The sequence below is a fragment of the Trachypithecus francoisi genome, unplaced genomic scaffold (genome assembly GCF_009764315.1).
Source record: "Trachypithecus francoisi isolate TF-2019V2 unplaced genomic scaffold, Tfra_2.0 Contig01579, whole genome shotgun sequence".
Classification (NCBI taxonomy): Eukaryota; Metazoa; Chordata; class Mammalia; order Primates; family Cercopithecidae; genus Trachypithecus; species Trachypithecus francoisi.
This window is the reverse complement of record NW_022681442.1, coordinates 36,808,300-36,880,388: the sequence shown is the minus strand read 5'-3', so window position 1 is coordinate 36,880,388 and position 72,089 is coordinate 36,808,300. Positions and strand designations below refer to the sequence as shown.

The 72,089-nt window shown below is 38.7% G+C and overlaps 2 protein-coding genes and 1 pseudogene across 3 annotated transcripts in view; 2 read left to right on the top strand and 1 right to left on the bottom strand.

The window, feature by feature from the left end:
- The window catches only part of LOC117069781 (cytochrome P450 2C9-like), a 17,201-nt gene extending 15,004 nt beyond the window's left edge, over positions 1 to 2,197 (top strand). The window contains exon 4 of the mRNA XM_033188203.1: positions 1,663 to 2,197. Coding sequence (XP_033044094.1) covers positions 1,663 to 1,844 — 182 coding nt within the window. The 3' untranslated portion in view covers positions 1,845 to 2,197. The remainder of the gene's footprint in view (positions 1 to 1,662) is intronic.
- Positions 2,198 to 37,371: 35,174 nt separating this feature from the next.
- Positions 37,372 to 67,398, bottom strand: LOC117069764 (cytochrome P450 2C20). Its single transcript, XM_033188187.1, has 9 exons — positions 67,120 to 67,398; positions 65,730 to 65,892; positions 65,408 to 65,557; positions 62,714 to 62,874; positions 61,383 to 61,559; positions 47,545 to 47,686; positions 44,598 to 44,785; positions 39,582 to 39,723; positions 37,372 to 37,907 (listed from the first exon to the last, which is right to left on the bottom strand). The coding sequence occupies exons 1-9, from the start codon at positions 67,285 to 67,287 to the stop codon at positions 37,726 to 37,728; spliced, it is 1,473 nt and encodes a 490-aa protein (XP_033044078.1). The 5' UTR covers positions 67,288 to 67,398; the 3' UTR covers positions 37,372 to 37,725.
- On the top strand, positions 42,438 to 44,261 carry LOC117069775 (annotated as a pseudogene). The gene has a single exon (XR_004431665.1). The product of XR_004431665.1 is annotated as a voltage-dependent anion-selective channel protein 1-like (transcript).
- Positions 67,399 to 72,089: the final 4,691 nt, after the last annotated feature.

Here is a 72,089-nt window from a genome sequence, read left to right as displayed (position 1 = left end):
ATTAGTCCATTCTTACATTGGTATAAAGAACTACCTGAGACTGGGTAATTTATGAAGAAAAGCGTTTTAATTGACTCACAGTGCCACAGGCTGTACAGGAAGCATGACTAGGAGACCTCAGGAAACTTACAATCATGGTGGGAGGCAGAGCGGAAGCAAGCACATCTTTCCATGGCAGAGCAGGAGAGAGAGAGCAAAGAGGAAAGGCTACATACCTTTAAACAACCAGATCTCATGAGAACTCACTATCATGAGAACAGCAAGGGGGAAATTATCCCTCATGATTCTATCACCTCTCACCAGGTATCTCCCCCAACATTGGGAATTACAATTTGACATGAGGTTTGGGTAAGGACACAGAGCCTAACCATATTACACTCTAATAAATAAATAAATCAGTAATTATTATACTAGGTGACCCATGCTGTCTGTTTCTTTGGCCATGACAAAATATCCAAGACTAGGGAATTGATGAATAATGGAAATCTATTTCTCACAGTTCTGAAGGCTGGGAGTTCCAAGATCGAGGTGTCAGCAAGTTCAGTGTCTAGTGAGGGCCTGTTCCTTATAGATAATGCTCCCCCTGTATCCTTATATGGCAGAAGGGCAAAAAAGGCAAAAGGGGAGAAATGGCTCCCTTGCATCTCTTGATGTTATTATTTTAGCAAGGACAGAGCCCTCCTGACTTATTCATTTCCTAAAAGGAGCCATCTCTTTAGTAATGTTGCATTGGGTATTATGTATCAACATATGAATTTGGGGGAGGCATATTCAGACCATAGCACATTTTTCAATGGAAGCATAAATATAATGTTGAGGAAACCCAGAGAAAGCAACATTTTCTTGCTCAAGGAGATGAGAAAAAGGGTAAAAAAGGAGATAAAATTTGACCTATGTCCTAACTGTGGTAATAGAAAAGTTCATCTTGACCAAAAGGAGCAGCATGCTGTAAAACTTGAAACCTTGTGGTGTGCTAGAGGCTGATGACGAGTGGCTATGCCTAGAGTTGACAGTATCGGATTTGAAGAGTGTAAGGAGTGATATGGATTATCAGACTGGAAACAGAATGTGAGGTCCAGGTCAATCCATAGGTACCTTATCCTATAGGACAGACAGGGAAGCCATTTAAAGTTTTAAAGTGAGAAGGTGACATGTTTAGCCATGTGCTCCTGAAAGTACCTAGGGGAAAAAAAATCTTTGACTGTATATTGATCCAGAAATACAAAGGGAAATACAGTATGTTAGCTTCCTCCTCTAACCCTTCTCAGTTCAATCCACTTGACAAGGAATGTATATTTCTAAAGAAAGATTGACGAAGGCATTTAAAGTCTGTACAAAGATTTTAATAAAGTGCTTGGCATGTAGCTGGTACTCAATAAATATTTGTTCAATATAGGGTGGCTGTTAAGATCTGATATTAGGTGAAGAGTAAATATGTCCACTCATTTTTCAATTGCCTACCCATCCATCCATTCATCCATCTATCTATCCACCCATCCATGCATTCGTGCATGCACCCATCCACCCATCTATCTCCTAATCCCTCCTATGATTCACTGAACAGTTATTGCATATTCTGTTTGTGCCAGTTATAGAGACAGTGTTTGTCACTGTCACAGTTACACATGAGGAGTAACTGCTCTCTGTGTTTGCTATTTTCAGGAAAACGGATTTGTGTGGGAGAAGCCCTGGCCCGCATGGAGCTGTTTTTATTCCTGACCTCCATTTTACAGAACTTTAATCTGAAATCTCTTGTTGACCCAAAGGACCTTGACACCACTCCAGTTGTCAATGGATTTGCCTCTGTGCCACCCAAGTACCAGCTGTCCTTCATCCCTGTCTAAAGAAGAGCAGATGGTCTGGCTGCTGCTGTGCTGTCCCTGCAGCTCTCTTTCCTCTGGGGCGTTATCCACCTTTCACTATATGTGATGCCTTTTCTGGCCTGTCATCTCACATTTTCCCTTCCCTCAAATCTAGTGAACATTCAGCCTCCATTAAGGAGAGTTTCTTATGCTTCACAGTGCAAATATATCTGATATTCTCCATACTCTGTAACTGTTGCATTGACTGTCACATAATGCTGATATTTATCTAATGTTGTTATTATTAAATAGAGAAAGATGATTTGTGCATCATAATTCAAAGGCATTTCTTCTCTGCATATTCTAAATAAAAAGCATTATTATTTGCTGAGTCAGTTTATTAGACCTTCCTTCTTTTATGCATAATGCAGGTCAGAAATTAAAGAAAAACAGAGTTCCAGGAGGCCATGCTGGTTCTCAAAATGATGAGGACAGAAAGGACAAAGGGAAGAGGGTAGGGAAGCTATTTTTGCTGAGTGTGAGAGTTACCGGAGGATTGGATTTGAAAGTGAGAAACTGTCCAGGAGCAGCTCCAACCTGTAGGGAAATATTCAGAGGATCAACCAAAGGGAGGAATGGACATTAAATGTTAGAATTCTTATATCCACATTGGTGTTCCTTTTTTTTTTTTTTTTGAGATAAAGTCTTGCTCTGTCACCCAGGCTGGAGTACAGTGGTGGAATCTCGGCTCTCTGCAACTTCCGCCTCCCAGGTTCAAGTGATTCTCCTGCCTCAGCCTCCTGAGTAGCTGGGATTACAGGTGCATGCCACCACGCCTTGCTAATTTTTTGTATTTTTAGTACAGACCGGTTTTCACCATGTTAGCTAGGATGATCTCGATCTCCTGACCTCGTGATCTGCCCGCCTCAGCCTCCCAAAGTGCTGGGATTACAGGTGTGAGCCACTGCACCTGGCCTGGTGTTACTTTAAAGTGTCATTACTTTATCTCTAAAGAATCAGATTACTTTTGTTACTTCATGTTTCCAACTTATAATGATATAATGAAGTATAAATATATGCTTTCATATTGCTTCTCATGTGTCCTGTCATGCTTCTCTCTTCAAACATGAACAAAATTTCTTTTCTTTTCTTTTTTTTTTTTTTGAGATGGAGTCTTGCTTTTGTTGCCCAGGCTGGAGTGCAATGGCATGATCTTGGCTCACTGCAATCTCCACCTCCAGGGTTAAAGTGATTCTCCTGCTTCAGCCTTCCAAGTAGCTGGGATTACAGATGCCCACCACCACACCAGGCTAATTTTTGATATTTTTAGTAGAGACAGGGTTTCACCATGTTGACCAGACTAGTCTTGAACTCCTAACCTCAAGTGATCCACCCACCCCGGCCTCCCAAAGTGCTGGGATTACAAGTGTGAGCCACCACGCTTGGCTGGACAAAATTTCTAAGAAGAATTACCAGGATTTAATCTTTCTCAGCTTCTCCTATATTATTTTACTTTTAACCTAAGTGGGATGATAATTTTATGCTATGGTCCTAATATAATTAGCCTCAGGTCATCTCCAAAGCATAGACAGTTAAGTATGTTATGTTAAATTATGTTCACCACTCTCCTGTCTTCTACTTGAAATGTAAGAAATAAGAAGTAACATAATTTGTAATGCTTCTCACAGCTCATCTCCCAGAAGAAGCTACTTACACTTTGGAATACATTTTAAAGATAATATGTGGGTACAGGTGTACATATACATCTATATATTTATGCATACATTATGTGTGTATATATAAAATATATACATTTATGTATGTATATATAATATATATATTTATGTATATATAATATATCTACATTTATATATGTATATATATCTTATGCAAACATACATACAGGGTTAAATGTTTATAATATTGGGCTTATATCACATATCTTGTATTAAAACTTGGTATTTTCCTATCAAGTAATATGCCAGCAAATCCTCTAAGGTGATAGAAACATAGGCAAAAGATTCAGAGAGATAATAGAGGAGAAAGTGGAAATGGGTATTACATTAATGGGAAGATCCAAATGGAAATTACACATTATACCTTTTAAACCTTCTTCAGTGGGAAATGCAAATGTATTAATGTCATGTTAGTAGAGGTGTTGGCAAACACCCCTAGGTGAGATAAATCAAGGAATTTTCAAGTCTGTTTTCTCCTGGAGACTGTAGTGAATAATCTGTTTTCCTGCCTATTTCAGCTCCTAAAGGCTGCCTGCGTTCCTTGGCTCATGAACTCTTCCCTCTTTCACTCCAAACACTTGCTTCTGTTGTCACATCTCCTACTCCTACTACTGACTCTTATTCTCACATCTCCTTTACATTAGAAATGCAAAATGCTTTTTTCCTGGTGCCACAAAGAAATAGCACTCAAACATTAATTTTCTCATCAAGGCAATTTTTACTTCCTGCAGAAAGAGTGCCCCTTGCAGATGGAACAATGTTGAGAGCACCCCTGGACGGAAGAGGGGAAGTGAAGTTGTTCTTATTCCTGATGCAGGTAGCCTCTACTGTGTGTCACTCACCTATTGGCTAGGGTTGGACTGCACAGTCTAAGCTAATTCAAAATGGCTATTTTACAAAAGAGCAGGAGCATAAGCTGGAGTCGTGAGGCATGGAGTTTGGCAGGAAGCGCAGTTACAGAACTGGTGGCTCAGGGTGAGTCAGGATGGAGCAGGTGACCAGGGGTGACTCATGTCAAAGCAGGTGACTAGGGGAACAGATGTGAACTACTGATTAGGACAGGTGGGAAAGTTGTTTACTGAAATTAGAAGCAAGGGGGTGAAGGGAACCAGGAATTAAACTTTAAAATGGAGAATCAAAGAATAATAGAGCTGAACATACTGACATACTGATTCTTTGAAGAGAAACTTGGTGTTCACTATATTTAACAATCCCTCATTTTGAATTTTTACAGTTCTTTCTCTTCAAACTTCCTTAACATGTCTTGTCTTGGTTGTTCTGCATGATTCTCTAAAAGAAAAAGCTTCTCTGAATAAGGTGGAGGAGAATTAAGGGAGGTTTTAGTAAGTGTTGCCTGTATACGTCTGTGCATCAGCCCATGGATGCATGGTATGACACAACACCCAACAGGAATGAATACGCCTACTATGACTGTGAGAGAAGTAAGAATTGAGGCTATGATTTTTTTTTTCCATTTACTGAATGATTTTTCTAGCCACCTTTTAAAGGGGTCATTTACCCCTGAGTTTTTGGCTAAGTCATTGGACAGAGCAGTTAGACCTTGCAATGTATTTGTTATACTTCCATCGGGGCAGTATTGTTTGGGATGAAGGTACAACATTGAGTTTTAATCATAATGCAAACTCCTCCTCTTTCTGCTGATACAATGTCTAAGGCTATTCTATTTTCACAAGCCATCTGGCTAGTAGCCCCTAATTGCTCTGCTGTTTCTTTAGCAGTATCTCTAGTGTAGTTAATAAACCACTGTTGATCATAATAGATGCAATTTATCCAGTCTACATTTTTATTAATTTTCACCCACTAGAATATTGACTGAAATCCTGAAGCTATTTGATCATGGGCTTTAAATTCATCTGGTGGTCCTTGTTGAGCTCTAATAGCATTTATATAAACATGGGGATCAAAGGACCCATATAGGACACTTCTTCTTTTATGATTTTCTCCTTTTCTTTGTAATCGTGTTGACGGAATGCTAGAGGGAAAGGGATGGCGAATTGGACTAGAACACAAGAGCTGCTCTAATTACTTGGCAGAGTACCCAGCAATAGTCCCCCATAATACCACCACACTTATGCTCAGGGATGAACAAGGACAGACTGATTGGTAAGCTCTTGAAAAGGCTTGGTTTCACTGCCTCCTGTTAAATCTTCAAGGAATGCTAACTTTTCCCTCTGCTGTGAAAGGCATGAGGTGAAGTTAACATCAGGGGCTGGAGGCCAGATGACCCTAGAGGGCTGACCCACAGGGCTCTTCACCTCAGGGTAAAGCAGTAAAAGAGTCTTGCGTGACCCATCACCCCAGGTTGTGGGGTTCTGGAAGAGAGCTACCATACAGCTCATGCCAGTCCCTGAGAGGACCACCCAAGCAGAAAGAGAACAATCTGGGTCTCTGGCCTGCCTATCGCACAAGAGTTTCAGTCACTTTTGTTTAGTGTGCAAACAGAATATTTTATCCATTCCAGCCAAGCATTTGCATCCTGATACCCTGTTTCAATTGCTAATAGTTTGTTTTAAATAGTTAACTTCTACAACAACTACTTTGGTTTTATCATCGGGTATATAACAAGAGAAAGTTTGGTTAGGGGAGAACTTAGGAGAGGGAGAAAAGGGTGCAGGAAGTGAGGAGGCAATGAAGCACATTTCAAAGGATCCTGAGACTTCTGCTCCTATATCATAGAAATCGCTTAACGAAGGGGAAGAACTCTGGGGAGCACAGATGGTAAATCTGTACCGGATTACATTGGTTTAGCTGACAGTGGGGAGGGATAACTCCTTTAGTAAAATTAATATATGGTTTTAAGAAATTGCAAGTACTGGTTGGGGTGGTCCATCCTTGCTCTTTAGTATTTTATAGGGCATTGAACCAACTTTGGCAGAGAAGCTCTTGCTCTAGGAGGACAAGATTTCCAGTTTATACTGCAATCTTCATCAAACTCTTCTCAAACTAACTTATCCAAGTTAACAGATTTTTAGTCTGAGGAGAGTTAGAAAGGGTAAAGATACTTTTCAGAAGTGGAGAGTTGCCTCTAACTTGTCAAGTCTCCACAGGGTCTAACAAGGCAAGCATCAAATGTAATAATTTGCTCTCTAACTTGTGACAATGATGTGGTCCCCAGACTGACTTTGGTGTGCTGGAAACTCTAGAGGTGGCACCTGTGCTAAAAGACCTTTAGTTCTGGCCGGGCACGGTGGCTCAAGCCTGTAATCCCAGCACTTTGGGAGGCCGAGACGGGCGGATCACGAGGTCAGGAGATCGAGACCATCCTGGCTAACATGGTGAAACCCCGTCTCTACCAAAAAATACAAAAACTAGCCGGGCAAGGTGGCGAGCGCCTGTAGTCCCAGCTACTTGGGAGGCTGAGGCAGGAGAATGGCGTGAACCCGGGAGGTGGAGCTTGCAGTGAGCTGAGATCTGGCCACTGCACTCCAGCCTGGGCAACAGAGCGAGACTCCGTCTCAAAAAAAAAAAAAAGACCTTTAGTTCTGAGGGAAGGAAAGTGGAATATAAACAAAGTATATAATTTATGAGAAACTGATTTTTTGTTTGAAATGTAGAGAGATCAGTAGTAGAATGTAGATAAGGCCATCCATAAAGCATCTCATAAGGGATAGGCCTATGTCTTTTCAGGGAGCAATTCAGACTCTCAACAGTGTAATAGGCCTTCTTACCTTACTTGATGAAGGTAGGTGTCAGAGAGTATGACATTCACATGTTATATCCAGTACCTGGGCTCATTTCTTAATGACATGTACAGTGAAATGAGTCCTATTATCTGAATCAATGTTTTCTATTAATCTAAACTTGGGTATAATATTTTCAGCTAATGCCTTGACTACACTATTAGCAATTGTACTTGAAAAGAAAATAGCTTCTATGTAATGAGTAAGGTGATCTACTCTTACTAATAAATACCTTAGATGTCCAATTGGAGACATCTCTATGCAAGCAATCTGGATATTCTGGAATGGTCTTAAGCCTGGATTCCTTCCCCTGAGGGGTAATGTTTTTATAGCTTGTTTATTAGTTTTCTTACATGCTAAGCAACTATCTGTAACTTGTTTGGCCAGGGTATAAATTTCTATACTGCTATAAACTCTGAGAACTACATCACACATGCCTTGGGGTCCCCAGTGGGTCCCTTGATGCAGTTGGAACAATATTTCCCCTCATAAGATGTTTGGATAACATTTTTCTCTGGTTTAGCACTCTCCTTTTTCCTTCTGAATTTTTTTAGCACCTATTTTTATTAGTTTTTAGACAAAGAAAGCCAAATGTCATTTTATATTTGACAATGCTTTCTGTATGATTTTACAGCAGATAAGCTAAATTTTACCTTTATATTAGTGTACTATTAATGTTAAACTCAATTTTTGTAAAACCTGGTTGACATTATTTATCCAATTTTAATGTCTGACTATAAGGTAAGATTTTTATAGACTCTTTTTAACCCTTTATAATTTTTGTTAAAGGGCAGGTTAGTGCTTAAAAAAAAAAAAAAAAACTGTTATGCTTTTTATGTCCAGTTCACAGAAAAACTGGATGATACCCCTTTAACTTTAGCCAGTGTTTACCACAGAATTTTCTTTATAATTAACATTTCAAAGTTTGCTTAAACCTTCAAAACAATTTTTTAAATCTTTTAATGTAGGTAAAATTCACATTTTTATGCCTCCTTATAATCCTTTTACCAAAAGTATATTTTACTTTCCTTACACACCTTGCACGTAAACTGTTTCTTCAATAGTTTTACATTCAGGAGGCCTAATTACTTTTAATTTATACAACAATTCTTGCATAAATTTCCTTTTATAGCATTTTTCATGACTTTCACAGACAGTCTTCGACGTGGCTCAACTTTCTGACTTGTAAACATCCTTTTCTTTAAAGAACCATTTAATCTATTTTAGGACAAGAATTTACCACATAACATTTCTTTTCTTTTACATAAATTTTCCCCTCCCTCCCCCTTTTTTTCTGTCAAAGATGATAACTGTTCTTTTCCAAAGTGAACTTCCTTCATGTCCATGGACTAGATTGCCTAAGGCCACAAGATTGAAAGTTAGGATAATACATGTTACACTGTTCATTTTTAGCTAACTTTATTTTTGTTGAAAACCTTGTAAGTTTGGGATTTTAATTATCCTTTGCTATTAATAACACTTCGTTCGGTCTAAATTTTTTTTTCCAAATGTATAAGCCACTTCAAAGGCATACTTAGAACTGGTGTAGATGGTTCTTCCCTGGTTCTGTGAGTACCTTAAGGCTTGGCTGAGTGCAAACAGCTCACACGTTTGAGCAGACCAATTACTATGCAATTTTCCTAACTCTATTTCTACAAGAGTTTCCCAATCAATTACTGAATACCCATTCTGTCTTCTTCCCTCAATCACCCAGCTGGCACCACCTATAAATAAGTGTCGTCCCATCCTGAAGGGAGTTCCTCTTAGGTCTGGTTGGGCCTTTGTAAGGTAATTAATTAAGACTTAGATCCCCTGTTAGGAAATCTGCTGCGTTAAGTGAATTATCAGTGGCTAATGTGAAATCATACTTTTCTAACAGAACAGCATCATACTTCAAGATTCTTGAGTCAGTAAGCTACCTTTTTACTTTTTTTGACTTAGGATAATTCTGAATTGGTAAGATGTGCTCACAATGAGGTTTCCTCTAAAAGTTATTTTTCTACTTTCTTCTGTTAGCAAAGCAGTTGCTACTAAAGACTGAAAGCATTTGGACCATCCGCGGGTTACTAGGTTAAGACTTTTTGATAGGAAGGCTAGGGGTTGTCACTGCTTTTGGGTATTTCTAAGGCTACGCCCTTGTTTACACTGAAAACAAGATGGAATGGCTGCTTCAGGAGGGTAAAGCTAGGACAGGGGCAGTTACTAATAGATGTTTTGACTTTTCCACCTGTTGGATTTCTGGTAATTGGCAAATGAGGGTGTTTGGCCCATCCTGTGTGAGGTTTTTTTATAAGGGTTTTGTTTTTAGGGCATAAGAGTCTGTCCATAGATGACAGTTTCCAACTAATCTTAAAATGTTCTAAGTGCTTGTTTAGTCTCTGGCAGAGGCATGGATATGATGCCTTCAATCTGTTCAAGCTCAATGTGCTGTTTACCTTTGCTAATTAAATGACTTGTTCTAATATTTGACTAAATAAATTTGGAGACTCTGTAAACCCTTGGGGTAAGATTGTCTGTGGGTATTGGCTATTTTCAACCGAAGTGAGGGTCTCTCAGTCAAAGGCAAATAGGTCCTGGCTTTCCTCTGCCAATGGACAAGCCCAGAAGGCATTTTAAACATCTATTATCGTAACAACAGAGTGGGTAATTTGGGCTATCTGATTAATAGCTCTAAGGGCTTACACTGGTGTGACCCATCTGGCTTCTTTACAGGCAGTATTGGAGTGTTATAGGGTCACGGAGAAGACCTTCAATGATCACTTACAGGTTTTAAATTTACCCTGGCTTTTAAAGGAATAGGGCACATTGCTTTCACTTTACTACTCTCTCTCTCTCTCTCTTTTCTTTTTATCCTTCTAATATTTTAACACTAGGCCTAGGGGATTATTAGGGGGAATATTATTGTTGTTAGCTTTATCCTTTACCTTACTTGGGGTATTTTCCGTTTTGGGGGTTAGGCTCCATTTCCCTTCCCAGAAATGTTTCACATTTTGGGGTGAGGCTCAATTCCCTTACTGGAAATACCTTGCCTTTTGGGGTGAGGCTCAATTTCCCTTACTAGAAATGTCTCACCTCTTTTTAATCCCCAAGATATCCTGACTAAGGAATACTTCACCGCCCCCCATGGCTTTTCTTTCCTTAGTCGCAACTAAGGAATGCCTTACCACCCCTGTAGCTTCTCTTTCCTTGGTATGGCCCAACCAAGGAATGCTTCATTGCGCCTGCGTTTTTTCTTTCCTTAGTCCTGACCACCAAGGAAATACTTTACCAGTTCCTCCAGCGTTTCCTTCCTTGGCTTGTGCACGAAGTTGTCTGGTCCACGGAGTACGTGACGATCCTTTACTCCACATCACCAGCCAGTTTCTTTCCGCATTGCTGAGAGTTCGGGTTTATTCAACACAGCAGAGTTTCAGTTCCTCACCCCTGAGGTCACCAGGATGAGGCAGCAGGGCGCCTCCTTATGAGAGAGGACTGGAGACCACCCCCAGAGGAGTATAGGTCCCTCTATGGGCCACCAAATTGTTAGAAATGCAAAATACTTGTTCCCTGGTCCTGCAAAGAAATAGAACTTGAATATAAATGTAATTTTCTCAGCAAGACAATTTTTATCTTCTGCAGAAAGAGTGCTCCTTGCAGGTGGAACAATGGCGAGAGCACACCTGGACAGAGGAGGGGAGGAGGTTCTTATTCCTGATGCAGGTAACCTCTACTGCTGTGTCATTCCCCTATTGGCTAGGGTTGGACTGCACAGTCTAAACTAATTCTCATTGGCTATTTTTTAAAAAGAGCAGCAGTATGAGCTGAAGTGGTGGGGTAAGTAGTTTAGGGGGAAGGGCGGTTACAGAACTGGTGATTCAGGATGAGTCAGGATGGAGCAGGTAACCAGGGGTGACTCGGGTCAAAGCAGGTGACAAGGGGAACAGATGTGAACTGCTGATTAGGACTGGTAAGAAAGTTGTTTACTGAAAGTGGGAGCAAGGGGGCAAAGAGAATCAGGAAGTTAAACTTTAAAACGGAAAATCAAAGAATCAGATAGCTGAACATACTGACATACTGATTCTTTGAAGAGAAACTTGGAATTCACTATATTTAACACTTAGGTAAAGACCCTTGTGATTACATGAAACCCACCAGCTTAATCTCTTTATGTCAAGACATTATTTAGCCTACCATACTATTATTATACCCATTTGAACAACCAAACAACTGCACTGATGATCTGTTAAGTATCTTGTTCAGGGTCACACAGCTTTTATTTATTTATTTATTTATTATTATTATACTTTAAGTTCTAGGGTACATGTGCATAACGTGCAGGTTTGTTACATATGTATACTTGTGCCATGTTGGTGTGCTGCACCCATCAACTCGTCAGCACCCATCAACTGGTCATTTACATCAGGTATAACACCCAATGCAATCCCTCCTCCCCGCCATGATAAGCCCCGGTGTGTGATGTTCCCCTTCCCGAGTCCAAGTGATCTCATTGTTCAGTTCCCACCTATGAGTGAGAACATGCGGTGTTTGGTTTTCTGTTCTTGTGATACTTTGCTAAGAATGACGGTTTCCAGCTGCATCCATGTCCCTACAAAGGACTCAAACTCATCCTTTTTTATGGCTGCATAATATGTGTCTTTATAGCAGCATGATTTATGATCCTTTGGGTATATACCCAGTAATGGGATGGCTGGGTCATATGGTACATATAATTCTAGATCCTTGAGGAATCGCCATATTGTTTTCCAAAATGGTTGAACTAGTTTACAATCCCACCAACAGTGTAAAAGTGTTCCTGTTTCTCCACCTCCTCTCCAGCACCTGTTGTTTCCTGACTTTTTAATAATTACCATTCTAACTGGTGTGAGATGGTATCTCATTGTGGTTTTGATTTGCATTTCTCTGATGGCCAGTGATGATGAGCATTTTTTCCTGTGTCTGTTGGCTGTATGAATGTCTTCTTTTGAGAAATGTCTGTTCATATCCTTTGCCCACTTTTTGATGGGGTTGTTTGTTTTTTTCCTATAAATTTGTTTGAGTTCTTTGTAGGTTCTGGATATCTGCCCTTTGTCAGATGAGTAGATTGCAAAAATTTTCTCCTATTCTGTAGGTTGCCTGTTCACTCTGATGGTAGTTTCTTTTGCTGTGCAGAAGCTCTTTAGTTCAATGAGATCCCATTTGTCAATTTTGGCTTTTGTTGGCGTTGCTTTTGGTGTTTTAGACATGAAGTCCTTGCCCATGCCTATGTCCTGAATGGTACTATCTAGGTTTTCTTCTAGGGTTTTTATGGTATTAGGTCTAACATTTAAGTCTCTAATCCATCTTGAATTAATTTTCCTATAAGGAGTAAGGAAAGGATCCAGTTTCAGCTTTCTACTTATGGTAGCCAATTTTCCCAGCACCATTTATTAAATAGGGAATCCTTTCCCCATTTCTTGTTTCTCTCAGGTTTGTCAAAGATCAGATGGCTGTAGATGTGTGGTATTATTTCTGAGGACTCTGTTCTGTTCCATTGGTCTATATCTCTGTTTTTGTACCAGTACCATGCTGTTTTGGTTACTGTAGCCTTGTAGTATACTTTGAAGTCAGGTAGCGTGATGCCTCCACCTTTGTTCTTTTGACTTAGGATTATCTTGGCAATGCGGGCTCTTTTTGGTTCCATATGAACTTTAAAGCGGTTTTTTCCAATTCTGTGAAGAAACTCATTGGTAGCTTGATGGGGATGGCATTGAATCTATAAATAACCTTGGACAGTATGGCCATTTTCACGATATTGATTCTTCCTATCCATGAGCATGGTATGTTCTTCCATTTGTTAGTGCCCTCTTTAATTTACTGATCAGTGGTTTGTAGTTCTCCTTGAAGAGGTCCTTTACATCCCTTGTAAGTTGGATTCCTAGGTATTTTATTCTCTTTGAAGCAATTGTGAATGGAAGTTCATTCCTGATTTGGCTCTCTGTTTGTCTGTTACTGGTGTATAAGAATGCTTGTGATTTTTGCACATTAATTTTGTATCCTGAGACTTTGCTGAAGTTGCTTATCAGCTTAAGGAGATTTTGGGCTGAGACAATGGGGTTTTCTAAATATACAATCATGTCATCTGCAAACAGGGACAATTTGACTTCTTCTTTTCCTAACTGAATACCCTTTATTTCTTTCTCTTGCCTGATTGTCCTAGCCAGAACTTCCAACACTATGTTGAATAGGAGTGGTGAGAGAGGGCATCCCTGTCTTGTGCCAGTTTTCAAAGGGAAGTTTTCCAGTTTTTGCCCATTCAGTATGATATTGGCTGTGGGTTTGTCATAAATAGCTCTTATTATTTTGAGGTACGTTCCATCAATACCGAATTTACTGAGCGTTTTTAGCATGAAGGGCTGTTGAATTTTGTCAAAAGCCTTTTCTGCATCTATTGAGATAATCATGTGGTTCTTGTCTTTGGTTCTGTTTATGTGCTGGATTACGTTTATTGATTTGTGAATGTTGAACCAACCTTGCATCCCAGGGATGAAGCCCACTTGATCATGGTGGATAAGATTTTTGATGTGCTGCTGAATCCGGTTTGCCAATATTTTATTGAGGATTTTTGCATCGATGTTCATCAGGGATATTGGTCTGAAATTCTCTTTTTCTGTTGTGTCTCTGCCAGGCTTTAGTATCAGGATGATGTTGGCCTTATAAAATGAGTTAGGGAGGATTCCCTCTTTTTCTATTGATTGGAATAGTTTCAGAAGGAATGGTACCAGCTCCTCCTTGTACCTCTGGTAGAATTCAGCTGTGAATCCATCTGGTCCTGGACTTTTTTTGGTGGGTAGGCTATTAATTATTGCCTCAATTTCAGAGCCTGCTATTGGTCTATTCAGGGATTCAGCTTCTTCCTGGTTTAGTCTTGGAAGAGTGTAAGTGTCCAGGAAATTATCCATTTCTTCTAGATTTTCTAGTTGATTTGCATAGAGGTGTTTATAGTATTCTCTGATAGTAGTTTGTATTTCTGTGGGGTCGGTGGTGATATCCCCTTTATCATTTTTTATTGCGTCTATTTGATTCCTCTCTCTTTTCTTCTTTATTAGTCTTGCTAGCGGTCTGTCAATTTTGTTGATCTTTTCCAAAAACCAACTCCTGGATTCATTGATTTTTTGGAGGGTTTTTTGTGTCTCTATCTCCTTCAGTTCTGCTCTGATCTTAGTTATTTCTTGCCTTCTGCTAGCTTTTGAATGTGTTTGCTCTTGCCTCTCTAGTTCTTTTAATTGTGATGTTAGAGTGTCAATTTTAGATCTTTCCTGCTTTCTCTTGTGGCCATTTAGTGCTGTAAATTTCCCTCTACACACTGCTTTAAATGTGTCCCAGAGATTCTGGTATGTTGTATCTTTGTTCTCATTGGTTTCAAAGAACATCTTTATTTCTGCCTTCATTTTGTTATGTACCCAGTAGTCATTCAGGAGCAGGATGTTCAGTTTCCATGTAGTTGAGCAGTTTTGATTGAGTTTCTTAGTCCTGAGTTCTAGTTTGATTGCACTGTGGTCTGAGAGACAGTTTGTTATAATTTCTGTTCTTTGACATTTGCTGAGGAGTGCTTTACTTCCAATTATGTGGTCAATTTTGGAATAAGTGCGATGTGGTGCTGAGAAGAATGTATATTCTGTTGATTTGGGGTGGAGAGTTCTATAGATGTCTATTAGGTCCGCTTGGTGCAGAGATGAGTTCAATTCCTGGATATCCTTGTTAACTTTCTGTCTCGTTGATCTGTCTAATGTTGACAGTGGAGTGTTGAAGTCTCCCATTATTATTGTATGGGTGTCTAAGTCTCTTTGTAAGTCTCTAAGGACTTGCTTTATGAATCTGGGTGCTCCTGTATTGGGTGCATATATATTTAGGATAGTTAGTTCTTCCTGTTGAATTGATCCCTTTACCATTATGTAATGGCCTTCTTTGTCTCTTTTGATCTTTGATGGTTTAAAGTCTGTTTTATCAGAGACTAGGATGGCAACCCCTGCTTTTTTTTGTTCTCCATTTGCTTGGTAGATCTTCCTCCATCCCTTTATTTTGAGCCTATGTATGTCTCTGCATGTGAGACGGGTCTCCTGAATACAGCAGACTGATGGGTCTTGACTCTTTATCCAGTTTGCCAGTCTGTGTCTTTTCATTGGAGCATTTAGTCCATTAACATTTAAGGTTAATATTGTTATGTGTGAACTTGATCCTGCCATTATGATATTAACTGGTTATTTTGCTCGTTACTTGATGCAGTTTCTTCCTAGCATCAATGTACTTTACATTTTGAAATGTTTTTGCAATAGCTGGTACCTGTTTTTCCTTTCCATGTTTAGTGCTTCCTTCAGGATCTCTTGTAGGGCAGGCCTGGTGGTGACAAAATCTCTAAGCATTTGCTTGTCTCTAAAGGATTTTATTTTGCCTTCACTTATGAAACTTTGTTTGGGTGGATATGAAATTCTGCATTGAAAATTCTTTTCTTTAAGAATGTTGAATATTGGCCCCCACTCTCTTCTGGCTTGGGGAGTTTCTGCCGAGAAATCTGCTGTTAGTCTGATGGGCTTCCCTTTGTGGGTAACCCACCTTTCTCTCTGGCTGCCCTTAAGATTTTTTCCTTCATTTCAACTTTGGTGAAATTGGCAATTATGTGTCTTGGAGTTGCTCTTCTGGAGGAGTATCTTTGTGGCATTCTCTGTATTTCCTGAATTTGAATGTTGGCCTGCCCTACTAGGTTGGGGAAGTTCTCCCGGATGATATCCTGAAGAGTGTTTTCCAACTTGGTTCCATTTTCCCCCTCACTTTCAGGGACCCCAATCAGATGTAGATTTGGTCTTTTTACATAATCCCATACTTCTTGCAGGCTTTGTTCATTTCTTTTTCTTCTATTTTCTTTTGGTTTCTCTTCTCGCTTCATTTCATTCATTTGATCCTCAATCGCTGATACTCTTTCTTCCAGTTGATCGAGTTGGTTACTGAAGCTTGTGCATTTGTCACCTATTTCTCATGTCATGGCTTTCATTTCTGTCATTTCGTTTTTGACCTTCTCTGCATTAATTAGTCTAGCTGTCAATTCTTCCACTCTTTTTTCAAGATTTTTAGTTTCTTTGCGCCGGGTACGTAATTCCTCCTTTAGCTCTGAGAGGTTTGATGGACTGAAGCCTTCTTCTCTCATCTCGTCAAAGTCATTCTCTGACCAGCTTTGATCCGTTGCTGGTGATGGGCTGCGCTCCTTTGCAGGGGGAGATGCACTCTTATTTTTTGAATTTCCAGCTTTTCTGCCCTGCTTTTTCCCCATCTTTGTGGTTTTATCTGCCTCTGGTCTTTGATGATGGTGACGTACTGATGGGGTTTTGGTATAGGTGTCCTTCCTGTTTGATAGTTTTCCTTCTAACAGTCAGGACCTTCAGCTGTAGGCCTGTTGGAGATTGCTTGAGGTCCACTCCAGACCCTGTTTGCCTGGGTATCAGCAGCAGAGGTTGCAGAAGATAGAATATTGCTGAACAGTGAGTGTACCTGTCTGATTCTTCCTTTGGAAGCTTCCTCTCAGGGGTGTACTCCACCCTGTGAGGTGTGGGGTGTCAGACTGCCCCTAGTGGGGGATGTCTCCGAGTTAGGCGACTCAGTGGTCAGGGACCCACTTGAGCAGGCAGTCTGTCCCTTCTCAGATCTCACCCTCCGTGTTGGGAGATCCACTACTCTCTTCAAAGCTGTCAGACAGAGTCGTTTGCGTCTGTAGAGGTTTCTGCTTCTTTTGTTGTTGTTGTTGTTAACTGTGCCCTGTCCCCAGAGGACAGAGACAGGCAGGTTTCCTTGAGCTGCTGTGAGCTCCACCCACTTCGAGCTTCCCAGCAGGTTTGTTTACCTACTTAAGCCTCAGCAATAGCGGGCGCCCCTCCCCCAGCCTCGCTGCTGCGTTGCAGTTAGATCGCAGACTGCTGTGTTAGCAATGAGGGAGGCTCCGTGGGCGTGGGACCCTCCTGGCCAGGTGTGGGATATATTCTCCTGGTGTGCCCGTTTGCTTAAAGCGCAGTATTGGGGTGGGAGTTACCCGATTTTCCAGGTGTTGTGTGTCTCAGTTCCCCTGGCTAGGAAAAGGGATTCCCTTCCCCCTTGCGCTTCCCAGGTGAGGTGATGCCTCACCCTGCTTCAGCTCTCAATGGTCAGTCTGCAGCAACTGACCAGCACTGATTGTCCGGCACTCCCTAGTGAGATGACCCCAGTACCTCAGTTGAAAATTCAGAAATCACCATTCTTCTGTGTTGCTCGCGCTGGGAGTTGGAGACTGGAGCTGTTCCTATTCGGCCATCTTGCTCCCTTTCTGAGGAAATTTTTAACATTTCTTACAAGGCAGGAACTAAAGACAATTTTCTCAACTTCCTATGAGTGAGAGTCCTTATTTCTCCTTCAGTTAAGAAGGATAAGTTTTCTGGATACTTATCCAGAAAGTGGATGAGAATATTTTCCAACACTTTAAATATTTTGCTTCACTCTCTTCTTATTTGCATGAACTTTTAAGAGATGTTTGATGTAATTCTTATTCTCATTCCTAGATAGCTATGATGTTTTCTTCCCCTAGCTTCTTTCAAGATTTTTGCTTAGTCTTTATTTTCTTCATTTGAATATGATGTGCCTAGGTGTAGACTTTTGGGTACCTAACCTACTTGGTGTTCTTTGAGGTTCTTGGATCTGCAGTTTGCTGTCTGTCCTTAATTTTGGGAAATTCTCAGTCGTTACTGCTTCAAATATTGCTTCTGCAGAACACTTTGTTTTTAAATAAGTTTTTTTCATTGAAGTACAGTATACATAGAAAAAGATGCACATGTTCTAAATGTACAGCTCAATGCATTAACATAAAGTGAATGTCTTTATACAACCTACAAGTAAGGCATAAAAAAGAATTTTGATTCTAAGGCATCCTCATTCTTTATACTGCCACATCCTCTCTTAAGGTATCCACTATCATTCCACAGGCTAGTTTTTAAAAATTTTGTTGTATTATACAGTCAGGGTATACATGCTCATATTTCTTACATGGGTATGTTGTGTACTGGTGGGGACTGGGCTTCTAGTGCACCCATTACCCAAATGATGAACATTATATCCGATAGGTAATTCACCAAACTTTGCCCCCTAGTACATCCTCCACACTTTTGGAGTTCCCAATTTTGGATGAAAATTGTCTATTATTTTCATCTTTATGTCCATGTGTACCCATTGTTTAGCTCCCACTTACAAGTGAGACTATGTGGTATTTGATTTTCTGTTTCTGAGTTAGTTCACATGAGATAATGGCCTCCAGCTCCTTCCAGGTTGCTGCAAAAAACATGATTTCATTCTGTTTTTTATGACTATGTGGTACTCCGTGGTCTAAATACACCACATTTTCTTTACCTGAATAACCACTGATGGACATATAGGTTGGTTCCCTGAATTTACTATTGTGAATAGTGTTGTGAGAACATGAATGAAGGTGTGTTTTTATATAATGATTTTTTTTCCTTTGGGTATATACCCAGTACTGAGATTGCTGGATTGAATAGATTGAATCCTTTCCCCATTGCTTGTTCTTTTTCAGGTTTGTCAAAGATCAGATGGTTGTAGATGTATTTCTGAGGTCTCTGTTCTATTCCACTGGTTCACTGTTTTGGTACCAGTGCCATCCTGCTTTGGTTACTGTAGCCTTGTAGTATAGTTTGAAGTCAGGTAGCATGATGCCTCCCACTTTGTTCTTTTTGCTTAGGATTGTCTTGGCTATGTGGGCTCTTTTTATGTTCCATATGAAATTTAAAGTAGTTTTTTCCAATTCTGTGAAGAGACTCAATGGTAGCTTGAATGGGGATAGCATTGAATCTATAAATTACTTTGGTCAGTATGGCCATTTTCACAATAGTAATTCTTCCTATCCATGAGCATGGAATGTTTTGCCATTTGTTTGCATCCTCTCTCAATTCCTTGAGGAGTGATTTGTAGTTCTCCTTGAAGAAGTCCTTCACATCCCTTGCAAGTTGTATTCCTAGGTATTTTGTTCCCTTTGTAGCAATTATGAATGGGAGTTCACTTATGATTTGACTCTCTGTCTATTACTGGTGTATAGAAATGCTTGTGATTTTTGCACATTGATTTTGTATCCTGAGACTTTGTGAATTTGCTTATCAGTTTAAGGAGATTTAGGGCTGAGAAAATGGGTTTTTCCAAATATAAAATCATGTCATCTGCAAACAGAGACAATTTGATCTTCTCTCCTTCTATTCGAATATCCTTTCTTTCTTTCTCTTGCCTGATTGCCCTGGACAAAACTTCCAGGGCAATATACTGTGTTGAATAGGAGTGTTGAGAGAGGACATCCTTGTCTTGTGCCAGTTTCAAATGAAATACTTCCAGCTTTTGCCCATTCAGTATGATTTTGGCTGTGGGTTTGTCATAAATAGCTCGTATTATTTTGAGATACATTCCATCAATACCTAGTTTATTGAGAGTTTTAGCATGAAGGGGTGTGGAACTTTATTGAAGGTCTTTTCTGCATCTATTGAAATAATCATGTGGTTTTTGTCATTGGTTCTGTTTATGTGATGGATTACGTTTATTTATTCATTTATTTTGAGATAGAGTCTATCCCCGTTATGCAGGCTGGAGTGCAGTGGTGTGATTTCAGTTCACTGCAACCTACACCTCCCAGGTTCAAGTGATTCTGCTGCCTCAGCCTCCTGAGTATGTGGAATTATAGGCACATGCCACCACAACTGGCTAATTTTTGTATCTTTAGCACAGATGGGGTTTCCCCATGTTAACCAGACTGCTTGTGAGCTCCTGACCTCATGATCCACCTGCTTTGGTCTCCCAAAGTGCTGTGATTACAACCGTGAGCCACCTCACCTGGCCTACGTTTATTGATTTGTGTATGTTTTACCAGTCTTTAATCTCACAGATGAAGCCAACTTGATCATGGTGGATGAGCTTTTTGATGTGCTGCTGAATTTGGTTTGACAGTGTTTTATTGAGGTTTTTCACACTGATGTTCTTGAGAGGTATTGGCCTAAAAGTTTATTTCATTGTGTCTCTGCCAAGTTTTGTTATCAGGATGATGCTGGTCTCATAAAATAAGTTAGGGAGGAGTCACTCTTTTTCTTTTTCTTGAAACAGTTTCAGAAAGACTGGTACCAGCTTCTCTTTGTACCTCTGGTAGAAGTCATCTGTTAGTCTGTCATGTCCTGGGATTTTTTTGGTTCATAGGCTATTACTTACTGCCTCAGTTTCAGAACTTGTTATTAGTCTATTCAGGGATTCAACTTCTTTCTGGTTTAGTCTTGAGAGGGTGTATGTGTCCAGGAATTTATCCATTTCTTCTAGGCTTTCTAGTTTATTTGCGTAGAGGTGTGTATAGTATTCTCCGATGGTAGTTTGTATTCCTGTGGGATCAGTGGTGATATCCCCCGTATCATTATTTGTTGTGTCTATTCTTTTCCCTTTTCTTCTTTATTAGTCTAGCTAGTGGTCTATCTATTTTGTTGATCTTTTCAAAGAACCAGCTCCTGGATTCACTGATTTTTTTTTTTTGAAGGGTTTTTCAAGTCTGTGTTTCCTTCAGTTCTGCTCTGATCTTACTTATTTCTTGTCTTCTGCTAGCTTTTGAATTTGTTTGAATTTCTTTGTAGATTCTGGATTTTAGCCCTTTGTCAGATGGATAGTTTGCAACATTTTTCTCCCATTCTGTAGGTTGCCTGTTGAACCTGATGATAGTTTCTTTTGCTGTGCAGAAGCTCTTTAGTTTAATTAGCTCTCCTTTGTCAATGGTGGCTTTTGTTGCCATTGCTTTTGCTGTTTTAGTCATGAAGTCTTTGCCCATGCCTGTGTCCTGAATGGTATTGCTTAGGTTTTCATCTAGGGCTTTGTTGGTTTTAGTTTTTAAGTCTTTAATCCATCTTGAATTAATTTTTCTGTAAGGTGTAAGGAAGGGACCCAGTTTTAGCTTTCTACATATGGCTAGCCAGTTTTCCCAGCACCATTTATTAAATAGGGAATCCCTTCCCCCATTGTTTGTTTTTGTCAGGTTTGTAAAGATCAGATGGTTGTGGATGTGGGTGTTATTTCTGAGGCCTCTATTTGGTTCCATTGGTCTATATATGTGTTTTGGTACCAGTAGCATGCTGTTTTGTTTACTGTAGCCTTGTATGATAGTTTGAAGTCAAGTAGCATGATGCCTCCAACTTTGTTCTTTTTGCTTAGGATTGTTTTGGCTATGTGGGCTCTTTCATGTTCCATTTGAACTTTAAAGTAGTTTTTTTCCAATTCTGCAAAGAAAGTCAGTGGTAACTTAATGGGGATAGCATTGAATCTATAAATTACTTTGGACAGTATGGCCATTTCCATGATATTGATTCTTCCTATCCATAAGCATGGAATTTTTTTCTATTTGTTTGTGTCCTCTTTTATTTCGTGGAGCAGTGGTTTGTAATTCTCCTTGAAGAGTTCCTTCACATCCCTTGTAAGTTGGATTCCTAGGTATTTTATTCTCTTTGAAGCAAATGTGAATGAGAGTTCACTTATGATTTGACTCTCTGTTTGTCTGTTATTGGTGTATAAGAATGTTTGTGATTTTTGCATATTGATTTTGTGTCCTGAGACTTTGCTGAAGTTGCTTATCAGTTTAAGGAGATTTTGGGCTGAGTCAATGGGGTTTTCTAAATATAAAATCATGTCATCTGCAAACAGAGACAATTTGACTTCCTCTTTTCCTAATTGAATACCTTTTATTTCTTTCTCTTGCCTGATTACCCTAGTCAGAGCTTCAATACTATGTTGAACAGGAGTGGTGAGAGAGGGCATCCTTGTCTTGTGTCCTAGAGATTCTGGTACCTTGTGTCTTTGTTCTCACTGGTTTCAAAGAACATCTTCCTTTCTGCCTTAATTTCATTATTTACTCAGTAGTCATTCAGGACCAGGTTGTTCAGATTCCATGTAGTTTTTGAGTGAGTTTTGAGTGAGTTTCTTAATTCTGAGTTCTAGTTTGATTGCACTGTGGTAGACAGTTTGTTGTGATTTCTGTTCTTTTACATTTGCTGAGGAGTATTTTACTTCCAATTATGTGGTCAATTTCAGAATAAGTGCAACTTAGTGCTGAGAAGAATGTATATTCTATTGATCTAGGGTGGAGAGTTCTGTAGATGTCTATTAAGTCCACTTTGTTCAGAGCTGAGTTCAAGACCTGGATATACTTGTTAATTTTCTGTCTCATTGATCTGTCTAATATTGACAGTGTGGTGTTAAAGTCTTCCATTATTGTTGTGTGGGGGTCTAAGTCTCCTTGTAGCTCTCTAAGGACTTGCTTTATGAATCTGGGTGCTCCTGTATTGGGTGCATATATATTTAGGATAGTTATCGCTTCTTGTTGCATTGATGCCTTTACCATTATGTAGTGGGCTTCTTTGTCTCTTTTTATCTTTGTTGAATTAAAGTCTTTTTATCAGAGACCAGGATTGCAACCCCTGCTTTGTTTCGCTTTCCATTTGCTTGGTAGATCTTCCTCCACCCCTTTATTTTCAGCCTATGTGTATCTTTGCATATGAGATGGGTCTCCTGAATACAGCACACTGATGGGTTTTGACTCTTTATCCAATTTGCCAGTCTGTGTCTTTTAATTGAGGCATTAAGCCCATTTACATTTAAGATTAAATTTTTATGTGTGAATTTGATCCTGTCATTGTGATGATAGCTGGTTATTTCACCTGTTAATTGATGCAGTTTCTTCAGTGTTGATGGTCTTTATAATTTGGCATGTTTTTGCAGTGGCTGGTACTGGTTGTTCCTTTTCATGTTTAATGTTTCCTTCGGAAGCTCTTGTAAGGTAGATCTGGTGGTGACAAAATCTCTCTGCATTTGTTTGTCTGTAAAATATGTTATTTCTCCTTCACTTATGAAGGTTAGTTTGGCTGGATATAAAATTCTGGATTGAAAATTCTTTTCTTTAAGAATGTTGAATGTTAGCCCTTACTCTCTTCTGGCTTGTATGGTTTCTGCTGAGGGATCTGCTGTTATTCTGATGGACTTTCCTTTGTGGGTAACCCAACCTTTCATTCTGGCTGCGTTTAACATTTTTTCCATCATTTCAACCTTGGTGAATCTGACAATTATGAGCCTTCGGGTTGCTCTTCTCAAGGAGTATCTTTGTGGTGTTCTCTGTATTTCCCTCAATTTGAATGTTGGGCTGCCTTGCAAGGTTTGGAAAGTTCCCCTTGATAATATCTTGAAGAGTGTTTTCTAACTTGGTTCCATTCTCCCTATGATTTTCAGTACACCAATCAAATGTAGATTTGGTCTTTTCACATAGTCACATATTTCTCAGAGACTTTGTTTCCTTTCACTCTTTTTTCTCTAATCTTGTCTTCTTGCTTTATTTCATTTATTTGATCTTCAGTCCTTTGAAAGGATATCCTTTCTTCTGCTTGATTGAATGAGCTATTGAAGCTTATGTATGCTTCACGCAGTTCTTGTACTGTGGTTTTCAGTTATATCAGGTCATTTAAGGTCTTGTCTACACTGGTTATTCTAGTTAGCAATTCATCTAACCTTTTCTCAAGATTTTTAGTTTCCTTGCAATGAGTTAGAATATGCTCCTTTAGGCTAATATCCAGAACCTACAAAGAACTCAAACAAATTTACAAGAAAAAAAAACAAACAACCCCATCAAAAAGTGGGCAAAGGATATGTACAGACACTTATCAAAAGAAGGCATTTATGCAGCCAACAGACACATGAAAAAATGCTCATCATCACTAGCCATCAGAGAAATGTGAATCAAAACCACAGTGAGATACCATGTCACACCAGTTAGAATGGCGATCATTAAAAAGTCAAAACCACAGGTGCTGGAGAGGATGTGGAGAAATAGGAACACTTTTACACTGTTGGTGGGACTGTAAACTAGTTCAACCATTGTGGAAGACAGTGTGGTGATTCCTCAAGGATCTAGAACTAGAAATAACCATGTGACCCAGCCATCCCATTACTGGGTATATACCCAAAGGTTTATAAATCACGCTGCTATAAAGACACATGCATACGTATGTTTATTGTGGCACTATTCACAAGAGCAAAGACTTGGAACCAACCCAAATGTCCATCAATGACAGACTGGATTAAGAACACGTGGCACATATACACCACGGAATACTATGCAGCCATAAAAAAGGATGAGTTCATGTCCTTTGTAGGGACATGGATGCAGCTGGAAACCATCATTCTCAGCAAACTATCTCAAGAACAGAAAACCAAACACCACATGTTGTCACTCATAGGTGGGAATTGAACAATGAGAACACTTGGACACAGGAAGGTGAACATCACACACTTGGGCCTGTTGTGGGGTGAGGGGAGGGGGAAGGGATAGCATTGGGATATATACCTAATGTAAATGGTGAGTTAAGGGATGCAGCACACCAACATGTCACATGTATACATATGTAACCAAGCTGCATGTTGTGCACATGTACCCTAGAACTTAAAGTATAATAAAAAAGAAAAAAAAGGAATATGCTGCTTTAGCTCAGAGAAGTTTGTTATTACTGATATTCTGAAGCCTACTTCTGTCAATTTGTCAAACTCGTTCTCCCTCCAGTTTTGTTCCCTTGCTGGTGAGGAGTTATGTTCCTTTGGAGGAGAAGAGGCATTCTGTTTTTTGGAATGTTCAGTCTTTCTGCTCTGGTTTCTCCCCCTCTTGTGGTTTTACCTACCCTTAGTCTTTGATGTTGGTGTCCTACCGATGGGGTTTTGGTATAGGTGTCCTTTTTGTTGATGTTGATTCTATTTTCCTTCCAACAGAGAGGCCCCTCAGTGACAGATCTGTTGGAATTTGTTGGAGGTCCACTCCAGACCCTGTTTGCCTGGGTATCACCTGCGGAGGCTGCAGAGCAGCCAGTAATGCTGTCTGATCCTTCCTCTTGAAGCTTCATCCCAGAGGGACACCCACCTGTGTGAGGTGTATTTTTGCCCTTCCTGTGAGGTGTCTCCCAGCCAGACTATACAAAGGTCAGGGACCCACTTGAGGAGGCAGTCTTTCTGTTATTGGATCTCAAACACTGTGCTGTGACAACCACTGCTCTCTTCAGAGCTGTCAGGCAAGGACGTTTAAGTCTGCAGAAGCTGCCTCCTGCCTTTTGTTCAGATACATTCTTCCCCCGGAAGTTGAATCTAGAGCAGCAGTAGGCCTTGCTGAGCTGTGGTGGGCTCCGCCCAGTTTGAGCTTCCCTGCTGCTTTGTTTACACTGTGAACATAGAACCACCTACTCAAGCGTCAGCAGTGGCAGACACACCTGCAGCCTGCCAAGTTCCAGTGCCCCAGATCAATCTCAGACTGCTGCACTAGCAGCAAGCAAAGCAAGGCTCCATGGGCTTGGGGGACCTACTGCACCAAGCATGGAAAGGAATCTCCAGGTCAGCTGGTTGTGAAGACCATGGGAAAAGTGCAGTATTTGGGTAGCAGTATACTGTTTCTCCAGGTACAGTCACTCACAGTTTCCCTTGGCTGGGAAAGATAAATCCCCCGACCCCTTGTGCTTCCCGGGTGAAGCAATGCCGTGCCCTGCCTCAGCTCACTCTCTCATTTCAACCTTGTTGAATCTGACAGTTATTTGTCTTGGGGTTCCTCTTCTCAAGGAGTATTTTGTGGTGTTGTCTGTATTATCTGAATTTAAATGTTGGCCTGCCTTGCTAGATTGGGAAAGTTCTTCTGGATAATATTCTGAAGTGTTTTCCAACTTGGTTGTATTCTCCCCATCACTTTCAGGTACACCAATGAAACATAGATTTGGTCTTCTCACACAGTCCCATATTTCTTGGAGGATTTATTCATGTCTTTTGATTCATTTTTTTCTAATCTTGTCTTTACACTTTATTTCATTAATTTGATCTTCAATCTCTGATATCCTTTCTTCCACTTGATCTGTTTGGCTATTGATACTTGTGTATGCTTCATGAAGTTCTTGTGCTGTGTTTTCCAGCTCCATCAGGTCATTTATGTTCTTCCCTAAACTGGTTATTCTAGTTAGCAATTCGTCTAACCTTTTTTCAAGGTTCCTAGCTTCCTTGCATTGAGTTAGTGCACACTCCTTTAACTCGGAGTAGCTTGTTATTACCCACCTTCTGAAGCCTACTTCTGTCAATTTGTCACTCATTCTCCATCCAGTTTCATTCCCTTGCTGGCAAGTAGTTGGGATTCTTTGGAGGAGGAGATGCATTCTGGTTTTTGGAATTTTCAAACTTTTTGTGCTGACTTTTCCTCATCTTCGTTGATTTATCTACCTTTCGTCTTTGATGTTAGTCACCTTCGTGTGAGGTTTCTTTGCAGATGTCCTTTTCATTGATGTTGATCATATTGCTTTCTGCTTGTTAGTTTTCCTTCTAAATGTCAGGCCCCTCTGCTTCAGGTCTGCTGGAGTTTGCTGCATGTCTTCTCCAGGCCCTGTTTGCCTGGGTGTCACCAGCAACGGTTGCAGAACAGCAAAGATTGCTGCTTGTTCCTTTCTCTGGAAGCTTCTTCCCAGAGGGGCTCCCACCAGATGCTGGACAGATGGAGCTCTCCTGTATGATATGTCTGTTGACCCCTGCTGGGAGGTGTCTCCAAGTCAGGAGGCACAGGGGTCAGGGACCCACTTGAGGAGGCAGTCTGTTCTTTTGCTGAGCTTGAGCACTGTGCTGGGAGATCAGCTGCTCTCCTCAGAGCAGGCAGGCAAAAACGTTTAAGTCTGCTGAAGTGCGTCCTCAGCCATCCCTTCCCCCAGGTGCCCTGTCCCAGTGAGATGGGAGTTTTATCTATCAGCCTCTGCCTGGGGCTGCTGCCTTTCTTTCAGATATGCCCTGCTCAGAGAGGAGGAATCTAGAGAGGCAGTCTGGATATAGTGACTTTGCCAAGCTGTGGTGGGCTCTGCCCAGTTCAAACTTCCTGGTGCCTTTGTTTACACTGTGAGGGGAGAAGTGCCCACTCCAGCCTCAGTAGTGGTGAATTCCGCTCCCCCCATCAAACTCTAGTATCTTAGGAAAACTTCAGACTGCAGTGCTGGCAGCGACAATTTCCAGCAAGTGGAACTTAGCTTCCTGTGCTTTGTGGGGGTGAATTCCACTGAGCTAGGCCACTTGACTCCCTGGCTTCAGCCCCCTTTTCAGGGGAGTGAATGGTTCTATCTCGCTGGTTTTCCAGATGCCACTGAGGTATGAAAAATAACTCCTCCAGCTAGCTCAGTGTCTGCCCAAATGACTGCCCAGTTTTGTGCTTAAAACCGTGGACCCTGGTGGTGTAGACCCTTGATGGAAACTTCTGGTCTGTGGGCTGTGAAGACCATGGGAAAAGCACAGTATCTGGGCTGGAGTGCACCATTCCTCAAGGCACAATCTCTCATGGCTTCCTTTGGCTAAGGTAGTGGTTCCCTAACCTCTTGTGCTTCCAGGGTGAGGTGATGCCCCACCCTGCTTTGGCTCACTCTCCGTGAGCTGCACCCATTGTCTAACCAGTCAAAATGAGATGTGCCATGTATCTCAGTGGGAAATGCAGAGATCACCAACCTTCTGCATTGATCTCTCTGGGAGCTGCAGACCACAGCTGTTTCTATTCAGCCATCTTGCCAATGTGTGGGTGTTTTAAATGAGATTTACTTTCTGATATAGTTCTTATCTTGAATCTTATTGGTGTATACAAATTCTACAGATTTTTGTACCCTGAACGTTTACTGAGGTTGTTAATTAAGTCTAGAAGACTTAAAAAGAGGTCTTTAGATATTTCTAGGTGTATGATTCTGTCATCAACTAGCAGAAATCATTTGAGTGCCTCTTTTCCAATTTGAATGTCTTTTCTTTCTTTTTCTTTCTTGGTTGCTCTGGCTATAGCTTCCAGTACTATGTCCGGTAGGGAGTGCTGAGAGTGGACATCCTTGTCTTGTTGCAGTTCTTAGGGGTTGTTTTCACTTCTGCACATTCTATACGATGTTGGTTGTGTGTTTGTCGTAGGTGGGTCTTATTAATTTGAAGTATGTTCCTTTAAAGCCTAATATGTTGAGAGTTTTTTTTATCGTAATTGCCTTTTCTTTATCTATTGAGATAATCATATGGTTTTTGTTTTTAGTTGTGTTTCTTTGATGACTTACATTCATTCATCTGTGTATGTGGAAAAATTCTTGCATCCCTGGAAGAAAATCCACTTGATTAGGATTTCTGTTTACTTCTTTGTTTGGTTTTTTAAAAAGTCAATTTTTATTTTAGATACAGGGGCTACATGTGCTGATTTGTTACACTGGTACATTGTGTGATGCTGAGATTTGGAGTATGGATCCAATCACCCTGGTAGTAAGCATAGTAACTGGCAGGTAGTTTTTACCCCGTCTCCCACCTTATTGTTGTCCATAGTGCTATTTTTTCCCATGTTTATGTCCATGTATGCTCAATGCTTAACTCCTACCCATAAGTGAGAATGCTCATTATTTGGTTTTCTGTACCTATGTTAGTTTGCTTAGGATTATGGTGTCCAGTTCCATCCATGTTGCTGCAAAGGACATGATTTCATTCTTTTTATGGCTGCATAGTACTTCATGATACATATGTACCACATTTTCTTTAATCTATCATTAATGGACACATATTTTGATTCCATGCATTTGCTATTGTGAATAATGCAGTGATGAAGATATGCATGCACATGTCTTTTTGATAGAATGATTTATTCTCTTTTGGCTATATACCAAAGTAATGAGGTTGTTGGGTTGAATTGTGGCTGTGCTTTAAATTCTTGGAGAAACCATCAGACTGTTTTCCACAGTGACTGGACTAATTTGCATTATCACCAACAGTGTAGAAGCATTTTGATGTGCTGTTTTATTTGGTTTGCTAATATTTTGTTGAGGATTTCTGCATCTGTGTTTATCAAGAATATTGGCCTGTAGTTTTCCTTTTTATGTGTGTGGATGTCCTTGATTGTTTTTGGTATTAGGGTGATACTGGTTTCATAGAATGAGTTAAGGAGAAATTACTGCCCCTTCACTTTTTGGAGTTGTTTCAGAAACATTGGTGTCAGCTTTCCTATGTACAACAGACAAAATTTGGCTATGAATCTGTCTGGTCCTGGGCATTTTTTGCTAAAAGATTTTTTATGACTGATTTGATTTCATTACTCATTATTGGTATATTCAGGATTTCTATTTATTCCTAGTTCAGTCATGGGAGTTTGTATGTTTCTAGGAATTTATCTATTTTCTTTAAGATTTTGAGTTTGTTTGCATAGGTGTTCTTTGTAGTTTCTGATATCTTTTGTATTTCTGAGGTATCAGTTATAATGTCACATTTATTATTTCTGATAGTACCTATTTAAATCTTCTCCTTGTTTCCCGGGTACTCTAGCTGTAGTTGTCTATCACTTTTGTTTATTCTTTCAAAGAACCACATTTTTGTTTCATTGATTCTTTGTATCAATTTTGGGGGGCCTCAGTCTCATTTATTTATGCTCTGAACTTTGTTATTTCCTGTCTCACTTAGTTCTGCTCTGATCTGATCTGTTTTATTTCCATTCTTCTGTTGGCTTTGAGATTGGTTTGTGCTTGTTTTTCTAGTTCCATGATGTATGACATGAGGTTCAGTTGGAATTTTTCTATGCTTTTTGATATAGACATTTAACACTATAAACTTTCCCCTTAATATTGCTTTTACTGTATCCCAGAGGTTTTGGTATACTGTGTCTATATTTAATTTATTTCAAAAAATTATTTGATTTCTGTCTTAATTTCATTGTTTACTTAAAGGTCATTCAGGAGCAAGTTGTTTGGCTTCCACATACTTGTTTAGTTTTGAGAGTTCCTCTTTGTATTGATGTCGAATTTTATTCCACTGTGGTCTGAGAAGACACTTAATATGATTTTGATATTTTTTGAATGTATGAGGCTTGCTTTATGGCTAAGCATATAGTGTACTTTGGAAAATGTTCTATGTGCAATTGGGAAGAATTTATACTCTGAAGTTGTTTGATAGAATGTTCTATAAGTATCTATTTGGTCTATATGATCTATAGCCAAGTTTAAGTCCGGAAATTCTTTGTTGATTTGCTGCCTCAATGATCTTCTAGTGATGTCAGTGTGCTGTTGTAGTCCCTCATTATTATTCTATTGCTATCAGTCTGTTTTGTTATGTCCAGTATTATTTGTTTTATGAATCTGGGTGCTCTGGTTTTGGATGCATATATATTTAGGATATTTATTTTTTCTTGTTGTATTGAACCCTTTATCATTATAATCCTCTTTTTTTTCCAATTGTAGGTTTAACATCTGTTTTATCTGATATGAACGTGGCTACTCCAGCTCACTTTAGCTTTCCATTTGCATGATATATCTTTTCCCCCCTTTACTATGAGTCTATAAGCTGTTTTAGCTGGTAGGTATGTCTCTTGAAGGCAGCAAATGACTAGGTCTTGTTTTTCAATCGAATTTGCCATTCTGTATTTTTTAAGTAGAGTCTTTACGTCACTTACATTCAACGTTAATATTGATATGTGGCCAGGCATGGTGGCTCACATCTTTAATCCCAGGACTTTGGGAGATCAAGGCGGGCAGATCACCTGAGGTCAGGAGATTGAGACCAGCCTAACCAACATGGAGAAATCCTGTCTCTACTAAAAATACACAGTTAGCCAGGTCTAATGGCACATGCCTGTAATCCCAGCTACTCAGGAGGCTGAGGCAGAAGAATCACTTGAACCTGGGAGGCAGAGGTTGCAGTGAACCGAGATTGCACCATTGAACTCCAGCCTGGGCAACAAGAGCAAAACTCCATCACACACACACAAAAATTGATATGTGACATTTTGTTCCTGTCATAGAGTTGTTAGCTAGTTGCCTTTGAGTTTCAATTGTAAAATTGTTTTTATCAGATCTGTGAGCTTTGTATTCATATGTCCTCTTACAGTAAGTATTCCCATTTTGTTTCCAAGTTTAGGACTTTTTTGATCAGTTCTTGTAGCACCAGGCTGATGGTGAGCAATTCCCTTAATGTTTGTTTGTCTGCAAATGACTATTTCTCTGTCATTTCTGAAGTTTTGTTAGGCATGATATGACATTCTTGGTTGGCAGTTCTTTCTTTAAGGATGCTAAAAATAAATAGTCCCCAGTCTCTTCTAGCATGCAGGGTTTCTTCGGAGAAGTCCAGTATTACTCTGATGAGATTTTCTTTATAGGTGATTAGATATGTCTTTCTTGATGCTCTTAGGATTTTTTTCCTTCATGTTGACTTTAGATAGTTTGATGACTATATGCCATAATGAGGTTCTTCTTGCAAAAAATCTTCCAGAAGCTCTCTGAGCTCACAAATCTGAATGTCTCAAATTTCTCCTAAGACCAGGGAACTTTTCCTGAATTTTTTCCTAAACTAGGTTTTCCCATACTTTTTGGTTTTTTTCCTTCTCCCTTTGGAGTGCCAGTAACTTGTAGTTTTGGATGCTTTACAGAAGTCCATATTTTTCAAAGGCATTGTTCATTTCTAAAACCCTTTCCTCTTTATTTTTGATTGACTGGATTAATTAAAAGACCTGTCTTCCAGGTCTGAAATTCTTCCACTTGGTCTAGCCTTTTGTTAAAGTTTCAACTGTATTTTGTGAATCCTTCAATGATTTTTTTTTTTTAATTTCCAGAAGTTCTGTTTGGTTTCAAAAATGATACCATTTCTTTTTTCACATCATGAATTGTTTTTCTGATTTATTTGTGTTGGTCTTTAACTTTCTCTTGGACCTCACTGGGCTTTTAAAAATTAATGCTTTGCATTATTTATTTGGTATTCAAATATTTTATTTTTGCTAGTATGATCCTTTGGAGGTGTTATACACTTCATCTTTTCATACTTTTAGAGTTGTTTCTCTGCTTTCCTCTCATTTGAATGAGCTATTTCACCTTCTTGTTCTTTGAATTAGCTTTTGTTTGAATAACAAATTCCCCTCCTTTACCCATTCCCCATTTGCACTGAGAATGCTCTCTGTTGGCACTTGCAGCTGCAGCATTTACCCTGAGATAACACACCAGGTTTTGGTATAAGAAATTCATTTACCACCTTTTAAACATTGCTGAACTCTACATCCTATTCAAGAAGGATAATCTTGAGCACATGGTCAGTCATGCAAACTTCAGAGTGATGTTAATAGAAAGAATGCTGGAAAAGCATCACAAGCAAGGGCAGCAACCTCTTCAAGGCCCTCCATGCTGTAATGATGTCATACCACTTTGCCTGTCTAGATGACATTTCCCCAAAGCATACCACCAACATCAGGGAAACAGGATTGGCTGGTTGCTGCATCATTTGCTGCTGACACAATGACAAGGATGGCAAGAAGATTCAGAGAGAAATGCAGTATATTTTTGTGGAATGTGATGTTCCACTTTGTGTTGTTCTCTGTTTTCAAATTTACCACACAAAAAAACTATTAAATACTGATCTTTACATATACTTTTGTTACATTAGGAGTAGAGACAAGTTCTGTTTGGAAACAACTCCAAGAAAAGTTTTTATATTTTATTTTCACATTCAAAACCTTTGCTTCAGCCTCAAAGAGTGTGTTTATGTAAAATTAAATGCTGGTGGTGAGCTGCACTTTTTTTTGTCTAATAGGAAAAGATTTAAGAAGGTGTGTATTACATATGCTGTTTAGGTTTCTTTGGCTTTGGTTCTGGGTGCTTTCAGTGGCAAAGTGTTTGTAAAAGTTCCTTGGTTATAAATAGCCTTTGTATAATGGCTTTCTCAAATGTTGGTTGAAATAGTGCTGTATGTGGTATATGAGCAGGCTCATTTCCTCCTCTGGGGCTAGAGTGTGGAGTTCTCAGAAAGTATATATTGTTCCCCAGTGCTGTGCATTGTGTCAGCAGATTTTCTATTGTGTTATACATTTCAACCTCCAGGACCACTGGTGGTACTCACAGGTAAGAGCTGGCTAAGGTTAATGCAGATGTGTATATACTTGATCCTTGTTTACTGGTAGAAGCTCTGTGTTACCTCAGGCAATGGGCTGATTAGTAGCACGCACACTAATTTGTCTGAGCTCCCAGATTAGCCCTCAAATGGAGGACCAAGACTGGTGGGGTAGATGAGACAGGCCTGCCTACAGGTCTCCTAGTGTCAAGAACTAGCATCAGCTTTGAAAGCAGGTCTAGTGGGCCATAGCCAGGCATCTGGAGGTTTGCTAACTCATGTTGTCAGGAAATCCTGGCTGCTCCAAATTCTCTGCATGGGTGGGGTGGCCTAAACTAATTTAGAATAGTGAGTGCTTCAAGTGCCTGGAGATATTTCTGGCTATCAAGCAGAGAGGCCATGGCTGCACCAATATCTCTTCACCTGAAGGGAAGGGTACTTCAGGATCCTTATCCAGGGAAGCAGGTGTACCAAATGCCTGGAAATACGCCTGAGGACGTAGCAGAAAAACTGCTGCTGCCAAAAGGTCTTTGCAGGGGATAAGAGGGGCAAGTCAAGCTCCTAATTCCGGAGAGTATGTGCCCCTCAAACTGTGTGTGAGATGACTAGGGAATGAGCACAGAAATCGCCACAACAAGGTCTTTGCATGGGAAGGTAGGGGCTGTTCAAACTCCTAATCATTGAGAATGGGTTTGCAGAATGCCTGCAGTTATGTCTGGGTGTGCAGCAGAGGAAGTGCTACTGCACTAAGGTCTTTGTGTGGGAAGAAGTGGTGACTCAAGCTCCTATTCCAGTGAGCAGGTACACCCAAAGCTTGGTGTTATGTGTGGGTATGGAGCAAACAGTGTGCCTCTGCACCAAGGTCTCTGCATGGGAAGGGAGGGGAAGCTCAGGCTGCTAATCCATCTGAGTGGGTGCTCCAAATGCTTGGAAAAATGACCAGGAATGGAGTGGAGGGCACACCTACCACCTTGCCAAGATCTTAGTAAGGAAAGGGTAACTTGGCTCAGGCTCCCAATACAGGTAAGCAGGAGTGTGGTTTGCCTGTCTCCTGTTTCTCAGAACTGGTGGGACACTCTGTCATGACTGAACAAGGGAGCAGGATGGGGCATCCAGCAGTGACACAGGCAGACCAGTTCCAGATCACAAAGCTGTCCCAGACTGCAAGTTGTGATGCCCAAGAGAAACCTTGATTTCAGCAACTCTCCTCCCACTCCAGTCCAGCGATGGGAGAGAGCTCAATTCCAGTGCTCACTGTTGGGGTGCACACCACACTCACCACTCGATTCTGACTGTGGGTGCCCTTTCCCTGCTCCAGAACAAGTGCTTTTGTCTCTGTCCTGAGACTAAAATGCCTGCAGTGACTGCTGCTGCCAGGTCACCAATGACTGACTTTGCAGGAGCACAGATTAAAAATGGCAACGTCTTCTCAGTTCTGGGTCTGGGAAACACCTGCAGATTTTCCTGGTGTCTTTCCCTTTCATCACCTTCCAGCCTCCCTCCAAGTAAGTTCCAGCGTTTGGGGTCTGGATCTCTAGCGGAAAGGAGATTCAGAGAGGGAGACTCTCTGGCCCTCTCACATATTGGAGGCTTCACCCGTTTTGATAAGCTGAGCACCATCATGGGGCCTGCATTCCCACCTCCTTCAACTGGGATCTGAAGTGTGTTTCACTATTTCAGCAAATTCCCACATTTTTTCTTGAATTAACGCTCACAGAATTGATCTTTATACACTATTTTGCTATTTCCAAGTGGCTGAGGCATGTTAAAGCCTCTAATCTGCCATCTTGGCAAAAAAAAACCACACACACATTTTATTTTAAAAAGAAACAAAATGATAGTTTCATTTATTTGTGAATTTATATCAATGGAATCATCCTGTAGTACTTATTTACTGTCAAGTACTTTCATTTAATGTGTCGTGACATTCAATCAAGTTGTTGCAGACAGCGATAATTGTTATCTGTTTCTTAGTGTTTCACTTTATGAGCATTTTACAATTGTTTTATGGTACTGCTTCAAACATTTGTGTTGCTTCCACTGTGAGGCTATTTTGAATAGTGCTGCTATGTACATTCCAATACGTCTTTTTACTATCACAAGGTATTGCTGCATTTCTGTTCAGTACATACCTACAACTGCAATTGCTAGATATGCATGTATTTACTTTAAGTAAATTCCACCAAAGGATTATCCAAATGGTTGAACAATTTTACTAATTTTTCTATGAGACTGTGATTGCTTCACTGTCTTGTCAACAGACAACATGATCTGTCCTTTTTTCATTTGAACTATTCTAATGAATTATATAATCATATCTCATTGAAGTTTTAATTTGTATTTCCATAAAGCTTAATGATGCTGAGCAATTCAAGTTTGCATTGTCAGCAGTGATTCTTCATTTGTGAAAGCCTAGTTTATTTTGCATATATAAGCACACAGTTGGCTTTATTTGTTTTTAAAACAATCACAGGTATATAGAAGAACTGCTTGTTCTTATAAATAACTGTTTTACATGGAACCTTTCGAAAGAAATACTGACCTGATTCCAGATAGGTGAAGTATTTTAGTATGTATTTACTCAAAACAATGTGCTTCTCTTATATAACTATAGCAAAACCATCAGGATCAGAAAATCAATGTGAATGTATTGGAACTTTCTAATTCTTGTTCCTGTTGGTGTTTTACCAAAAGTCCTAAAATATATGCTTTTTGGCCCTCTCATAATTTAGTTCAGAATCCAGAATCGCATGCCACAACTAGCTGTCACATCTCTTTCATCAACTTCAGTGTGGAGCAGTTCTTTAGTCATTACGTGACTTCCAAGACATTGCCACTCTTTGAGAGTATAGGCTAAATATTTATAAAATGTCCCTCAATTTAGTCCTGTCTAATATTTTTTAATGATTAAATTGAGCAGATGAATCTCTGCCAGGAATATCACAGAGGATACTTTTCATTTTTGAGTGACAGACAATTTCAATGTGTTTCATTAGAATGATGTCATTTGATTACTAGGTTCAGATAGTGTGTGGCTGTCTTCTCCATTGTAACTATGTTCTTCTCAACTATGTAACTTAGATGTATTCTGTGGGTAGATTCTTTGAAATTTTATAATTATTTTAAACTAAAAATAAATCCCAAGCCTGCTTGGACAAGGGAACCCCAGCAAAATCCTTAAAAACTGTATTCCCGGCCATGAGAGGATGGGAGATCAGACATGTCTCTTTAGACCCCCTCCCTTTTGTGGTTGACACAAAACAACTCATCAACATTAGTGTTAAAATAGAGACCATGAGACTGATGGGGTGGACTCTTTGTGGCAATAAGATACCAACTTATAAATAGGACCTAAGGTCATGGCAGGCAAGAGTTAGGTCATTCACTCCCATGCTTAAAGAATAAACTGTGTTCTAACTGGCTCAAGATTTTAATTTTTCTCTAGCAACTATACAAGCACTGGCCTCCACCAGATGCCCACCTCTACCCACTGTTCCACAAACCATTGCTACAGCTTTCGTTGGACAAGAGACTGATTTCAGTAACCTTATTCCGATAAGAAGACCACTGAACCTGCTATAGTGGTTCTGACTGATTACAGAGGCTTTGTGCTTGAGTGCCCTCATGTCCCTGCTCAATTTTTTCGCCTACGGGGTTAAAGATGAATGGGTCAGTGAAGTAGAAATGGAGATTAAGTATCTAAATTCATGCCTCTGTTTTGGTATTATTGTGAATACCAAATGAAAATTTGAATATCTTTTCGCTTTATGTTTTCAACTTAGAGTCAAGTATGAATATATACTTTCATATTGCTAATCATATGTTCTGGGTTTTATTCTTCTCTCTCCAAACAAGAACAAAATCCTTGGAAAGTCTCAACAGATTACATTATTTTTCTAATTTCTATTTCTTGTTTTACACTTAACATAAATGCACCGGTAAATTGATTCTGTGGCCCTGAAGTAATTAGCCTCATTTTATCTGCAAATAATACACAACTGAACTGATTCTCTCAATATTTCCCTGAAGGTTGTTTCTTCCCTTGGGCAGACTTTTTCTGTTATAAAGGCAAACCTTCAGTAACTCTAGATGGCAAACATCCAGAGACCTTCCTCACCCTCTTCTCCTTTGTCACTCTCTCTGCTTATTATTATGAGGACAAGCCTGGCCTCCTGGCACTCTCTTTTCTTTTATTTCTTGCATTATGCACAAAAGAGGGAAAGTCTGAGAACTGAACCAGCAATTAATAACACTTTTTATTTAGCACATTCACAAAAGAAATGGATCTAAATTATCATTCATTAATTACTTTTCTGTGTTTTACAGTGATAACATATTAAAAAGTCAGCATCAGAAAAGTATTAGCATATGTGACAGTCAATACAAGTGTTACAGAGTATGAATAATTACAGATATATTTGTGCAGTGACCTGAACAACTCTCCTTAATGGAGGTTGGATGCTCATAGGATATTGAGTGCATGGGAAGATGTGATGAGAGGTCAGAGAAGACATAACAGTGGGAATGTCGTTGATAAAAAAGAGTTTCAGGTGATAGCCGATCGGCGGCCAGATGGGCTAGCATTCTTCAGACAGGAATGAAGCAGATCTGGTACGAGGGTGGCAGAGAAATAATCCCTCTGGTAGCTGAAGTAGTATTGAGGTTCTTTAAATCAGCAACAGATTTCAGGTTAAAGTTCTGTAAAATTGTGGTTAGAAATAAAAATAGCTCCATGCGGGCAAGTCCCTCTCCTGCACAAATTCGTTTTCCTGAAGATAACAAAGAGAGAAAGTAGTTACTCCTTGTGTTTAACTGTGACTGTGACAGTATGTTTGTGACTTGCACAAACAGAATATGCAGTAAATAACTGATTAATGATTGGGTAGATGAATGAACATGTGGATGAATGGATGGATGAAATGATGGATGGATTAATGGATGGTAGGACAAACAAATGTACAAAAAGAGACACATTTCCTATCTATCTAACATCTAATCTCAATAGGTACCCTTCATTCAGGAAATATTCATTGATTATCAGCGCCATAACAGTCGCTTCATTATTTATTTCCACATTAAAACAACTCTGTTGCCATTTTGAGTTTCTATCTGTCATTATGGAAATACATGCACATTCTTGTTTCCTGTTCCAAGCCTGATATTCCATGATCTTTCCTTCCACTTTTCACATAATCTGTTCTCAACTCTAGTCATACACACTCTTCATCAATCTTGAACACACCAAGAAGTTTCAAGTTTCATATCCTGTTGTTCATTTTGGCTAAGATACATCTTTATTGGGCTACATTCAGGACATAGGTTCAATTTCATTTCATCTTCACACTCTTTACAATTCCCTCAAGTAATAAAATCCTATGCTCTCTGGTTTTCGTCAACATCATACTCATGTTTTCATTAAAGCATGGATCACCAGGAATCATAATTCTGTATTTATTTATCTATTGTGCTAAAATGTGAATTATTGAAGGAAGGTATCTGTCTTTGTCATCTTGCTATCTACAGTGCCAAATATAAAGCAGACGTAAAAGATCAAAGAGTAAAGGAAGGAGATTCCATGGCCAGAGACTTAGCACACAAAGCACAGGTGTGAAAATCCAGTATCCAGGATATATGATCATGATTGGAGGAAGACAGGGTGCTATGGAATCACTGCAAAGTAACCTCCTCCCTTGCCAATGTTTCCAGAACCCCATAACTTTTTGGTAAAGGTTCTGACATCTTGATCTAAAGCAAATGTCCTGCTCTGTCATTCATTATCTCCTTCAAAATGCCCAGCCTTCCCTTAAATTTTATCACCTCCTTTGAAGTACATCAAATGTCCTCTGAGTTTCTTACTCCATTTTATGCCTCACTGTGTTGTATGAGAGAGCAAGAAGCATGCAGATTCCCCCTCTAGCCCCTACCCAGGGGCCTGTGCATTCCTCTCTCACTGTCCTGGTCTGACTAAATTACAACGACCTGTTTACTCTTCTTCCCTAACTCAGGAGTGAGCCTCTGTTCTCATTGAAAGTTGTGCCCTTGGAGCTCAGCCTGGGAGGTGACAGACACCATGTAGAAGACACCCAATGCAGTTGTGGACTCAGATACATTCGCCAAGGCAGGTAAGGACAGATCAGATGAATTTTACTTTCCAGGAGGAGCTCTTGGGTGCCTTAGTGATGTATCTAGTGGCAGAGTTCAGTCAACCTAGATGTTAGTTTTCTCAATTGGGAACAGTAGGGTTAACTCCTGGAAGCCCCACTATCTGGCCCAACAATGAGGGTATACTGTGAGGGTGGAGCACATGGGTATTGAGAGTGGTGCTCTTGATCATGGACAAATAGCAATTCTACCAGCCCCAGAGGGGGTGCCATGTAAATTCCAACTGATTCCAAAAAGTTCTCTCTTTCCTTCAAATGCAAATGGAAACAAGATTCTATTACCTGCTGAGAAAGGCATGAAGTAGTCACTTTTCTTAAAGTTGCCATTCTCATCCAGAAAGTGGCCAGGGTCAAAGATCTTTGGATTAGGGAATTCTTTGTCATCGTGCAGCACAGAAGTGAGTAATGTCATTATCATTGTGCCCTGGAAGTAAAAAAACAGATAATCTGATTTATAAAGAAGTCCAGAAGTGAGAAGAAGTAGTGGACATCATGTAGCCCCATATCATTGATCAATAGATGAGGGAACTAAGGTCCAGCCAGACTCAGTAATTTACATGGATGAGCTAAAGGCCAGTGGTGGAAGCTTGCTAAAGAGCTTTCCAATCACATTTGAAGTCTTACATCTTGGATACTTATGTGCAAGATAATGTGTTCTCTAGATCATCAACTTTGGATGCCCTTGTCTGTCCCCATCACTTCAAATTTCACAAATCTTGTATTTAGATTATGTAGATTATGGTTTAAAATGGAAGTCTCTGTTGACACTTGAAATGTCCAGAGTATCTGTTCATAGAACTTTTGTAAATAAACATGTAATCTATTTTAATATGATGCCATCTGGGATGATAACCACACGTGCAATAACCAGTAAAAACTATTGAGTGTTTATTATTGCCATGCTACAGATTAATTTTAGCTTAAAACACTGAAAAGATGATGAAATTAGAAAGATTATCACTTCGCTACAATTCAAGTCAGGATCATCAGGTCAGGTAAGGATCATCAATTAAAGCTAGAACCATTGGGTGTGTGATTCTGGAAGCAGGAGTTTCACAAAGTCTTAATGTACTCCCATAGACTTTTACTAGTTGCGTAGAAAAAGCAGAACCCCTACAACGGTAAGATCTGGAGGATACCACCATATTATGTGAGGAACTTAGCATGACCAATAATGACATATGTGACATTTTATGCTCCCACCTCATCAATGTGATTCAGTGGGATATTCAGTGGGATTCAGCACCTATGTAGTTTTCTTGCCAAAATTGTAGCTGGAATCTGCCTCTAGAAAACAGTCACACAAAACTAGCCTGAGGAACATATTAAATGACTGCTGGTCTCAAAAAGGTCAACTGATGGAAAAGAAACAAACAAGGAAAGGAACTTTCCTTGATTACACGAGGTGAAAAGGTCAACATAAGTGAATTATGTGCTTCTTCCTTGCCTGGATAGTAAACTGCAGAAGAAAAAAACCATAAAAATATTCTAGAAAAATTGAGAAAATTGAAATGTAGGCTGTATTATTTGAACAATAGCTACTGAGTGTGAATACTCTCTTATTGTGTATAAGAAAAATCTTTGTTCTGGGGCATACATACTGCAGTATTGAGGTGTACATAAACCTTGTATTGAGAAAGAAAAACCTCTTCTGGTTGTGTGCTTTGGTAAAAACAGTGTGGATTGAAGTCCTAATCTTTGTAAAACATCAGCGATAATTAGGGAAAACCCCATCGCATCTTGATAAGTTATGAATTCTGTCTTCTCTGGAGGATAACATTAGTAATTGAAACCTTATCAGTCTCATTGTTTTCCTTCATGAACATATAACTTTTATTACTTTTACTTGAGTAATAATAAGTGGAATTGTGTAGTTCATAGCATAGCAACTAAAACATCTGGATGAACACAGAAACCATATGATAGACAGCATTGTAAAGCTGCAAAGACCAAAATTGGCCTCCGATTCCAAAGACAGTAACTGGCTCCGGTGACGGGAGAACTTCAGAGGGGTGAGTTCAAACCTACAGTCAGTTTTGACTGTGTTCATGTCATATTCAATTCTGATTCGGGACAGGAGGTGTTGCCATTATAAATGCCTATGAGAAGTGAATGAATCCATTCTGGAAAAAGATAAACGCTCTCTGAAATTCTGCATTTTTTCATATATAATCTCTGGTACTGAGCCATAGGGTTTTAGGCATTTGAAAGATACAGCTAAGCAGTCACCAGAAGAAAAGTGGAAGGAAGGGAAAGCAATGAAATCAGACCCACATTAGGGAACATTTCTCAACTAGTTTTATGCAGCCAGCATTATCTTGTTATCAAAACTCTGAAAAGAAAATGTTGAGGAAGAAAAATTGCAGACCAAAATATCTTATGAATATAAATACGGAAGTCCTGAACAATAAATAACACAGCAAATCCAGCTGTTTGTGTATATTTCGTATATTTAGTGAGGGATGTGAGGCCAGTATATGCAATCATATAAATAGATGCAGAGAAACAATTTGATAAAATTGCACACACATTCATGACAAAAATTTATATAAAAATAAGAGAAGAGGAAAAACTTCCCTAATCTGATAAAGAATATCTACTAAAATCTTAAAGATTTCTGATAAAGAATATCTGCTAAAATACTTAAAGCATCATTCTCAGTAGTGAAATATTAATATTCTTGTAGTCTACCCCCCAGCAGATCAGAAATGAAATAAGGATGCCCTCTATCACCAATTCTATTCAATGCTATCCTGGAAATCCTAGCCAGTGCAATAATGCAATAAAGATAAATTGAAGACAAAATCATTGGAAAATAAGAAATAAAATACATATTAACCTAGATAGCAAAATAATGTACATAGAAATTCCAAATATATCTACAGATAAATTATTAGCAATGATCAGTAAATTTAGGAAAGTTGTTAGATATAAGGTCATCAAAATAGTATAACTGAGTACAATTACATATACCAATTACAAAAAAATAAAAAAGCATTAAAAATTTATAACAGCAAATTATTAATTATCTAGGAAAAACCTGATAAAAGAGTTGTAAGTCACTGCACTGAAAATAAAACATTACTGAGAAAATAGAATAAAACTCAGTAAGTTGGGAGCATAACCATATTCATGAATTTAAAAATTCAATGCATGAGGCTTGCTCTGCTCAGCTCCCTGCCTCTGCGCCACAGCCCCTGCGGTAGCCGCCTCGGAGCCCGCCGCTACTGCCTCTGAGCAGAAGATGGCTGTGCCACCCATGAATGCTGATCTTGGCAAATCTGTCAGGGATGTCTTCACCAAGGGCTATGGATTTGGCGTAATACAGCTTGATTTGAAAACGAAATCTGAGAATGGATTGGAATTTACAAGCTCGGGCTCAGCCAACACTGAGACCACCAAAGTGGCGGGCAGTCTGGAAACCAAGTACAGCTGGACTGAGTGCGGCCTGACGTTTACAGAGAAATGGAACACCCACAATACACTAGGCACCGAGATTACTGTAGAAGATCAGCTTGCACGTGGACTGAAGCTAACCTTCGATTCATCCTTCTCACCTAACACTGGGAAGAAAAATGCTAAAATCAAGACAGGGTACAAGCGAGAGCACATTAACCTCGGCTGCGACATGGATTTCGACATTGCTGAGCCTTCCATCCGGGGTGCTCTGGTGCTGGATTAGATGGGCTGGCTGGCCGGCTACCAGATGAATTTTGAGACTGCAAAATCCCGAGTGACCCAAAGCAACTTTGCAGTTCCTACAAGACTGCTAATTCCAGCTTCACACTAATGTGAATGACGGGACAGAGTTTGGCGGCTCCATTTACCAGAAAGTGAACAAGAAGCTGGAGACCGCTGTCAATCTCGTCTGGACAGCAGGAAACAGTAACAGGCACTTCGGAATAGCAGCCAAGTCCGATTGACCCTGACCCCTGCTTCTCGGCTAAAGTGAACAACTCCAGCCTGATAGGTTTAGGATACACTCATACTCTAAAGCCAGGTATCAAACTGACACCGTCAGCTCTTCTTGATGGCAAGAATGTCAATGCTGGTGGTCACAAGCTTGGTCTAGGACTGGAATTTCAAGCATAAATGAATATTGTACAATTGTTTAATTTTAAACTATTTTGCAGCATAGCTACCTTCAGAATTTAGTATATCTTTTAATGTTGTATGTCTGGGATGCAAGTATTGCTAAATATGTTAGCCCTCCAGGTTAAAGATAATTCAGCTTTAAGATGTTACCTTTCCAGAGGTACAGAAGAAATCCATTTCCAAAAAAGGTCCTTTCAGTGGTAGACTTGAGGGGGAACTTGGTGGCCCCTTTGAGATGCCAGGTTTCTTTTTTATCTAGAAATGGCTGCAAGTGGAAGCTGATAATATGTAGGCACTTTGTAAATTCATATTGAGTAAATGAATGAAATTGTGCTTTCCTGAGAATGGAACCTTGGTTTCCTAACCCTGATTGATGAGAGGCTCACTGCTTGATGGTGTGTACAAACTCACCTGAATGGGACTTTTTTAGACAGATCTTCATGACCTCTTCCCACCCCAGTTCATCATCACCTCTTTTACACCAAAAGGTCTGCAGGGTGTGGTCACTGTTTCTTTTGTACCATTTTGGAGTGGAGAAGGTGGATGTGATGAAGCCAACAATTCAGGACTTATTCCTTCTTGTGTTATGTTTTTGTTTTTGTTTTTGTTTTGCCCCTGCACCAGAGTATGAAATAGCTTCCAGGAGCTCCAGCTATAAGCTTGGAAGTGTCTGTGTGATTGTAATAACATGGTGACAACACTCAGAATCTAAATTGGACTTCTGTTGTATTCTCACCACTCAATTTGTTTTTTAGCAGTTTAATGGGTACATTTTAGAGTCTTCCATTTTGTATGGAATTAGATCCTCCCCTTCAAATGCTGTAATTAATGTCACTTAAAAGAAACTTGAATAAAATATTGAAACCTAAAAAAAAAATTCAATGCATGAACATGTTAAGTCTTTCCATATTGAACTACACAACGAATGTCACTTTGATAAAAATTTCAGAAGTGTTTTAGGAAATTGACACACTGATATTTTCAACAATTATTTGAAAGTGTAAACACCTAAGAGTAGCCTATTAAGGAGACCTAGCTTTATAAATCTTTATAGACCCAAACAAAATAGCAGAAAGTCCATCAAGCTGCCACATGTATGAGTTTTGCACTTCTCTCATCTTCTGTTGTTAGAGGATTGGAACCAAACTAGCACTTTGGAAATTTCAGAAGCACAGAAATATAGTATAAGAGAAACAAGCTTACCTTGGGGATGAGGTAGTTTCTGAACTTAATATCAGTGGTCACTGCGTGGGGTACACCGGTGGGGGCAAGGTCAATGTATCTCTGGATCTCGTGTACTACAGCATCTGTATAAGGCATGTGGCTCCTATCCTGCATGCAGGGGCTCCTGTGTCTGCCAATTACATGATCAATTTCTTCCTGGACTTTAGCTGACAAGACACAAGAAAGAACTGATGGAAACGGAGATATATGGAACATTTGTCATAGCAATTCATGGCCACATTAAACATGATGTAAATTTTTACATGATGTAAAAATCCCAGCAATGTTACAAACATGAGTTACATGTTTGTAACATTTATATGACAACCAGTCATATAAAAAGAATTACTGTAATATAGATACATATCATTCTCCTACAAACTAGTCATTACAATGCACAAGTACATTTCTATAAATTAGCATATATGACAACTAATACAAATTTAAGTAATACATTATTTAAAAAATAAACAGAAGTCAAGAAATTACAGTGCTTGCAAATGGAAAAACAGGAATCAAATATTATATGTATTACCAAATAATATATGGGGTATAATGTTAAATTGTAATGGTTTTGTAAATATATTTGCGTGTGCGGTGGCGGAGCAGGGGCGGTGATGCAATTAGCACTGGTACTGTCTTCATTTTTCCACTTCCCATTGTGGCCACTTTGAGCACGCTAGCAGCTTCTTCTGAAATTTATATTTACATTTCTAAATAACCAGTATTTCTTTCTATGTTTTACTTAACAATTTTTAGACAATATTTAATGATTTTCTGGTATGCGAGATGAGAATTTTTACCTCCATCTCTGTTCCATATATAAACGCATGCCCACAAAGTGATATTTGTACACACAGACACATACACACGCACATATGCACACACACAATTCTCCTCCTTCTACTTACCAGAATATATTTAGACCACAATTTCTGGTTATATCATTATTCATTGTTTATATCATTCTAAATATACTCACACAAGCGCACGCACACACACACACACATATTCTTCCTTGGTTCTTTAGTTAAATCACAATTTTCTATCTTCAAGTTAGAGTATTTGCACATGTTTGAAACTCCTAGTAATAATTTCCCAATTATAGGGAAATCTCAGACTATCAATCACATGTCTTTGGTTCTTGAAGTCTCCTCTACACGTATTATTCACCTGGTCCCTTCTGAAGTGGTTGTTTCCTAGGAGCCCAGCAGCATCTCTGACACTCTCATTCTCTTACATGAGGTCTCCTGATTCCTGGCACCCTTAATTTCTTCTGACTTGGTTTCAGACATGAGATGGAGCACAATCCCCAGTACTGGAGAAAGTTAGTATAGAGGGTGAAATTTGTAACAAGCATGTAGGTCCCAAATACTTTTTTCTATGAATACACAAGATAGTATGATTGGGAATTCTGATGCTATCTGAATGCTGATATTTTATATATGACCTAATATAACTCTCTGAAAGATTTTAATTTTCCCTTTACTTCTGGTGCTCTGAAATTCCATGACTTTGTGTCCTGTGATGGATGTTTTCATTTCATTCACTCTGCTGAACACTTGTAGATAACTTTCTATTAAGATGGCAAAATACGGAGGTCTTTTCTCTAGACTTGTTTCTTCTCTGGAGAATATCTAGCTGCTGAATGTCAGGAAGCAAGATGAAGAAAAGTGCTGAGTCTTTGAATCTGAGGAATAGATACTTCCCAAACCTTTTTTTTTCTGGCTTCACACCTCACACTTTCCTGGCCCTGTAAAGTGTCCCCGAGTACAGGGGTTCTTAGGCTCAGTTTCTCTGGAGAATGTGCTTCCCTTTTCCAGTGGGAAAAAATCAGGTACCTGATAAAAGGAGTCATGGAGGAAACCTAGGCAGGAGAGCCTCCCTTTTCAGTCTCATTCCCTACCTTCTTTGGCTCTTGGTGCCTCCAAAATACTGAACCTTATGAGAATCATAGTGACACAGATTAGCTTCTCCTCTTGATAAATCTTCCTCTGCTGATACTTGTTACAACTCCATCCTCTATGCTGTGTCGATTGTCAGCCCTCCATTGTTTCTCCGTGTTTTAGAAATTTGCCAAAGACTTATAGGCTGTTTTCTATTCTCCTCTCTTTTTACTTCAACAGGCTAATTTTAATTTGTAATTTAGTTATTGAAATTTCAGTGGGATCCTGACACAGGGAAGAAGGTATGTTATCTGCTGCCAAACAAGAAGTATTTAAATGTAAATTCTAAGGAAATGTAGAGTTTACTCTAAAGGTAAATTGTAAATTCTAAAGAAAAGTTGTATGTGAAAGATGCAATTATTAATCCCCTTCCAAATATTCCTATTTGGTCAAACAGCAGTTTAATGAAACACACTTCTAGAATAATAAAATTCCTTTAGGTATGGTCTGTGCTTAAACAGAAACACCTTTCTTAGAAGCCTAACTTTTAGATTACTTCCCAGACTGGAATTAATCACAGGATGCCTCAGTACAATTCTAGAATTCCACTTATACTTCAATAAGGATGTTTTCATCTCCCTACCCCAGCATTAGAGCATGGAATTTTCAAAATGAGAAAAGATATCTTCAAGAATGAACCTACTGTTCAAAGTGGACTTTTCAAAATAAAACCAACATTCAATACTAGGCCAATTTATGCTGGCGCTCCCTACCACAAATGACCTCTGCTGATATCCAGACACTTCATCAGGGCTTTATTTATTTTGCTACTGCCATACTGTTTTTACTGATCTCAGTCATCCTCCTCCATTGTGTAAAGATGTCCTTTTTAATCATGTCATCAAATTTAGACAGATTACAGCTGATGACACAGAAATTTAAGGAATGAAGCTTCTCTGAGAGAAATAAGGTGGAGGACACTGGCACCATCTTCTCAACATTGTTCTTAAATTCACTTTGTTCATCATCTGTGGTCCTACCTGTGACCTCTGGGTGCTGCAGCAGGAGCAGGAGTCCATATCTCAGAGTGGTGCTTGTTGTCTCTGTTCCAGCAACAAATAGATCAGCTACAGTGCCAACCAAGTTTTCAATAGTGAATTCTGACTGTTGGTTGTCCTTTTCCTAGAAATGATTTCATGCAATTATCTGACAAATTATGTGCCAGTATATCTAAATACACTAAGTTTTAAAAAAACATACTATGTTATAAAGTTAGCCAAAAGAGATACTGGACAGTACAGTATTAGAAAAAGCAACTGTATGGTATGGCAGAAACTGCAGATCAGTTGACTCAAACTTTATTTCCTGATAGGCCTACAAGTTCCATTCATGAAACCATTTGCTGCTTAGGTTAGTCACACAGAGTATTTCTTTCCCCAGAAATAAAAGCAGAAGTATACTGATGCCCTGTCTTAGTTCAATTTGTGTTATATAACAGAATACTATATACTTGGTAATTTGTAAAGAAAAGAAATTTATTTCTGATGATTCTAAAGGCTGGGAAGTCCAAGAGCATGGCACTTGCTTCTGGCAATGGCCTTCTTGCTACTTCATTGCATGGCAAAAAGTAGAAGGGCAAGAAAGGGTAAGAGTGAGAGCAAGGGTGGGGGCACAATCACATTTATAACAAGCTGTCAAGAACTACCCCACTCTTGCAATAATGACATGAGTATATTTATGAGGGCAGAACAATGATGACGTAGTCATGTTTTGTTAGGCTGCACCCACCAACTCTGTTGCATTGGGCATTCACTTTTAGCACATGAACTATAGAGGACACATTCAAACCAGAACATGAATCTTCTTCTATTTTTTCCTTATTACTCAAAACACAAAGTGAAGGAGGAGTAGGATTGACATCATCTTTGGACATGAGCATTCGATCATAGTAATGAAGACTTCTATACTAAATATGGTAAAAAAAAAAAAAAAAAAAAGAAGGCACTTGACTCTCTCATACTTTAGGGCTACCATATTATTTCTAGTCTAGCCCACCATAAGACTTCTTGTATTTGAGATGTATAAGCCAACTATTTGATTATGCTCTTGATATAGTTTGGATAATAAATATTTATCTCTCTCAAATCTTTTGTTGAAACTTAATCCACAATGTTGTAGGTAGGACCTGGTGAGAGGTGATTGGATCATGGGGGTAGGTTTCTCATGAACGTTATTTCCCTTGATGCTATCCTGATAATAAATGAGTTCACATGAGATCTGGTTGTTTAAAACTATTTCTCCAACTTGCTTCTCCTCTTGCCATGTGATGTGCCTGTTCTTGCTTTGCCTTCTGCTATGAGCAAATACTCCCTGAGGACTCTGCAGAAGCTGAGCAGATGCCAGCGTCATGATCGTACAGCCTGCAGAACTGTCAGTCAATTGGGCCTCATTTTCTTATAAATTATCTGGCCTCAGATATTTCTTTGTAGCAATTCAAGAACAGCCTAACACATTCATTTTTATGATTTTTTTTAATTATTTGTAAGTGAACACAATTTTACTGTATAAATATCGGTAAATGAGGGCCATATCATGAAAAGTGTTCCACTCTTGAATCAAGAGTTTGCAATTTTCTTCTGTCAAAAATTTACAAAGACTCAGTATCACCTACATATTCATTACAAAGCTGAAATGTGTGAAACAAATATGTCAACAAAACCAAGAATGAAATATAGTGAAAGATAATGAGTTCACAAAGATAAGACAGGTCTAATAAAATTGTAATCCAGATGGGAGGCAACAGGCAACTTATTCTAATGAATAAGTTCAGAAATAAATAGGAAAATACAAAGTGAAGAGAAATGGCAATTATTAATACAAAAACGTGAGGCATTAACTGCCTATATTGGATAAAGAAGTGTAGGGGTAACGCAAATGCCAAGGCTAAGGTACTAATTGAATAAAGTTCTCATAAATTGAAAGTGTGAATACACCTACAATGAGTAAAGTATTTGAATTAGTAATCAAAAACTACCCCCCACCCTCACCACAAAAAAAAAGTTCCAATTCAAGATTACTTCACTAGTGAATTCTACCAAAATAGTTGAAAAGAGCTCAGATCCAAGGGAAAAGGAAAGGGAACTTGTATGAACAAGGTAATGTCCTCGAGAAGTCTCAAAACCACAGCCCACTCCAGTACTTGTGCTTGTGAAGGCAAAGAAGGTCACCTTGACTTCAGATCCCAGCAGACTGCCAAATTGAGTAGGAAGGCTGAGAACACTCGTACCTGCCCTTTCCATGGATTACTAAGTCTCTCAGGGTTTCACCTCTGCCAGCTTCTTTTTACTTTATTTGTGTGTGTGTGTGTGCATGTGTGTGTGTGTGTGCGTGTTTGTGAGTTGTAGATTCTTCTTATGAATTGACCAATAAGCTCCATTGCTCTCTCTTTAACAGTCCATTTGGCCTATGATTATTCATTCACCTGTAATATTGGCTCTTCCTTCTGAGAATAATTGATGATTGACATCTTTGTCAATCAACTGGAAATCTCTGATGCTTCAGGCTGTGGAAAGGTCTGAGAGATATACAGTGCTTGGGTTCCACTCTTTGCCACAAAGGAGGGCAATGTTGAGTGGGGGTTAACTGGGCCTAACTGTGCTTGGCCTCCCAGGAGCAGGTGCAAGCACCACCTCTGATGGGGGTGGCAAGAGAGTGACATAGACTCTGTAAGATTTACTCGGTTATAAATAGGCTTAGTGTGGTGATTTCCTCAAATGCCAACTGTACTAGCAATGTACTGGGTTTGTGAACACACTGAAGACATTCTGATTAGCTGGGGTGATGTGGGTATGGTGTTAGCTGAGATAAGACAAAAGTCTTCTCCTTCCCAAATGTTGTATTATTTTGCCAGCAGATGTTGTAATAGGCTGTGCCTATTGGCTTCCAGCTAGGAGGTGGTTCTTGCAGGAGTGAGTCACCTACACTAGTAGCTGTGGGATTTGTGCTTGGCTTATATTACCCAGGGGAACATGTAGAAGAGTGAAATATGATTCCTATATCTCACCATATACAAAAATTAACTCAAGGTGGACTAAAGACTTAGATATGAGGCTTGAAATCATAAAAATTCTAGACAAAAACCTAGAAAAACCTCTTCTGAGCATTGGTGTAGCCTAAGGATTTATGACTCCGTGTTTAAAAGCAATTTCAACAAAAATAATTGACAATGGGACCTAATTAAACTAAAGAGCTTCTGCACAGTAAAAGAAATGACAAGCAGAGTAAACAAACAACCTACAGAATGGGAGAAAATATTTGCAAAATATACCTTCAACAAAGGACTATTTTCCAGAATCTACAAGAAACTCAAACGGCAAGAAAAAAAATCCAAATAATCCCATTAAAAAGTGGGCAAACAACATGAACAGAAATTTCTCAAAGGAAGATATACAAATGAGAGAGTGGAGCAAGATGACAGAATAGAATGCTTCACTGATTATTCCCCATGCAAGGACATCAACTTAACAGCTATCTACACAAAGTGTACCTTCATAAGAACCAAAATCAGATGAGCATGCGCAGTACCTAGATTTAAATGTATATCACTGAAAGAGGAACTGAAGAGATAGAAAAAATAGTATTGAATTACTGACATCCTCTCTTCCCCTGGCAGCAGTGGCATGGTTCAGAGAGTGTTTCTGAGTACTGAGGGAGGGAGAACACAGTAATTATAGCGCATAAAATTAATGCTGTTCTGTTATGGCAGAAGGGAAAACAGGCCCAAATTCAGCTGATGCCCACTCACAGAGGGAGCATTTAAACCAGCCCCGGCCTGAAGTGAATCTCTGATACCAGTGGTTGGAACCAAATTTCTACAAGCCTCATCACTGTGGACTATAGGGCTCTGGGACTGTAAATAAACTTGAAAGACAGACTTGGCTACAAGGATTGTAACTTTTATGTGAGTCCTAGTTCTAAACTGGGCCCAGAGACAGTAGACCGGGGGTGGGAGGTGCAACTTACTGAAATACTAGCTGAAGATGGGTAAGGGGGTGCTGGCATACCCCCTCTCCTAATCCCAAGCTGCACGGTTTTCACTTCCAAAAGAAACTCCTTTCTTCTGCTTGAGGAGTGGGGGCTTGAATAGCTAGCAGCAATACCCAGGTACTACGTTGAGGGCTTTGGGTAAGACTCTGAGACTTGCTGGCTTAGGTAAGACTCAACACATTCCCAGCTAGCTGGCTATCAGGAAAGACTCCTTCTACTTGAGATATCAGAGTAAAATATAAAGGCGACTTTGAATTGCAACTAGATACCAGCCTGATCACAGGTGAGTAGAGCACCAAGTGCACTCCTGGAGTCTCCAAAACCAGGACTTGGCTCTTGTGCAGGGTCTAGTATTCTGAATGGGCCTTTGATAGCACTGCTCAAGAGGTGAGACTCCACTGCCCTTGGAAAGGAAAGGGAAGAGTGAGAAGGACTGCATTTTGTGGTTTAAGTGCCAGCTTAGCTGCAGTACAACAGAACAACAAATAGATTTCTTAGGTTTTTGACTCCTGTCCCTGGCTTCTAGGTGGTACCTCTGGACATGCCTGGGTACTGGGGGAATTTGGTGCACTGAAGGGAAGGCCACAGGCCTGGCTGGATTCACCACCAGCTGATTGTAGAGCCCCAGATGCTTGGAAACATAGGCAGTAGCCAGGGAGTGGTTACAGCAGGCTTTGGGCAAGGCCCAGTGCTCTGCTGGTATTAAGTCTGACCCAGTGCAGTCACAGTGGTGGTGGATACATGAGTGCTTGTGTCATTCTATCCCCAGTTTCAGTTGGCTCAGAACAGAGAGAGAGACTTTCTTTATTTGGGAGAAACTAAGGGAAGAGAACAAGAGTTTCTGTCTGGTAATCCAGAGGATTCTCTCGGATCCTATCCAAGACCATCAGGGCAGTATCTCTACAAGTCTTCAAGAACCACGGCATTATTGGGCTTGGAGTGCCCCTAAAGCAGATACAGCTTAGATCACAACACTTAACTCATTTCCCATTTATTAAAAAAAGTGTAGTTCACTGCCAGTGCAGTATTCTAGGGGCAAATTGAAAATAGGTTAAGTCCTTTTTAATATCGGAAAAGCCTACCAAGAAGGATGGGTACAAAAAAAAATCCCAGACTACAAAGATGACAAAAATACCTAACTCTAGAATGCCCAGCCCCAGATGAACATCTACAAGTATAAAGAAAATCCAGGAAAACATGACCTCACCACATTCACTAAATAAGGCACCAGGGACCAATCCTGGAGAAACAGAGATATGTGATCTTTCAGCCAGAGAATATAAGATAGTTGTTTTGAGGAAACCTAAAGATGTTCAAAATAACACAGAGAAGAAATTCACAATTCTATCAGGTAAACGTAACAAAGAGACTGAAATAATTTACGAGTCAAGCAGAGATTGTGGAGCTGAAACATGCAACTGGCATATTAAAGAATGTATTAGTCTTGACTAGAATCATAGAATAGTAGAAGCGATCCAGCAGAAGAAAGAATTAGTGAGCTTTAACAGAAGCTATTTGAAAATACAGCTAGAAGAGACAAAAGAAAAAAGAATAAAAAACAATGAAGCACACCTACAGGATCTAGAAAATAGCCTCAAAATGCAAATCTAAGAGTTATTGGCCTTAATGAGGAGGTAGAGAAAGAGAAAGGAGTAGAAAATGTATTTAAGGGGAAATAACAAAGAACTTTCCAAAACTAGGGAAAGGTATCACTATCTAAGTACAAGAAGCTGATAGAACACCAAGCAGATTAAACCCAATGAAGACTACTTCCAGGTATTTAGTAATAAAACTCCCAAAGATGTCCTGAATTGTATTGCCTAGATTTTCTGCTAGGGTTTTTATAGTTTGGACCTTACATTTAAGTCTTTAATCCATCTTGAATCAATTTTGTATAAGTTTAAATACATGAAAATTAAACAATATGCTCCTGAATGAACAATGGGAGAATGAAGAAATTAAGAAGAAAATTGAAAAATTTCTTGAAAGAAATGACGAGAAAACACAGCATACCAAAACCTATGGGATTCAGCAAAAGTAATACTAAGAATAAAGTTAATAACTGTAAAGTGTCAACTACCAAAATAGAAGAAAAACATCAAATAATAAACAACCTAACAATATACCTTAAGAAACTACGAAAGCTGGAGCAAACCAAATCCAAAATTAGTAGAAGAAAAGAAATAATAAAGCTCAGAGCAGAAATAAATGAAATTGAAATAAAGAAAATAATACAAAATATTAATAAAGCAAAAAGTTGTTCTTTAGAAACATTAAAGAAAGCTGACAAACCTTTAGCCAGACTGAGGAATAATGTGACATGATCCAAATACGTCAGTGATGAAAAAGAAGACATTACAACTGATATCACAGGTATTCAAAGGATCATTCGTGGCTACCATGAGCAACTATATACCAGTAAATTGGAAAACTTAGAAATAATGAACAAATTCCTAGATACATACAACCTACTGAAATTGAACCATGAAGAAATCTAAAACCTGAACAAAATTATAACAAGTAATCAGATTGAACTCAAGAGAAAGCATCCTAGTAGAGAAAAGCTCAAGACTCAATGACTTCAATGATGAATTCTAGCAAACATTTAAAGAAGAACTAATACCAATCCTACTCAAACTATTTCACAAAATAGTGAAGGAGGGAATACTTCCAAACTAATTCTATAAGGCCAGTATTACTCTGATAACAAAACCAAAGACATGTTAAAAAAAAAAAAATAGGTATAGGCCAATGTCTCTGAGGAATATTGATGCAAAAATCCTCAAGAAAATAGCTGCAAACCAAACTAATGAACACATTAAAGAACTCATTCATAGCAACCAGGTGGGATTTATCACTGTATGCAAGGGTGCTTTAACATATGCCAATTAATAGATGTGGTACATCCTATCAACAGAATAAAGAACAAAAGCATGTGGTGATTTCAGTCGATACTGAAAAATTATTTGATAAAACTCAACATCCCTTCATGGTAAAAGCCCTAAAAAAACAAGGTATAGAAGGAACATACTTCACCATAATAAAAGCCATCTACAAAAGACCCACAGCTAGTAACATACTAAATGAGGAAAAAACTGAAAGCCTTTCCTCTAAGGTCTGGAAAACAACAAGGATGCTTACTTTTACCACTGTTGTTCAACATTGTACTAGAATACCTAGCTAGAGCAATCTGAGAAAGATATGAAGGAGATCCCAATTCGAATGGAAGAAGTCAAATTATCCTCATTTGCAGATAATATAATCTTATATTTTAAAAAACCTAAAGACTCCACTAAAAAACTACGAGAAATAATAAACAAATTCAGTAAAGTTGGAAGACACAAAATAACATACAAAAATCGGTAGTATTTCTATATTCCTTCAGTGAATAATTTTTTTTTTTGCCTTAAATATTTTATTTGAAATTGACACACAAATGCATACTAATTTGCCAGTTCTTTAAGGCAGAGCTGTATCAGGAACACTTGGCTGTGAGAAACAAGTTATTTTTTGTTTTTTTTGAGACACTTTTGCTCTCGTTGCCCAGGTTGGAGTGCAACAGCTTGCTCTTGGCTCACTGCAACCTCCACCTTCCGGGTTCAAGTGATTCTCCCGCTTCACCCCCATGAGTAGCTGGGATTACAGGCGTGTACAACTACGCCCGGCTAATTTTGCATTTTTAGCAGAGACGGGGTGCCTCCATGCCTGTCAGGCTGGTCTTGAACTCCTGACCTCAGGTGATCTGCCCGCCTCGGCCTCCCGAAGCGCTGGGATGACAGTCGTGAGCCACTGTGCCCAGCCGAAAGCCATGTTTTAGAGTGGCATAATCACACTGGGGCTTATTCTTCCCACACTCCCATGAACAAAAGCCCACAGTTAGGCAGCTGCTGCCCTTGGCTCGCCGGCTTAGGGTCGTCGGGGTACCTTCAGTGAATAATTTAAAAAATAATTTAAAAAAGTAATCCTATTTACAATATCCACACATAATATTAACAATGAGATACCATCTCACACCAGTTAGAATGGCGATCATTAAAAAGTCAGGAAACAACAGATGCTAGCGAGGATGCAGAGAAATAGAAACGCTTTTACACTGTTGGTAGGAGTGTAAATTAGTTCAATCATTGTGGAAGACAGTGTGGCGATTCCTCAAGAATCTAAAACCAGAAATACCATTTGAGCCAGCAATCCCATTACTGGGTATATCCTCAAAGGATTATAAATCATTCTACTATAAAGACACATGTACATGTATGTTTACTGCAGCACTATTTACAATAGCAAAGACTTGGAACCAATCCAAATGTCCATCAATGATAGACTGGATAAAGAAAATATGGCATATATACATCATGGAATACTATGCAGCCATAAAGAATAAAGAATGATGCTGGAAACCATCATTCTCAGCAAACTAACACAGAAACAGAAAACCAAACATTGCATATTCTCACTCAAAAGCGAGAGTTGAACAATGAGAACACATGGACACAGGGAGGGAAACATCACACACCAGAGCCTGTCAGGGGGTGGAGAGCAAGGGGAGGAAGACCATTGGGACAAACACCTGATTCATGTGGGGCTTACAACCTAGATGACGGGTTGACGGGTGCAGCAAACCACCGTAGCACATGTATACCTATGTAACAAAGCTGCACATGCTGCACATGTATCCCAGAACCTAAAATATAACTTAAAAAGTCACTGAAAAATATGAATAGAAGGGAAAATTCCTTATAATAATAAAATGTATTTATAAAAATTCCAAAGATATTTTATATCAAATTGTGAAAATCTAAAAGCTTATGCCTTAAAATCAGGGGGTAAAAAACCCAAGTATATCTACTTTTACTACTGCTATTTGGCATCATTCTTAAGGTCCTAGCCAAAACAATTAGACAAGAAAGAGAAATAATATGACAAGTTGTATATTATGAATTTTTTTTAAATTAAGGATTATGCATACATTCATACAGCCAACAGACACATGAAAAAATGCTCATTGTCACTCGCCATCAGAGAAATGCAAATCAAAACCACAATGAGATACCATCTCACACCAGTTAGAATGGCAATCATTAAAAAGTCAGGAAACAACACGTGCTGGAGAGGATCTGGAGAAATAGGAACACTTTTACACTGTTGGTGGGACTGTAAACTAGTTTGACCATTGTGGAAAACAGTGTGGTGATTCCTCAAGGATCTAGAACCAAAGATACCATTTGACCCAGCCATCCCATTACTGCATATATACCTGAAGGATTATAAATCATGCTGCTATGAAGACACATGCACACGTATGTTTATTGCAGCACTATTCACAATAGCAAAGACTTGGAATCAACCCAAATGTCCATCAGTGACAGACTGGATTAAGAAAATGTGGCACATATACACCATGGAATACTATGCAGCCATAAAAAAGGATGAGTTCGTGTCCTTTGTAGGGACATGGATGCAGCTGGAAACCATCATTCTCAGCAAACTATCACAAGAACAGAAAACCAAACACCACATGTTGTCACTCATAGGTGGGAATTGAACAATGAGATCACTTAGACACAGGAAGGGGAACATCACATACCAGGTCCTATTGTGAGGAGGGGGGAGGGGAAGGAGGGAAGGATAGCATTAGGAGATATACCTAGTGTACATGACAAGTAAACGGGTGCAGCACACCAACATGGCACATGTATACATATGCAACAAACCTGCACATTGTGCACATGTACCCTAGAACTTAAAATATAATTTTAAAAATTAAGGATTATATGTCATAACTAAATGGGATCTATATGAGGAGTGCAAGAGTGCTTCAATAAGAAAATCAATCAATGTAATACAACACCTTATTAGAAAGAAAGGAAAAATCTAACAAAATGACCATCTCAGTAGAAGCTGAGAAAGCATAAGACAAAATTCAATTCTCTTCCTGATAAAATCACTCAAAAATATGAATAGAAGGGAAATTCCTTATAATAAAATGTATTTATAAAAATTCCAAAGGTATTTTATGTCCAACTGTGAAAATCTAGAAACTTATGCCCCAAAATCAAGGGGAAAAGATCCAAGTATATCCAATTTTGCTACTGCTATTCAGCATAACACTTAATGTCCTAGCCAAAACAATTAGACAGGAAAGAGAAATAAAAAGCATTTAGGTAACAAAGGAAGATGTAAAACTGTTTCTATTTTAAAATAACACAATTCTATATAAAGAAAAGTCCATACAACCGACAAAACACAACGAGAGCTGACAAATGTTTTCAGCTTAATTTTAGAGTGCAAGATTGGTCCAGATATCAGTTGTGTCTGTTTATATCAGCAATGAGCGATATGAAAATAAAATCAAGGAAATAATTACATTCGCAATAGCATCAAAAGGGCCAAAAGCCCTGAGAATCTATAATCAAGAAGATAAAAGACGGAAAACTACCAAATGTTGCTTAGAAAAATAAGGAGTACCTAAATAAATGGCAAACCATGTCATGTTAAAGGATTGAAAGACTTAAAATTGTTAAGATGGCAATGCTTCCAAAAGTAATCTAAAGATTGAATGTAATCACTGTCACAATTCCAATGTCCTTTTTAAAATTTTTATTTGTGCAAAAATGGAAAAGTCAATCCTGAATTTATATGCAACTACAGGGAGAAGACTCAATTTCCAAATTTCCAAACTTCAAAACAAAACTATAGTAGTCAAAACAGCATGGTACTGGCAAAAGGAAAGAAATAAAGACCAGTGGAATAAATTGAAATCCAAACGTAAAGCTAATCATCTATGCCCAGTTCATTTTCAACAAATGTGCCAAGATCATTCAATCTAAAGGAAGAGTTTCAAAAAAATACATAAATAAAGGAAGAGTTTCTTCAACAATTAGTGCTGGGACAACTGGGTAACCACATACAAAAGAATGAAGTTGAACCCTTATCTCACTCTTATGCAAAATATAACTGAAAGTGAACAAAAAACTCAAATGTGAACTAAAACTATAAAATTCTTAGAATAAAACATCAGGTTAAATCTTAATGCCTTCAGAATTAGAAGTGGATGCATAGATATGATATCAAAGCAACTAAAATAAGAGACATAAACTGGGCTTCACCAAATTTAAAATGTTTGTTCATCAAAGGACAAAATTATGTCCTTTGTGAATGTGAAATGACAACCTATACAATGGGAGAAAATATTTGTATTTCATACATATTTAGTAAGCGTTTAATGCCCAGAATCCATAATCAATTACCTACAGTTGAACAACAAATGACAAGCAACCCAATATAGAAATGAGCAAAGGGCCAGGTGTGGTGACTCACACCTGCAATCCCAGTGCTTTGGGAGGGCTGAGGTGGGTGTACTGCTTGAGTTCAGGAGTTTGAGACCAGCCTGGGAAACATGGTGAAACCATGTTTGTATAAAAAAATACAAAAATTAACTGGGTGTTGGGGTTTGTGCCTGTGCTCCTAGCTACTTGGGAGGCTGAGGTAGGAGTATCACTTGAGCCCAAGAATCAGAGGTTGCAGTGAGCCAAGATGACAGCACTGTACTCCAACCTGAGCAACACAGAGAGGCCCTGTCTCCAAAAAAAAAAAAAAAAGAAAGAAAGAAAGAAAAAAGAACAAGGGCCTTGAATAACATTTCTCCAAAGATCTTGTAAAAATGGTAAAAAGCTGATTAATATCATTGGTCAAGTCAAAACCACAATGAAATATCACTTTGAGCTGACACAAAAAACAGAAAATTACAAATATTAGCTATAATATGGAAAAGGGGAACCCTCAAACATTGATAGTAGGATTTTAAAATGGTGCATTTACTGTAGAAATGTTTAGTTTTTTCTCCAAAAGTTAAATATAAAATCACCATATGACCCAGAAATAACACTCCTAGGACTATACCCTGGAAAAATGAAACTATGTTCATGAAGAAACTTGTGTACAAATGTTAACAGCAACATTATTTATAAGAGCCAAAAGATCATTTATATAACACAAATGACCATCAACAGATGAATGACAAGCAAATTGTTGTATGTGTACATGAAAATGGAATATTATTCAACCACAAAAAACAACAAGGTACTATCACATGCTAAAACTTAATTGACCCTCCATATCATTATGCTAAGTGAAAGAAGCCAGGAAAAATGTCACGTATGCCATGGGTCCTTTTAAATGCTATATTCATTATAGGAAAATCCATAAAGATAGTTGATAAATGTTTACTACATGATGGAGTGGGGAATGAGGTGTAACTATTTAATGATAGAGTATGTTTCTGTGGAGTGATAAAAAAAGTTTTGAAAGTAGAGAGAGAGACAGTAGTTGTGACGTAGGGCAGGCGAGTCCCAATGTGGAGCTTAATCGGGGAGGGTTCTTGGCTTTGCCCAGAAGAGAATTCAAACGTAGCTCAGAGGTAGAAGAAAACAGCTTTGTTGAACAGGCAGTGGTACAGCTCTGTGAGGGCTCCTGCAGAGCAGGGCTATGGTATAGGCAGAGTAGGAACTCAGGGCAGTTTTGCAGTCATGTTTATACCCACTTTTAATTGCATGCATATTAATGGACAGTTTGTGAAGGGAAGGGGTCCTATCTTTTGGGTCATTGGGTGCCACGGAAAGGGGAGGTAACTCCTGGGTGTTGCCATGGGAATAGTAAATTGACAGGGCACACTGGTGGGCGGGACTGATTGAAAGCTGCTTTCGTCCTGGCCCTGTTTTAGCTAGCCATCAATCTGGTCCCTTGTCCAAGTCCCACTTCTGGAGTTGATTTCTGCCTCTTACCTCAGTTGCACAATATTGTAATTAAACTAATACCATTGAAGTGTACACTTTAAATTGGGTGATAATGGTACATGAATTTTATCTCAATATTTAAAATGTCATAATTTTTTGAATTAATCTATAGATTTAATGCAATCTGTTAAAATCCCTATGGGCTTGTTTGCAGAAATTAACAAGTTTATTCTTAAATTTATGTTGAGACTGAATGAACCCAAAAAAGCCCAGATAGTCTTGAAAAAACTTTGAGGACTCACACTTTTTGATTTGAAAATTTGATACAAAGTTGCAGTAATTAAGACTTCAAAATGAGGTACTACTGGCATAGGGACAGACAGATCAATGGAGTAGAATTGAGAGCCCACAAATCCTCACATTATACTTATCTGGTTTATAATGAGGTCGTCAAGACAATTCAATAGGAAAAAAATATGCTTTTTCAATAAATAGTGCAATGAAAACAGGATTCACGCTCACAGGTTACCTGATAAACATCAACCTCCAACTCCTTTGTGCAAATTCATTTCAGGTTACACCAAATTAAACCTTCTCTCTTCCATCCACCAACTCTTTCCCATCACACACCTCTCCACAATCTACTCAGTCCATCTGAAACCTTTCTTCTGTTCCATACTGCAAATATTTTAAGGGCTATTTCAATATGCAGGGCATGCAGGAAGCCCATTTATGATAAGCCATTCTTTTCCATTGTCACATAATCTGTGTGCAATATTGATATCCATCTTCAGTTTACGGTAGGATATTTTATATTTTCTACTTATTTGTAATTGTTTCCATTTGACTGCAGTGTCTATATTATTCTACTCACGTAGATTATTTTTATTTCAAGAAGAGAGTCTATGCATTCTAGCTATTGGACAATTTTGTATTTTCCATGATGTTTAGTAGAGGCCCATAAATACAATAAGTAATTAAGGTGCTTGTCAAGCATTACTGGCCTGATCATTTAAACATCCTTAGTAAATTACAGAAGGATTCGATGAATCACAAAATGGACAAGAAATCAAAATACTGATCTGTTGCTAGTATCTTACCTGCTCCATTTTGATCAGGAAGCAATCAATAAAGTCCCGAGGATTGTTAACATCCAGTGTTGCTTGGTGTTCTTTTACTTTCTCCCTAATGTAACTTTTTGTAAGAGCAACATTTTTAAGCAATTTGTTGTGAATTCCTGGGAAACAATCAATGAGTAGAGGGAAATTATTGCAGACCTAAAAGATAAAAGAATATTAAATATAAACATGTCGTAAGACATATGTGTCTTACACCAAGCCCCGATTGAAATTATAGCTATAAATATGAATAAAATATTATGTTCATTTTGATGGGAAATTTTTATTGTGCATGTATAGCAATTTTCTGTACCTAAAGATTGGAGGGAGAAAATTTTGAACAGGAAATCAAAGATGATAATTATTTTCTTCACTCATACACCATTTTATTGTATAAAAACATTTTAATATCAATTTTCTCATTTTTAAACCAAGTCTTCCCTACAACCTTGAAATATAAGATGGCATGAATTACTATGATTTATATTTAGTTGATGACTCTAGAGGTTAAGGGGGTTTGGGCAACCTGATAGAGAGCACAAAGCTAGAACCCACTGTTTTTATTTCTGTCAAGTAGCTTCAAAAATGGAATCAGTATTTTAGAAGTGCGAGCAGCTCGAAGATACCTTAAAACCCAGCTGTGCACCTGAGCAGTTAAGTGATTTCTCTAAGATCACACAATTATTATTTAGGCAGAGTGTAGGGCATGCCAACTCAGCACAGGATAAAATTTGGATGTTTGTTTATGGTTCATGCACCATGAAACCAAACATTTTTGTCATTCCTAACCTAGCTGCCTCATCAGTCAGGATCGCAGCTACAACATCAAACACACCTGCCCTACTGAGTGTTTCCTGGCACCTTCTATGGTCACAAATATTCTCCCTCCTTGATGGAGATAGTCTTTCCCTAAATTAGAATATTTCTGCCAAGTAATGTGATGAAGAGGTCAGTAAACACGGATTGGAGGATAAGCCTGCTCGGTAATGGAAGTCTTCAGAAAGGGCCCAGATGTCCATGGAGTGATATGGACATGTTTTTGGGCTGTCACCAAAGCACTTTATTGAAATAGGCTTTGGGATTTAGTGGATAAACCACTGGTCAGGAAGCCATTGGGCTTGAAAGCCACCCCTGTATATGGGCATTCACTTTCTGTGTGTAAAATAAAAGGCTTGGTCACCTTTCCCAGATATTCACTTCATAAATTTCTGAGCAGGACTGTGGTGTTCAAACATGCCCTTCATATAGAACTTTGGACTTACCAGAAAAAATAGCATAAATAGTTTCCCAGGAAGATAAAATCTTGGCCTTACCTGGATCCATGGGGAGGTCAGAATCCTGAAGTTTACAGTGAATCTTTTCATCAGGGTGAGAAAATTCTCATCTTTATAATCAAATCGTTTCTGGAAAACAACGGAGCAGATCACATTGCAGGGAGCACAGCCCAGGATGAAAGTGGGATCACAGGGTGAGGCTAAAGATTTAAAAATGTTTTAAAATATTATTTAAAAATAAACATTTAAAAGATATGCATTTGTTAAGACATAAAGGAAATTTAGAAATTTTAAACAATATCTTACAAATTCCCCGTGTGTCCAAAAAAAATCAGCATGCATGAAATAAACACATTACTTTTACCTTAAATATGAGTTGAGCATTACAGTCTAGCTAAGCAATGCCATTTCAGATGTGGTAATTCACATCCACTGCCTTCATTTAAACTCTTTTGGCCGGGCGCGGTGGCTCAAGCCTGTAATCCCAGCGCTTTGGGAGGCCGAGACGGGCGGATCACAAGGTCAGGAGATCGAGACCATCCTGGCTAACCTGGTGAAACCCCGTCTCAACTAAAAATTACAAAAAACTAGCTGGGCGAGGTGGCGGGCGCCTGTAGTCCCAGCTACTTGGGAGGCTGAGGCAGGAGAATGGTGTGAACCTGAAGGGCGGAGCTTGCAGTGAGCAGAGATCTGGCCACTGCACTCCAGTTTGGGCGACAGAGCGAGACTCCGTCTCAAAAAAAAAAAAAAAAAAAAACTCTTTTAACCCAAGTTATCTTTTATTTTGGAAGGAAAAAGAAGACTTTTTCGAAATCTTAATAATTCAAGTTTTTAGAGCAGAATCGTGACTGTCTGCAAAGCCTCTGGACAATAAAACACACAGATAGGAAGAGAAAATTTGGGGACCTAGGAATGTCTTCCATACAGTGAATAGCTGCAAGTATAATGTGCTGAACCAACAGGAATTAAAGTTAGGGATATTGTGGGTGAATGCACGTGTCTGAGGGAACAAATGTGAAAAGCAGGTACATCCATATGGCATAGAGGAAAAACTAATATAAATGAGCATTAAGTATAACAGATTTGTTTATCTAAATAAGTAAAATGTTAACTTTTTATTTCAAATCTAAATCTCAGTAAAGCTAACCAAAGCATAAATTGATAAATGGAATCTTTTTACTTTTTCAGTTTGGAAAAAATGAATGTCCTTTCTTTGGAAATAATGTTTATCATTTTCAATCATCTTCCAAATTTAATTCATTTGGGCAAAACTACTCTTGTGGATTCTGGGATATTATTCAGTATAGTCATCAAGATAAGTATGTTTTAATAAAGTTTTAAATTTGACCGTAAGTTAGGCCAAATCTGTCATTTTACAGGTAAAGAAATTATTAAAAAGGCTTTTTTTTTGGTGCAGGAATCTCTAAAATGAAATTGCTGTAACCAAGTGACGAGTGAACATAAATGGAAAGGGTGCCCAAATTCACAACGATAGGTCCTAAATAAGAGTGACATGAAATGAAAGGGTTCTGAATAAAGTTGGAACATTGAACAACAGGAAACCTGCTGAGTTAGCAGCTTCTATGCCAGACTCCTTTAAACATTACTGGGCTCTAAATTTCAGAAAAACTGTTGTTGTAGCCAAGGGGGTGAAAGGTAATTTAGGAAGCCTTGGGGGGTGTGTGTGTGTGTGTGTGTGAGAGAGAGAGAGAGAGAGCGATTCTCAGGTACAATCTGATATCCAGGTTTTTTTTTTTTACTGCATTTGGGAGAGTGAATTTAAAAAGGTAATTTTATATCCCAGCTGATAATCACATTGATTATAACAATCACTTCGTAGGTAAGTAAATTGGCAGTGGGAGAAAAATGATTGGCACAAATTTCAAAGCTAAGATCCAATACAGGGGGAAAAAGATGACAAAACAGAAAACATAGCCAAATTACATTTAAGGAAGATAAGATAAAGAGTTTTTCATAATAGTTAAAATCTAGTTAAATTATTTATAAATTAGTATTTGTGTATTTTGCTGAGTTATACTATAGATTATATTTACTCAAAATATATGAATTGTTACAGTAAGTAGTGATTAACAAGAAATAATCCTGACAGTTTTCAAATAGTACTGTGTTTCCTGAGATTTAACAACTGATGAAAACTGTAGTGAGATATACCTAAGAAAGTGAAACCATACATAGTGTCATGCTGGCCAGAGCTGTAGGCATGGACCTGGAAGGAATTCCCAGACATATGAGTCTGAACATATGAAAAAACTCTAATTAAATGAAAGCACATGTCACTTGGTTCATGTTCCATAAGGTGTGATGAGGTCATTTTCACCATGTCCACTTTCCTAGTGTTCTCTAGAGAAATGTTCTGGTGAAGGTAATGCAGATTTATGCTATAGGAGAAAACTTCTTCTTTAACTCTTTTCAAAAAATGAACTCAAGACCCTTATTTATTATTTCTGATTTGAAAACAAGGAAACAAAATTGAGCAGAAAAAAGGATTAAATGACCTTTGATTCCTATACCCTATGAACCAACACATTTATACAGGTAAAATACAGGTACACAAAATCTCCCTTGTCTGTGCTTCAAACCTCCCTCCACCACCTGAGGGCTGACAACCAGGACGCACAATGAACATCTGGCCACCCCTGAAATGTTTCCAAGGATGTCATTAGTGAAGACAGCTAACTGTTAAGGTCAGTGATGCAGAGTCGAGTCACCCACCCTTGGTTTTTCTCAACTCCTCCACAAGGCAGCGAGCTTCCTCTTGAACACGGTCCTCAATGCTCCTCTTCCCCATCCCAAAATTCCGCAAGGTTGTGAGAGAGAAACGACGGGTCTCCTTCCATCTCTTTCCATTGCTGGAAATGATTCCTAACAAAAAAAGGGGACAGAAACTGGGAGAATTCACAGCCAAGGAAGAAAGCGCTGCAACACTTGGCAGCCAGGCAGATAGGCTAAGCTCTGCTGAGAAGCTTTTTAGGGCTCTGTTTTCCATCTTCCTCACCCCAGTTACCAAAGCTGACACAGGTATATGCACACCTACCAAGTCCTTTAGTAATTCTTTCAGATATTGGCAAAACACCTCTTCCAGAAAACTCCTCTGCATTATCAATCAGGGCTTCCTTCACTGCCTCATATCCATGCAACACCACTACAGGATTCATGCCAAAATACACGGTGAACACAGGACCGTAGACTTTTGAGAACTGGGAAAGGAAATGCAAATAGCAGCAAAATAAGTCACTATTTGCTCCAAATATTATGTATGATTCAGACTGATATTTTCATTGTATTTTTTAATGTTTATATTTGCCATACATAGATTCAATATTTCTGAATTTTGTACATAAATGTGATGGTGATTGTCATAGCTGCCACTTGTAGATGACCTATGATGTGCCATGCAATGACCCAGGCAATTGGTACACAAATCACAGTTCATCCTCACTTCAACATATTGAGCACATTCATTTGCCCTGTTTTAAAAATGAAGAAACTGAAGCCAGAGAATTCCATACTCATTCTCAGAGTCCCACAGGTAATATATAGAAGTTCCAAACTTGAACCTCTGCTAATTTAAACTGATGCTTGAACAATTTATCACTCCGCCATGTCCACCTGGAGGCCAATACCCAGTTAAGTACTTCCGGGTCACCTGTAAAGCTCTTACCATGAGGATTCTGATTCAGCAGTCCTGTGATGAACCCTAGAAATCTGTATTTTCAGTGTCACCCTAGGCAATTCTAATGCCCAATCCAGTTTGTAACTGCTGGTATTACCAATATGGAAAGATGAAGTACCACAAAGTTAGAATCAGGACATTCAGCAACTCCTGAAAAAAGAATTTCTTCCATTCTCCAGCAACCTTGGCCACAGACAGTGACTTTGTTCAGAATCCAGAAGAATTATGTTAACCGCCAATTGGGCCCTGACTGATTATTTCTTTCTTTCATGCATGTATGCTTGTCCTGAACCCACAAATATTTCTGTCATATCAGCCATGAAATGAATCTTCAGAGAAGTTCGATTTTCATGACGATTCTGAATAAAACACATGACTACTACAGTAGAGGACTTATTGGATGAAATTTCTAATCACACATACTTCCCTTCACCTTCAGTCAAATATCATAGCAAAACACTCTGAAACAAAGAGGGAAACAGCACTTTAAACTTTTGACATTGTATTTAATGATTCTATCATACAATGACCCCAATGACTCTGTATTCACAAAATGCATCAACTCACTCTACTATTTCTGACAATAACAGACTTAGAAAGACAAAAGAAACATCAAAGAAGTTCAGAGGGAGTATTTTACTTTATAATGATCTATTAAAATAGAGTGCTTCCAGGAATATATTTTGTCTAAAAGTAGCAGTCAAATAACTTACCCTTTGCAAGTGACTGGAGGAACATAAAGCATACTTACATTGCTGAAAGATTTGCAGATGTCCTTAACATCTATCTGTAGCATATTTCCAATAATAGGAAGAGGAGTGGGGCCAGGAGGGAGTTTCCTTCTCCCAGAGCTCTGTCTCCACAGTGAAAAGAGAAGCACAAAGGAGAGACAGAGCACCAGGACCACAAAAGGATCCATTGAAGACTTCTCTTCTTATTAATACAGCTGAGAGCTTGCACTCCAAGGCTTTTATAACACTCCCTGCTAATTCAGTGTGTGTCTCTTTGACATGTAAAGCAAGCAATCACCTAGGTCCAATTTATACTTTTTTTCTGTGTGGACTTTGGCCCATGGATAGAGATAAAGTGTTCTTTGGTCCTACTCCTTCTTTGCAATGCCCATCTAGGAGATTCTGGTTTAATTATATTGGATTGGAGTCCAGCTATTGGTAATTAAAAGTTCCTGGTTGTTCCAATGTGCTGTGATGATGGAGAAACACTGAAGTAAATGATTCTATGTTCGAATATACTCAAAATTCAATATTCTCAGATTAATGACCAGTTGGGAATTTATGACTTTGAGGGAACTCAGTGTATTCTATATGTCGTGTATAAAAAACATACATTGTAATGCTATATCAAAAAATAGGAGACTTAACCCTTGATAACAAAAGCCTTTCAAATATTTAGTATAGTTCACTTAAAATACAACTGCCTAAACATGAAATACTGAATATAACTCATACATGTTGAATGACTGCACATATATCAAAGTATTAGCTAATAAATGTATATTTATATATATTGAATTGGATATAAATGATATACATAAATATGTATTTATGTTATTACATAATAATATTTGTTATTATTACATTATTGTAATAATAGGTGATTGTTTACATGTCAAAGAGAACACTGAATTAGCAGGGAGTATTAATACATTCTTACATAACATAAATACATATTTATATTATTAAATATTATGTTAGATATATATAAATGTATATTCACCATTAAAAGAGACTGAAATGTAGAGATTATCATTTTTTATTTTTCAAATGGGGGAAGAAACTCTGGGAGAACAGGATACCTGTCAGTGCCACACAGCTCATCGCTGGTAAAACCGGGGTTTGAGCAGAGATCTTCTGATGCCCATTGGGGTGCATTACCACTTGCACCAGGGCTGGTTCAAGAACAATTTTAGAAAAACAAAACAAACCCCAGACATTAGTTACTCTGAAGATATACCACCTTGACTCTGTTCAGAAAGCAACAGGCTTCACATTAAATAAAAGTCCATTATTTGTTTATAAGGATAAGAGGACCAGAGATGCTCAAAAGAAGAAATAAAAATTAGAGTTCTGCCCTCTGCATCACCTCACAAGTGAAAGTTGTTCAGCACTATTAAGGAAAGGGCCAACCTCACATAATTTACGGCAGAGGGCTTGACAATCTATGGCTTCTCCACCTCCCAGTCACCTCCAGACATGGCTGCTTCTGTTGTTTTTGGTCTATTATTGTTACAAATAATAGAATGTAATCGTACACAGCAAGGAAGAGAAATTATATACAGAACAACAGTTGTGGATTCAATAGAAGATGGAACACAGGGAAATCACTGAATGGACCCAGGGCACAGAACCACTGCAATGTGCAGACCTGAATGGGAACTGATAGTCAATGGTCATGAAGATCTGAATTCAACCGGATTTATGAACGTTCCTAGATCACTAATGACAAAGTGTATGTACAAAGGCATGCTCTGAAAAGATTACCTTTATTTTAAATTGACTAGTACAGTTATTTCCAGCTCTTTCATTAAGAAAATATTAAGACCCAGTTATACAATGTTTTATCGATTATGTTTACAGACATTATGACAAATTTACAGAGAATTTTCACATTCATCACATCTCTTTTTATTCTCTCAATTATCTTTGCCCATTGTAAAATTATTCTCAGTTTAGAGAGGAGAAAGTTAGACTATGGAGATTCAGTACTTTAGCTAAGGGCACACAGAATGCAAGTGACCAAGCTGGGACTGTAAACCATAACTCCTGCATCTTGTTGCCTTCCCTTTAAGCAAAACATTCAGTTAAACTGGGGCACCAAGATTTACTAAAATTCAACACTTGTAGGTTAATCTAATCAGTGACTTTCAAAATAAACGTTAATTTAGTTAATAATTCTAGCACCAGTTGAGTAAAATGTAGGTCAGACGTGTTTGGTTTTATAACCTTTAAAAGGTGAGTGAGTCCAGGTCCTGGTGAACCCTTTATCCAGGGCAAAGGGAAGCAGTAATTTACTGCCTCACTCACATAGGTATAAGTTAGTTTATTTGGATAAAACAAGTTTACTTTCTCTCTTTAGAGTAATAATTTTATCCTTGAGAGACAGTTGTCCTTGCTCTGCTCCTCGTTTCTTCTCTTGAGCTGAGGCTCCTACCTTGACCTTTCTTTTTATAGAATAAAAGGAATGTAGATCATTTAAAGACAGATAGGATCTCTGAGATCTACTAATTTAATTTTGCTTTGTTTGTCAGGAATGACCAATTGGCGACTCAGTGAGTTAGAGCATTATCAATACACCAGTAAAAGATTTTGTATTAGAATCCCAGTTTTCCTGCTTGGTGGTTCAGTGAAATACCCCATCTCATAGAATTCCCACCTGAGTCCAAATGATCAAGAGTGTATTAGCATTAATTAAGCCCTCTACAGTCACAGATTAACACCAACCTCAGCTTGGTTAGAGTTGTGAATTAGAGCGGGGTTTTTTAAATTAATAGAATTTATTTTTATAGCAATTTTAGGCTCCCAGCAACAAACCCCTTCCCAGCACCTACAAATAGTCTTTCCCACAGTCAACAACCCCAATCAGCGGGGTTCGTTAGTTACAGTCAGTGAACCAACAATGAGACATATCATCAACCAAAGTTCAAAGTTTACATAGGTTTTACTCTTTGTGTTGTACATTCTATAAATTTGACTGATGTATAATGCCATATATCCATCATCGTAGCATCAGACAATATAGATTTGCTGTCCTAAAAATCCTCTGTGCTCTGCCTATTCTCTCCCTCCCCTGCAAGTCCTTGGTTCACTTTAGTGTTGCCATAATTTTGCCTTTACTATAAGAGATTGTTATGTAGTTGGAATCACACAGTATGTAGCCTTTTCAGATGGGTTTCCTTCACTTACTAATAATATGCAGAAGGTTTCTCCATGTCTTCTCATGGCTTGAAAGCTCATTTCTTCTTGCCACCAAATAGTAATGTAATAATATTCCCTTGCATTGATGTACCACAGTTTATTCATCTAGTGAAGGATATCTTGGTTGCTTCCAATTTTGGCAATAATGAATAAAGGTGCTATAAATGTCCATGTGTAAGTTTTGTGTAGACATACGTTTTCAACTCATCTGTCAAATATCAAGGAACAAAACTGCTGGATCATGTGGTAAGCATATTTTAGTTTTGTAAGAAGCCACCAAACTCTCTTCCAGAGTGTCTGTAACATTTTGCATTCATACCAGCAATAACTAATAGTTCCCATTGCTTCAAATCCTTGCCAACATTTGGTTTTATCAATGCCTTAGATGTTCTTATTGCAGAGGTGTGTGTCATTGTTGTCTTTGTTTGCAGGTCCCTAATTATGTGTAATGTTGAACAGTTTTCATGCTTATTTGACATCTGTTTATCTTCTTGGGTGGGGTGTCTGTTCAAATCTTTTGCCCATGTTTCTATTAAGGGTGTCCAGTTTTTTATTGTTGAACTTTAAGGGTTCTTTGAGTATTTTGGATGACAGTGTTTTATTCTTATAAGGATATATTCTTGTATCTTTTGGAAATATTATTCCTTTTTTAGATGGACTTCTCCTTCCCTTGATAGTGTCTTTTACAGAGTAAAACTTTTTTAACAAAGTTCAGATAATTGACTGTTTCCTTCCTGAATTGTGCACTTGTTGTTGTATTTGAAAAACCATTGCCAAAGTCTTCTATATTTTCTCCTATGTTATCTTCTCAGAATTTTATAGTTTTGTGTTTCACATTTAGTTCTATAAACAAGTTGGAGTTAACTTTTGTAAATAGTGTAAGATCTACATCTAGATTCTTATTTTTGCAAAAACATCTTAAGACAAGTGGGACTTAATTAAACTAAAAAGCTTCTGCACAGCAAAGAAATAAATAACAGAGTAAACAGACAACTTACAGAATAGGATAAAATATTTGCAAACTATGTATTCAGAAAAGAGCTAATATCCAGAATTTATAAGGACCTCAAATAAGTCAATAAGACAAAACAAATAACCCCATTAAAAATTGGGCAAATTTCCAATTGTCACAGGCTATTGTTGCATTTGTTTTAGAGGTCTTAGTTATGAATTATTTGCCTAGGCCAATGTCAGAATTTTTGCTAGGTTTTCTTCTATGAATTTTATGGTTTTAGGTCTCACATTTGTCTTTTATCCATCTTATGTTAATTTTGATATGCAGTGAGAATTAGGGGCCCAATTTCATTCTGTTTATGGCAAGCTAATTTTCCCAGCACCATTTGTTGAATAGGATGTCCTTTCCACAGTGTATATCTTTGTCAGCTTTGCCAAAGATCTGTTGACCATAGGTATGTGGCTTTATTTATGGGTTTTCTATTCTGTTCTAATATGGGAGTAAGGATTTCACACTATTTTTTTTTTTTTTTTTTTTTTTTTTTTTGAGACGGAGTCTCGCTCTGTTGCCCGGCCTGGAGTGCAGTGGCCGGATCTCAGCTCACTGCAAGCTCCGCCTCCCGGGTTTACCGCCATTCTCCTGCCTCAGCCTCCCGAGTAGCTGGGACTACAGGCGCCCGCCACCTCGCCCGGCTATTTTTTTCTATTTTTTAGTAGAGACGGGGTTTCACAGTGTTAGCCAGGATGGTCTCGATCTCCTGACCTCGTGATCCGCCCGTCTCGGCCTCCCAAAGTGCTGGGATTACAGGCTTGAGCCACCGCGCCCGGCCAGGAT

Coding starts and splice junctions, on each gene's coding strand:
- LOC117069764 (XM_033188187.1), bottom strand. CDS start 67,287: ATGGATCCTTTTGTGGTCCTGGTGCTCTGTCTCTCCTTTGTGCTTCTC. Junction 65,558..65,729: donor AAGAATTACTAAAGGACTTG/GTAGGTGTGCAT, acceptor TTTTTTTGTTAG/GAATCATTTCCAGCAATGGA. Junction 62,875..65,407: donor GGAGTTGAGAAAAACCAAGG/GTGGGTGACTCG, acceptor TTAAATCTTTAG/CCTCACCCTGTGATCCCACT.